This window comes from Cryptomeria japonica, chromosome 9 (assembly GCF_030272615.1).
Source record: "Cryptomeria japonica chromosome 9, Sugi_1.0, whole genome shotgun sequence".
Classification (NCBI taxonomy): Eukaryota; Viridiplantae; Streptophyta; class Pinopsida; order Cupressales; family Cupressaceae; genus Cryptomeria; species Cryptomeria japonica.
Window position 1 is genome coordinate 495,687,264 of NC_081413.1, and position 72,089 is coordinate 495,759,352.

At 35.1% G+C, this 72,089-nt stretch overlaps 1 protein-coding gene across 1 annotated transcript; it reads right to left on the bottom strand.

The window, feature by feature from the left end:
* Positions 1-29,952: 29,952 nt before the first annotated feature.
* Positions 29,953-59,767, bottom strand: LOC131079674 (mitochondrial import receptor subunit TOM40-1). Its single transcript, XM_058017684.2, has 11 exons — positions 59,233-59,767; positions 53,444-53,525; positions 53,219-53,318; positions 52,957-53,052; positions 52,679-52,729; positions 45,817-45,882; positions 44,090-44,191; positions 34,858-34,926; positions 34,667-34,750; positions 30,443-30,538; positions 29,953-30,348 (listed from the first exon to the last, which is right to left on the bottom strand). Exons 1-11 carry the CDS (start codon positions 59,468-59,470, stop codon positions 30,289-30,291), a joined length of 1,044 nt encoding a protein of 347 aa, XP_057873667.1. The 5' UTR covers positions 59,471-59,767; the 3' UTR covers positions 29,953-30,288.
* Positions 59,768-72,089: the final 12,322 nt, after the last annotated feature.

Consider the following 72,089-nt stretch of genomic DNA (forward strand, 5'->3'; position numbering starts at 1 on the left):
ATTTTTGTGACTAGGAGATTTGGCACCCACTTGACTTGAAGATACGTTAGCGAAATCCCTGGTGAAAGTTATTTTGGGTTTGATTTCATGAAGATATAAGGATATGGCATGGTCATTAGGAAAGGTATCAATGATGGCCTGTCTTTCATTTTCCCAATCCATAGGTTAAGTAGGGATTAAGGATAAAGGATCCTCATGTTGAATTATGTCAAAGATATTCGGGGTCATGATACAGATGTTAGAGCTTCCAATGTTTATTTTCATGTCTAGAATGATACTCTCATCAGAATGACCTCTTGCAAGTAGCTCTTGATCGTCCTCGATTAAGTCCAAGTCAACCAAATGTGATTCTGATTCAAGTGGGCTAGTTCATAACGTTTGTCCTACATACGTGTGAACTATATCGACACCTACATCTTCTTCATCCCTTTCAATTTCAAGTTGCTCTTGTTTTTTTTTCCATGATAGAAAATATTCTTCGTTCCCTCGATCTCTTAGCTGCATTTGTTTTTCCATGCTTGACAAAATTGATGCAAATGATTGTTCCTTGGATTGTGTGCTTGAAGATGTTGCCTCTTTGTTATGTGGAACAATGACCTCTTGAGCTAGTTTTAGATTACTACAGCACTACAATGGATTTGAGTCTACTGAGATTGTGATTTCCTGCCCATTGTATGGAAATTTTAGGCACTGATGACATGTTGATGGAATAGTCTATATGTCATGTATCCATGGTCTTCCCAAGAGTATGTTGTATGGTAAGTCTAAGTCTAGAACTTGGCATGTTGTGTCTTTCTACAAAGGTCCCACTCTGATGGGTAATATCACAATTCCTTTAGAGGAATGCTCTTCTTCATCATATGCTTTGAATGTGATATTTTTCTAGGGATCAACTGCATCTTCAGAATAACCTAGAGCACGGACAAGACTCAAAGAGAAAATGTATAAGCCAACTCCCCCATCTATTAGGACACATTTAATGCGTGTTCTATGAATGAGGAATTCAATTTGCAAGGGAGTGTTATGGGGATGTTGTAAGGAATCAATGCTTGGATATGAAGGAGATGAGATATGAATAGGATCCTTTGAAATAGGTTTGATGGGTATATTGTTTGGTGAGGATGCTATGGAAGGTTCTTGCAAGTTTTTAAGAGGTGTAGGAATAGATGCCTTTGCAGAGTCAATTTTCTTATGGGGGGATGAGCCATTTCTAGACATAGGTGTGCGATTTTGATCTTCCTCAGCAAAATCCCTTAGGGATCTCTTTAACAGTTGCATAAAAAAGCCACCTTTCTTTGGAGATGCATTGGAGTCCTTGTGAGGTTTTGACATAGTTGGATTTTGATTTTGGACTTGTTTGATTTCTCTGATATGTTGACTTGTTATGTCTTCTTCTTGTATTTTGCTTTGGCATTCCATGTTTCTATGCTCTTCAGCTATTTTGAATGTTTCTATTTTCGTTGCAAGCATTCGATTGTCTAAAAGGTGTTTTGATAAGTGATCAACTGTCAATATAAATGCAATAGAGTGATACGACATGGAAAGATGATTCAAGTGTTTGATAGTTTGCAAGTTTTTCGATCTTCGGTTTTGGAGTGAAATGATGATGATTTTGATAAAAAACCAAGTCCAATAGGAACGGTATATCCTACGATGTGGCACAAGGTTATCTTAACCAAACATTGTAGTTTCATGATAGAGGATGATAGATCCTGATGAGAAACTATGTTTTGAGTAATCGGTTTATCAAAGAGGGTAATAATGCACTTTGAGATATTAGATCTTGAACTTGTTGAATGCGAATACTTGAAAATCTTGAGGTGTTTATTTCTAGAATCCGATTTGACAGATGATAACTTGACCAAGCGAACCAAGGAGACAATCTAAGAACAGAGTGACAGATAGCAGGTGTTTATGTTCACTCTAAACTGACCAAGCAAATATGATAGATCTGAAAAATATATGCAAGAAGACAGTTCCGGACAGACAGAGACATAAATTCGTGCAACACCTTATACAACCCCGAACGACAATTTGAACAGGCTCATACGACAAACCATATATTTTGCACAACAGAAGACATAAACTCGTACGAGCTTTCTCACAGAACCAAATGACAAAAGATGACACAAACTTCTCTGCTAAAATGACTTGTACGACAATTCCCATTGGTCCAGACGATAAAAGATAACACAAAAACTCAATAGATCATTACAATCATGGTTAGCGAATAATAAGCAAATAAAGATGAACCATGACAAAGTGGCCTATCGCCTCCTAAGAGATGTGAGTATGGAATTTCTCTCAGATCTGTATAAGCAATCCCAGTGACTTGACTACACCTAGATGGAGGATTTGAAATGATAATGATATGCAAAGTTGAGATTGATTAAGCTAGATTGATCCAAGAGACTAATTAAGCTAAATATATGCATGATTAAGCTATGATGATGATGCAATTAAGCTAGAAAAGAGATTGATTAAGCTACATGATTCAACAATTATGCTAGAAAATGATCAAATTAAGCTAAATCTAAGATGTAATTGCCTATAATAACAATGCTCAAATGATATGCCTATATTAACAATGCCTAAATTGATAATGAAATGGGATCCTTTGTGCTTCAAAATGGGGGCTATTTATAGGATTTCTAAAGCCAAGAGTGAGGTGGCAGGAATCAACGGTCAAGATTGAGTCTGAAGATATATCAAGGGTGAAATTGGAGGAGGTTGGAGAAGAGGTTGGAAGAAGGGACATTTGTCATCTCTGTGGTGACAAGTGTCAAGGAGCCTTGCTCATAAAAGGAAAGTCTCCAAGAGAGGAGACATGTGGCCAAAGTGCCTTGTGTCTCAAGGGAAGAATATCCACACCATAAAAAGTTAGGATAAGGAGGTTAGAATGTGCAAGATAGGATAAGGTTGGAAAAACCTAAGGTTAGGCAGAATGGGTTAGGTTAGAGGGATGGTTAGGTTAGGTGGTTAGAAGTTAGGAGGCATGTGGGTAATTTGAATTTAAAAATTCAAATAATAGGAAAAGACTAATTACTTTTCAACAACTCATAAATTGATTTGTTTTAATTAATTAGGGGATTAGAAGAATTGATTGAAATGGGGAAAGATTAATTAATTTGAATTAATTAATCAAAGGGGACTATTGAAATGAACCTATTAAATAAATCCTTAGATTTATTAATAAGTAGATGAAAGGGAGAATTTAATCAAATTGCCAATGAATTAAATTAAATTGGGAAGGGGGATTAATTAAATAATTATTTATTTAATTAATTATCTTCAGACCATTTTTAGGTGTATACATATATCATTATATTGGTCTAATGGTTGATCTTTGTATTGTGTGATGTAATTTTGTGATTGTGAGTTGAGGGTTTAGCCGACCTTGTTGTCAAGGTTATGAATTGTATAAATAGGTTGTATTGTCATGTAATTTAGATGTTGAAGTTGTGTCTACATTTTCAGAGAATGGTGTATGTGAAATAAAGTGATTTATCCTTCGGCATTTTAATTGAGCAAAGATTGGTGTTGCAGAGCAGACAATTGTGCTTAACCGAAACTGTTATCAGGCATTTGGATGCTATTATTGCAGTTCATTCCTTCCAGATTGTAGTCTGAATCTTATTGTAAGTCAGTGAGACTTCCTTGAGGGTTGTAGCCTTTTGGTTCATTATCTTTTGAGTAGTGAGCTCTAGTCAGTGTGCCTAAATGCATGTGCATTCCTCATTGTAATATTTACACATACTGTTGCAGAGAATCATCTTATTGTGGGTACGTTTCCACCGTGGTTTTTCCCTTAACCAGTTTTTCCACGTCAAAATCTTGTTGTTGTGTGGTGTGCTATCAATTTGTTTATCTTTGTTATTGCTACAGTTTATCATATATGTATTTGTGGTTAAGTTTGTTGATTCGATGAAAACTGATTCAACCCCCCCCCTCTCATTTTTCCCTCATTGTTGTTATCAACAATTGGTATCAGAGATAGATCCTCTGGAAGAAGCTTAACTACTTGAGGAGATCTGGGATGCCAACTGGAACTGGAGGTGTTATCTTTAAGAAGGAGAGTTGTAGATTTGATGGAAATAACTATGCTATATGGAAGAACCGGATGGAAGTGCACTTGAGATGTCTTGGAGAAGATTACTGGAAGATTACAAAGAATGCATATTATGCTCCTCTGAATGGACCGATTATTGGTGATGAGATCAAGGAAGATAAACATAACATTAGAGCGAAGGAAGCATTAATAAGTGCCCTAACTGATTCAGAGATGACAAATGTAATGGGACTTCAGACCGCACATGAGATCTGGGAGAAGCTTGAAACCCTGTATGAAGGAGATAAACAAGTGAAATCCAGTAATTACAAGGAACAAACTGAGACAAAACACATGTCTGATATCTGAATTTGAACCGAGAATAGTAAAAGAGGCATTTAGTAATGAAGATTGGGTAAATGCTATGACAAAAGAGATTGAACAAATCAAGAAGAATGAAACATGGACACTGGTCCCAAGACCAAAAAAGAAAAATGTAATCGGTACAAAGTGGATTTTCAGAAACAAGCTAAATGAAAAAGGAGAGGTCATTCAGAATAAAGCAAGACTAGTTTGCAAAGGTTATGCTCAAGAAGAAGGAATAGATTATGGTGAGACTTTTGCACCTGTGGCAAGACTTGAAGGAGTGAGAACATTGTTGGCATATGTTGCTTACAAAAATTTCAATGTATATCAAATGGATGTTAAATCTGCATTTTTAAATAGTATACTAGAAGAAGAAGTTTATATTGAATAGTCTGAAGGATTTATTGAAGACAAGAATAAAGATCAGGTATGTAAGTTGAACAAAGCTTTATATGGTCTAAAGCAAGCACCTAGAGCATGGTATGAAATACTACACTCTTACTTAATCAAGATTGAATTTATAAGGACAAGTGAAAACAGCAACATGTATATGAAGAATGATGAGGACAATGGAATACTGCTTTCAGCCATATTTGTTGATGATATTATTTTTTGTGGAAATGACTCTTTATGCAAGAACTTTGGAAATGAAATGTGCAAAGAATTTGAGATGTCATTAATCGGTGAAATAAAGTATTTTATAGGTTTACAGATACTGCAAATGAAAAATGAGATTTTCATTAATCAATCCAAGTATATAAAGGAAATATTGAAGAAATTTGGAATGGAGGATTATAAACCTATAAGTACTCCTATGACTGCTAATTGTAAACTATCAAAGAGTGATGAATCTGCATCTATTGATGAGACAATTTACCGATCTATGATTGGAAAGTTGCAATATGTGGTTCACAGCAGGCCAGATATAGCACATGCAGTAGGTATACTTGCAAGATTTTCTGCAGATCCCAAAGAAACCCATATGATAGCAATCAAGAGAATTTTTAGATACTTAAGAGGCACTGAAGATTATGATTTAGTGTATAAAAAGAGGAATGATTTTGACTTAAAAGTCTACATTGATGCTGATTGGGCAGGAAACATTGATGATAGGAAAAGCACAAGCGGTGGAGCTTTCTTTCTGGGAGAAAGACTAGTAAGTTGGCTTAGCAAGAAACAAGGATGCATTTCACAGTCAACGGGTGAAGCTGAATATGTCGTTGCAGCATTGAATTGTACAAATATAGCACGGATCAAGAAACTGTTGGAAGGTATGAATGAGAAAGTTATCGAGCCAATAACTATATTCTGTGATAATACTAGTGCCATTAACATTTCAAAGAATCCGGTAATGCATTCTAAGACAAAGCATATCTCTATAAAGTATCATTATCTCAGAGAAGAAGTTCAAGAGAAGAAAGTTGTGCTGGAATATATTAGTTCAAAGGAACAAATAGCAGACATTTTTACAAAGCCACTACCAAAGGACCCTTTTGAGTATCTCAGAAGTAAGTTAGGGGTCCTACCCCTATCCAGTACTCACTGACAATCGGTGAAAGCATCAATTCTATGAGTCTATAGGATAACTATTTTTGAGTTGATGTTGATTTACACACTTTGGGAGGTTACCTAAAGTTGTGCAGGAAATAGTGATTGAAGACAAACTGCTCTGACCGAGACTGAGATGATACATTTGTATTTTCAGCAAGAAAATTACTTCACAGCGGAAGAAATCATGAATTAGTTTTACTTTTTGGCATTGTTGTCAAAAGGGGAGAAGACTAATTAGTGAAGACTAATAGGTGAAGATGGGAGAAGACTAATGATTGGGGGAGAATTCAAGGATAACAGGAGAAGATTAACAACAATCCGCGTCCGAATCAGTTAAAATAAAATCAAGTTGGTATTGCCATTAAAAGTTGGTTTTTCCATCAATGCCAAAGGGGGAGATTGTTAGCATTTCACAAAGGGAGAGTGTTGGCATTCCAGTAAGATTGTCGGTATAACTAAGAAAGGATGATTACTATCTTAATAATATTATTTTGTCATTGTTGTCACGCAATTGATTTTCTGATTCAGTATGATGTTGCCATATCTTAATGAGTGTGTTTTGATAAGTATAAAGATGTCGATAAGTGACACAGAAAGAATGAAAATGAAGGGGAGTAATAAGTTATTCAATGGGCAACTATTACCGAGTTAGACAATGATGAGATTTTGTTGTTTTGATTATTTTGATATCCTATATATGAGTATTCTAAGAATGAGAAAAGATTTCATTCAATAGATGAGTTAAGGTTTGATATTGTTCTACGTTACCGAGCATGAAGCTAGTCGGTAAACACTAAGGTTATCGATATCGGTCAAAGAAGGCAGAATGTCTACCGAGTAAAGGTTCAGTATTTACCGAGTAATAACAGAATGCATTGGATGGATAAAAGCATTATTAAATGAAAGATGCTAATGAACTGGAGATGTATAGATTATTGTTATGTCGTGCAAGAAGTTTGTTGAGGATCTACGACAACGAAAATACAAGAGTTAGATCTACAGCGCAGATTGAACGGTCATAACCTAGCACAAGTTCCAAGGAAGGAACACAAGTTCCAAGGCGAGATAAAACATTTCCAGATCGAAGGATACAATGAACCTAGTCAAGTTTGAAGATCTAATGGCTAAGATTGATCATGGGAAATGTGATCAAGGAGATTAAGCGGTTAGGAATTGTTTATAAATAAGAAATTATTGATGAACAATGTATGCAGGCAAATAGAAGAATAGTGATACTACGGTAGTGATCACCGAGCACGGAAGATTGAATATCTAATTAAAGAACAGATTGAGAAGCCCAGGAAGGAGCAAGATAAGTCTTATGACAAGATTATTTTGAGCACATAGAGTCTGCTTTAGCATTTCAAATGTGAAGTTTCAGATATATTTTATACTGTTATTTATTTTGTAAGTGACAGGAAATCTCTTAACCGAGTGGACCTAACAGACTTTATTGTAAATCCTCTAGCAAGGTAACATTCTGAATGAGTGTTTGAAATCCTTTGACAAGGTCACTTCTAACAAAGTGCAAGATTCTAACAAGTCTGAGGGAAATCCCTTAACCGGGTCACATCTAGAAATGTGTTTATGTAATCTGTAACAGGATTGTCTTTTAACTGAGCATACTCTAGAAGGGTATAATTTTTAGTGGGTCCGAAATCCCACAGTGGTTTTTCCCTATTTGGGTTTCCACGTTAAATCTGGTGTTAAATGTGTTATGATGTTTTAAGTGTAACTGTTTATAAGTTTCAATGATTTACAGTCATAGTTGCATATCAGTAAAGGCTTCCAAGGTTGAATCTGATGAATACATTGATTATTGAGTTTTATGATCCACCCCCCCCCCCTCCCCCCCCCTCTCATCTTATTGACATGATAAACCTTACAAGTCTAACCAAAAGTATAAGCATCAGAAGAACTGCTATTATGTTGTTGATGAAGGTGTTACAGATCAAGAATCAGAAGGAGATGAAGTTGTGTTTCTTTCCATTAAGGAAGATGGACCAGTACATGTTGATTCCACTAGTTGCACTATTGAGAAGAAAGCTTTGGCTGGTAAAGTTAAAGAAAAGGATGAATGTGTGATTGACAGCAGTTGTTCACATCATATGACTGGTAATAAAAGTAAGTTTGTGAGTATGGAAAGGTATGATGGAGGAAAAGTGAGATTTGGAGATTACAAAGCATGTGTCATTTTTTGTAGAGGTTCTATTTCCTTTGATGGTAAGCATAATACTGATGATTTTTCGTATGTTGAAAGTTTGAACCATAATCTTTTGAGTGTTAGATAGATGTTTGACAAAGGTTGTGATTTACAATTCAATAATGGTAAATGCAAGATCCTAAATGCCTCTGGTATAGAGATTGCATATAGAACTAAGACTAAAGGTAACATTTTTCATTTGAATGTTGGTGAGAAAAGTTGCTTGATTGCTCAGATTGATGAAAGTTGGTTGTGGCATATGAGAATGTGTCATGTTAACTTTGATTCAATGATTAAGAGTATTTGTGTACAAGGTGTTAGAGATTTGCCTAATATTGTTAAGCCTGCTAATCCGGTATGTAAGGAATGTCAATTGGGTAAGCAAGAAAGAATTTTTATCAAGAACAAACAATACACATCTGATGGATTGCTAGATCTTGTGCATACTGACCTGTGTGGACCTACAAATGTTAGAAGTGTACAGGGAGACAAATATTTTATTTTGCTAATTAATGATTATTCCAAGATGATGTGGGTTGTGTTAGAATCAGAGATCACTGAAAGGGGGGGTGAATCGGTGATCTACCGGAAGTTAAAACCACAAACTTATTCTTTATCCACTGGTTAACAATGCATAACAGATAAGAACATAAACATGCAAAAATAAATACACAAATCCACAACACCAGAATTTTTACTTGGAAACCCAGAAAGGGAAAAACCACGGTGGGGCTGGAACCCACAATATTCATATACTATGACCAAGAGTACATAAATATTACATAGATAGGGAATACACTTGCATTTAGGCTCACTACCTAGAGCTCTGTACTCAATTACAATTGCCCAAAAGGCTGCAACCCTCAGGGAAGTCTCACTGACTTATAATTTGATTACAATGATAAAGTACAATGAAATGAACTCTTAATAAGCATTTATCTATGCAAAGATGAGTTTTGATTAGGCTCTTAACCTCTGACTGTGTCTTCTCTACTAAATACTTTGTCTATATCTCAGTCAACTACCAGTTGGTCTGAAAGAAAAATGTGCAGGTGAAACTGCGCTCAGTCGCACCAAAACAGATCACCACATCTCTAACATATCAAAAATCAATTGCCAAAACGATCTTATATATCCGATCATACCACAAAAACAGTCTCCTTCAAGTCGGCTTCAATAAGTGTAACGTGTAGATCAAGTCTGCTTCAATCTCGAACAAAACATAGCACCGAACAAAAAGATTATAACCACACGCTTCCTAAACATCTTCCATATCATTGAGATCACAAAAACAATCACCAAAAATACCGTAATCACCAAAGATCATTCCGGATCAAAACATTATTAAAATACCTTGTTTTATCCTGTTTTGTCGGTTAATTGTCTACCAGTTACCTCCATCTTTCGGATAAGCTAGATCATGACTACCGAATCGAAAAACCATGAAGAGTTGTCATCAATGACAACCCTAAACAAATAATCAATCATCGAACATCACCTAAAATCATCGGATGGGTGTCAATTGTCAACAATATCCCCCTTTGGCATTGTTGGCAACACTTGTGAAAATTGGCTAAGTGTTGAAACATGTACTACCGGATGAAAGAATAAAGGAATTCTAAGGCTCCCCCTTAGATCAACAATCCATGAATCTGCAATACACCAGACTATACACTCCATACATATAATCAGTTTGTACACTGTACATTTTTCACCTCATCTCTCCCCCTTTGACAGCAATGCCACAGATAGGGTGTGCATCAAAATTTCCTATACATATATACACATTCATCAAAGGATTAGATTTATACATGCTTCATTATATCCGCATATGCCATCTTCAAGAACCTAAGATATGTGTTCCATCCTGCTCGCAACTTCTCTAAAATTGAAACAAAACCATTCAAAGCATAAGCGTGAAATTCTATAGCTGCAATCTCAGTAGGAGTCTCCTGAGACATGTTCTAAATGCAGTCCATCTTATAATACACTAAGGTGTCCAACCAGGGACCAATTAAGTTCCGGAGTTCACTTGTTCGCCTAATTATCCTCTCCTTCTCCTTTTCAAAATTCCTAATCTTCTCAGTGATATTCAAAATTTGACCTTCAATACTGTCGGTTAAATTAGATGTGGGATCATAGGACTGAGAAATATGAGTTAACTTCCCTACTTGTCTATCTCAGTAGTAAAATTGGTCAAAATTAGACAAGACTTGTAAATTTTACCACCTTCCACTAAGGCCTCATCAATCAATTTTAACTCTTTATATAGTTGTGCCTTATCATTACTAATCATTTGCAAAAAAAAATTGAACTTTAGCATCTTTAAACTTCTTCATAGCTTGTCAAGTTGATGCTTTAGATAAAGAATCAAATTGGGTGGATATATGATTAATTATATTTTGAATCTTACCAGATGAACTGGTGCTTGTATCAAGTTGTGAATCCGGTACCACCTGTTCCAAAACTTTAACAGATTTTTCAATGAGTTTCTTCTCTTCAAATTCTGATTGTGCTAACTCTTGACTGGTTTGTGCTTGAAGAGCAGCAGCAACTATCATTCTCTCAACCAGAGACATTTGATTGAAAGTTTCATCAAAATTGATATTGAACTATGGAAAACCCCTTAAGCTTTGGGTTTTTGGAGTGTTGATTGCCACAAGTACTGGAGTCTCCATTCCCTTACCCTTATCCTTATCCAGTTCATCCTTCTTCACCTCTTCTTTCTTCTCTGCATCAACAGGTTCGGATTTAACTTCTTTAGGTGCCTCATGTGCACCGGTGTCACCACTTGGTGCACCATCCTCTGCCTCTATTGGTTTATCATTTTCATTTGCAAGTTCATCCTCAATAGAATCCAAAATTTGTTGGTCACCAACATCTTGAGTATCCTCTTCTTTATTTACATTTTCTGTCATAGGATTTTCAGACTGAGTAGCGTCATTTTGAGAGACAGTACCTACAAGCTGATTCTCAGTAAGAAACTTTTTCCAGATTTCACTCGTTTCTCTCCTTTTTCTTCAACTCGAGCAACTATTAGACTATTGACCATGTGCTTACTTCTGAATTCCTTTTTATTTGCTAACAAAATTAATCTTGTCAATTTCTTCTATAGTGATACTGGTTCACTGATTAACCAGTTCACTCTCCTTTATTTCTCAGTCCATTTGGCTAGCAGATTTTCTCCTAGCATCAATTAGGTTGTACAAATCTTTGGGAAGATATTTTTCTAACTCAATCAATGCTTTACTAAATACATCCATATACAAAATTATAGCTTCCTCAATCTGCCTTTGATCATTATCATCCATATTTAAATAATATACAAGGATATTTTTTAAATTTTCATCTTTAATAATTTCATCAATTCATTCCTGAGTAGATAACGAAGGAACAATATGATTCTCTGTTTTAGAAGATTTCATCTTACCAAATTCTATAGCCTCATCCAAATCTGATTTTGTCTGCTTTCCTTTCTTAGGCTTGCATGTCAGTACAGGATCAGATATTGCCTTCTTCTTTGGCTCCTCCTTCTCACCACCAGATTGGGGTTTCTGGATCACTCTAGCAAATTCACCTTTCTTCGGTGCCTTGTGAATATTTGAATCGGATTCAATCTTTGATTGCACTACAGAAATAGCTACATACTCTCTTTATGTCTTTTGCTTCTTCCTCAGAACACCTTTCCCCTTTTCAAATTCATCGGATGGCCCAGCTTCAGCAGGAGGTGTCTTCACCAGAGCAGGAGAAGTTCATGTTACCTTAATTTTTATGGGAGCATGTGTAGGCTTTTGTTTCTTTTCTTTTTCAATTGGACCCCTTGCTGCCCTAGCAACCCTGACTTTTTCCCGAGGATGGCCTTCCTCAACAAGTATATCTTCTACAACCTTTGCCACCTTCCTCTTCCTCACCGATTCGAAGAACTTGGAGTGCAGCTCCATTGATTTCTCTTTGCATGTTCTGAACCTCTCCTCCTTGGTGTCTTCTGGAGCATTCAGCAAGTGTTGTGCATATGCATCCAAGGTAGTCTCATCAACCTCATACCCCATTGGCATTATCCATATTGTCTGGGGTTGAACTGCTTCCATCAGGCATTCATCCTTGTTCACCATAAAGCATATTGTTCCCTCATATTTCTTGACAATTTATTTGGGGATCCTCACTCTTTGTTTCATTTTATCCTAAAAATTTTTAAAGAAAGCCCACAATGTAGCATTCTAATTGTCCTGGTTCCCAAGTCTGTCAAGTCCTTGCTTAATTTGTTGCGCAACTAGTTTGTCATAAGCCCATTGTACCCTGTCAGTTCTAGGGATTTGGTTCATGAAATAGAGGGCCAGACAGATAATCAAAGATCCAAATTTAAAAACATACTTCTTATCTTGTTTAATCTTTTTCAAATTTATCAACAATTCCTCCAACAACACACTGCACGGGTCATAATGACCATCTTCCTTGACCATTTTGTAAGTTGCATGAATAGCAGTGTCAGATACTGAATTCAGTCTGTTAGACTGATACACCTTATAACCAATCAGCATTGTAGCAAATTTAACATCATCCTCTTTAATCGTGTTGATCTCCATCGATTTTCCATCAAACTCTACACCAGTTAGTTTGTTCATGGTAGGGATCGTGACCTTCCACAATCCTGGCTTCTCGTCGGTTTGATTCAAATAGGTAACTACCTTAATTGCATCAGCAATAATCTTGTAAGGTTCGCCTAGCCATATGAATTCAGCATGGATCCTGCTCAACACATATCTTACCCACTCCTTTTCATCAAAAGTCGAAAAGTTCACAAATTGGGTGAAACCCTTTTTCTTCAATTGTGCAAATTTCAGCTTAGGATTGTCGATATCATCCATGATTCTGTCAATATGTAGGTCCAAGATGTCTTTCGAGCTGGTTTCTTCAATTTTGCAGTGAATGTAAGCTCAAACATCATCGACATGCAAGACTTTGTGTGGAACGAAAGAAAATGCTCCAACTAGGTCATCTTCCATGGACTTGTAAGGGTGTTTCTTAAATACAGGTCAGGTCTTGTCCTTAACCTCAACCACTAGTGGAGTAGCAATGGAAGATGCAGATGCCATTTTAAAATCTCATTAAATAAGACTCAAAAAAATGCCCTTCAAGAAATACCTTAACCAACTATCAGATGCCCTAGATCGCTTTTAGCTCTTTGATTGCCTTGTTCTTCAGCTCCAAAACACTATTCGCAAAGTGAAGAATGATTCTCATGATTGCCTTTTTAACTTTGCAAACCCTAATTTCACTTTGAGATAAATGCACCTCAAATATTTAACCAGATGCCGAAATCAGCCATCTGAGTTCTAGATATCAACTGCCATCTATAATCCATCCACTACAGATCTCATCAAGGGGTACTGCAAGATTTGCATTGATTTACCTCCCCCTAAGGCCAAATAGCTCTAGTTACCGGATGAAGATTCTGCATCGGATTCGAGTATAGATTCATCATCTGCCTTAGATTCATCCTTCTTTACCCATATCTTCTTATGTTGATCTCTTATCTCATCAACTTTTGCCTTTCCCTTTTCATCTGATTTGTTCTTGTCAACCAGAGCACTATTTTTGCTTCTGCAAAATTTTGCAATATGACCGGTTTTGTTGCATGCTCTGCAAACAACATTATTCTTCATAGCTCTGAAGTTCATCAAGTTTTGTCTTGTCCTGCACTGATTAGAGATATGTCCAAACATTCCATAGGCATAACATCTTTTGTTCTGAAAGTTATTTATTACTGCTCTACACACATTTGACTTGTGTCCAAAATTATTGCATGTGAAACACTGACCGGTAAAGGTAGAAACATTATTCATATTGTTCATCATTCCATTATTCATCCTACTGCACTGACTTGTCATATGACCAAATTTGTTGCAAGTAAAACATCTACCATTTAATTTATGAGCATTAGGTTGTCTTACTAGAGGATTCTTACTCTTCTTCTAATCAGGTTTAATATTGCCTTGTCCAAATCCGGAGGATTCACCTTTCTCGAATCCTAGGCTTCGCATATCCTTTCCATGTCTCTGACTTTCTAGCATCTCATCAAGTCTTGTTGAACTATCTTTGAGAGTTTTTTTGTATTCATTGGTAGTAACAAGTTCATCTCTCAAGGTAACAACTTGTCTTTCAAGTTCTTGACCATTGTTCCTTGATTGTGTCAGTTCTAGCTTCAACTGATCATTCTCATAAGTAAGCCTGAAGCATTCATCAACTCTTTCCTTCAATGATTGTGCTAGATTCTCTTCATTCTTCTTTTGGTCCTCAAATTCCTTAGTCAGTGTCATCACAATGGATACATCTCATTCTTCAAAGCAGCAATCTCTCTCTCAAGCTTGTTAACCTCATCAGCTTTGTCCTGGTATTCCATGATCTGATCTTCTTTCTCCTTCAACTTGTCCATTAATTCTTTCCTCTTTTATCTGCAGATACTTGCTTGATCCTTCATCTCACTAATGAATTCATCAGCAGCATTCAAATTCTTCTTCAAGGTACAGACTTCACTTCTAGTTGCATCAAGATCCTCAAGTGCCACATTGAGTTGTCTCTGAAAACCGGAATCCATTGAATCAATCTCCCAGATCTTGCTCAAGCAGTTAATCTTCCTCAGAGGAACTAGGCTCTAATACCAATTGTTAGAATCAGATATCACTTGGGGGGGGGGTAAATCGATGATCTACTGGAAGTTGAAACCAAAAACTTATTCTTTATCCACCGGTTAACAATGCATAACAGATAAGAACATAAACATGCAACAATAAATACACAAATCCACAAAATCAAAAATTTTACATGGAAACCCATAAAGGGAAAAACCACGATGGGGTTGGAACCCACAATATTCATATACTACGGCCAAGAGTACATAAATATTACATAGATGGAGAATGCACTTGCATTCAGGCTCACTACCTAGAGCTCATTGCTCAATTATAATTGCCCGGAAGGCTACAACCCTCAAGGAAGTCTCACTAACTTACAATATGATTACAATGATCTATCTATGCAAAGATGAGTTTCGGTTAGACTCTGAATCTCTGAGTGTCTTTGCTCTGCTAAATACTATCTCTCTGTCTTAGTCAGCTACCAGTTGGTCTGAAAGCAAAATGCGCACGTGAAACTGCACTTAGTCGCACCAAAGTGGATCACCATATCTCTAACATACCAAAAATAAATTGCCAAAATGATCTTATATATCCGGTCTTACCACAAAAATAATCTCCTTTAAGTCGGCTTCAATAAGTGTAACGTGTAGATCAAGTCGGCTTCAATCTCGAACAAAACATAACATCGGACAAAAAGATTATAACCACACGCTTCCTAAAGGTCTTCCATATCATTGAGATCACAAAAACAATCACCAAAAACACTGTAATCACCGGAGATCATTCTAGATCAAAACATTATTGAAATACCCTATTTTACCATAATTTGTCGGTTAACTATTTACCGGTTACCTCCATCTTCCGGATAAGCTGGATCATGACAGCCGGATCGAACAACCATGAATATTTGCCATCAATGACAACCCTAAACAAATAACCAATCACCGGAAGTCAACTGAAATCATCGGATGAGTGTTAATTGCCAACGGGTTGTCTTTTTGAAGGAGAAATCTGAAGCAATACACAAATTCAAGGTATTCAAAGGAAAGGTTGAGACTGAGTCGGGATTGAAGATGAAATGTCTAAGATCTGACAGAGGTGGTGAATTTTGTTCCGGTGAGTTTGATTCATTCTGTGAAAAGCATGGGATTAGAAGACAATTATCTGCTCCTAGAAACGCTCACCAGAATGGAGTTGTTGAAAGGAAGAATGGGACTATCTTGGATACTGCAAGCACTATGCGGATTGAAGGAAATGTTCCAAAGATCTCTTGGAGAGAATCTATTAGTATTGTTGTTTACACATTCAACCAAGTTCATATTAAAGGTGATACTCGTAAGACTCCTTATGAGCTATGGTTTTGTCATGTTCCTACTATGAGATATTTCAAAATATTTGGTAGCAAATGTTATATCAAGAGAGATGATGACATAGGAAAGTTTGATGCAAGAAGTGATGAAGTAATTTTCTTGGGATATTCAACAAAGAGTAAATCCTACCAATGCTATAACAAGAGACTAAGAAAGATAGTGGAAAGTGCAAATGTGAAGGTGAATGAGAACCTTGGAAAAGAAATCAAAGCTTGTGGATATGATGATGGTCAGCACAATGTTCTAAATCCTATTCAAATTGAAGAATTGAAGCAGACTGATCCGATAGAAACAGTTAATCTAGATGTTTATGCTACCAATGGAGAAGTACAGGAACCTAAAAATCAGAATAATCAGAAGACTCTGAGGTATGTAAGATTGAATCATTCAGAAAATTAGATTATTGGTGATAAAAATAAAGGTGTGATGACTAGAAGAAGGCTAGCTGCTAAAGAGGTATGTTTGATTTTTAAAGTTGAACCTAAAGATGTTATTGAGGCTTGCTAAGATGAAAATTGGAAGAGAGCTATGGAAGAAGAATTAGATAAGATTGAAAAGAATAACACATGGGAGCTTGTGCCTAGACCTAAAGATAAGAATGTGATTGGTACTAAATAGGTATTCAGGAATAAATTGAATGAAGATGGTGAAAATGTCAAAAATAAAGCAAGACTGGTATGCAAAGGATATTCACAGAAAGAAGGAATTGATTATGAGGAGAGTTTTGCTTTGGTAGCCAGACTTCAAGTTGTTAGACTATTGCTTGGATATGTTGCTTATAAAGATTTCAAGGTATATCAAATGGATGTCAAATCTGTCTTTTGGAATGGTGATCTTGAGGAGGAAGTCTACATTGAGCAACCTGATGGATTTTCATTATTAGATGATGGAGACATGGTATGTAAATTGAAGAAAGCTCTTTATGGATTGAAACAAGCCCCTAGAGCCTGGTATGCTAGATTGGATAAGTACTTGTTGAAATTGGGATTTAATAAAGGGATTGTTGATAGTAATCTGTATTTTAAGATTGAGAATGATAACATTTTGATTGTTGAAGTCTTTGTTGATGATATTATCTTTGCAGGAGATGATGACTTGAGCATGAAGTTTGTCAGTGATATGCAGAAAGATTTTTAGATGTCTATGATAAGACAGATGAAGTTTTTCTTAGGTTTGCAGATTTCAGACAGGAAAAGGTATTTTTATATCTCAAACTAAATATGTGAAGGAATTGTTGAAGAAGTTTGAATTAGATGACTCCAAACTGGTTGGAACTCCTATGGTGACTGGGTGCAAATTGTCTAAGAATGATGAATCTCTTAAAATTAATCAGAGCTTGTACAAATATATGGTTGGTGGACTGCTATATCTTACTCAGACTAGGTCGAACATTATGTATGTTGTATGCATGGCTACTAGATATCAAGTTGATCTGAAAGAGAGTCATGTCATTGTTGTAAAGAGAATATTTAGATACTTGAAGGGTACTGTGGATTATGGTTTGTGGTATCTGAAGAATGATGATTTCATGTTATGTGCTTACACTGATGTTGATTGGGCTGGTGAGGTTGATGACCGGAAGAGTACCTCTAGTGGTGCTTTATTTTTAGGTAAGAAATTGGTTTCATGGGTAGTAAGAAACAAGATTTAGTGTCCTTATCTACTACTAAAGTTGAGTACATTATTGTTGTTGGTAGTTGCACTTAGGTAGTTTGGATAAAGAAAATGTTGAAGGATATCAAAGTTATCTATGATGAGCCTATTGTCATATACTGTGATAATTCCAGTGCTATTAATATGTCAAAGAATCTAGTGCAACATTCAAAAACTAAACATGTGTCAATCAAATATCATTACTTGAGAGAAAAACTCAATGAAGAGGAAGTGAAGTTGGAATATGTGTCTACAAAGGAACAGATTGTTGATATTTTCACTAAGCCTTTGTCTACAGATACATTTGTCTATTTGAGAGACGGGTATCCACCCTTCCTAATGAGAACTAGATACTTTGATTTGCATCAATCTAGTGGACCTCGTAGTCTTATTTCTTTATCCAAATTGATGAGTTGGTGTTGCTCCTCTGGTGGAGTAGTCTGGTTATGTTTTTTTATGGGAGAGATTCATGTTTTATATTCTAAGAGGGAGGGTTTGGTTTTCTATTTTGAGATCTTTGGCATTACAGTCAAAGGGGGAGAGAAGCATGTGAAAAAATATTTTATCTGTTTGATCTTAGGGGGAGTTTGTTGGAGTTAATTTCTTTCTTTGCATTGATTATTTTTCACATTCAAATGTTGCCATCAATGCCAAAGGGCGACATTGTTGCTGCTAGGATATGTTGTTGTCATTGATGTCAACATATTCCTGCTCCGGTGATTGCAGATTGGTTTATTGGGATTATGGTTTGGTGTATGGAGTATTTATAGTATCACTACATTCTTTTGTATTGGTTTTTGTGATCCGAGAAGCTTAATTGATCATATCATATGATCTGGTTTTGCAGTTTGTTTTTTTTTATCAGTGCTTTGCAAAGTTCAGTATTTCCTCCGGTATATTCCGATGTGATCAGATCTTGAGCATATTTTTTGGGAGATTGTTTGGGATGGTCTTGTGTATCTTCATTTCAGATGGTTCATGATTTGATGTTCCGCAAGTTATTTTTCTTCATGATAGTTGTTGTTGTTTGAGTGTTCTTGAGTTTCAAACGTTGACAAATGGAGATTTGATAAGTGGTGTTAGCGCAGCTATTTCTGATGGTTCTAACGTGCTTGTTGGTGTTTCCTAATTTGTTCCTATTTGTTTTGACGATCCGCATTGATCGTTGTGTGAGTTCTTGGTGATTTTGCTAAACCGGTGATGTTTTTTGTGTTATGTGGTATTTCTGGTGGTGTAGTGTGTTGCGGTTGATCTTGGCGTGATTTTTCAGTGATATTATGTGTTTGGAGATTCGAATTAGGTTCATTTTATGACATGTATATCATTATATTGGTCCTATGATAGATCTTTGTATCATGTGATGTAATTTTGTTATTATGAGTTGAGGGTTTAGCCGACCTTGTTGTCAAGGTTAATGAATTGTATAAATAGGTGGTATTATCATGTAATTTAGGTGTTGAGGTTGTGTCTGCATTATCAGAGAGTGGTGTATGTGCAATCAAGTGATTTATCATTTGGCATTGTGATTGAGAAGAGATTGGTGTTGCAGAGCAGACAATTGTGCTTAACCGGAACTGTCATCAGGCATTTGGAGATGTTATTATTGTAGTTCATTCCTTCCGGATTGTAGTCTGAATCTTATTGTAACTCAGTGAGACTTCCCTGAGGGTTGTAGCCTTCCGGATCATAATATTTTGAGCAATGAGATCTAGGCAGTGTGTCTAAATGCATGTGCATTCCCCATTGTAATATTTACACATAAAACTGTAGAGTATCATCTTATTGTGGGTAGGTTCCCATCATGGTTTTTCCCTTAACCGGATTTTCCACGTCAAAATCTTGGTGTTGTGTGGTGTGCTATCAATTTGCTTATCGTTGTTATTGTTGTAGTTTATCAGATCTGTATTTGTGGTTAAGTTTGTTGATCCAGTGAAAACTGATTCACCCCCCCCCCTCGTCTTAGTTTTCCCTCGTTGTTGTTTCCAACACGAAGGTGGTTTTTGCAAGTAACTAAATCATGGTTGCAAGATGACGGGTTGTGAACTCACTTACGGTTGATATTGTGGGGCACGAACGACTTGTGACATGGATTGTGCGAGTGGGGATATGGATAATGATGGTATTGTGTAACTCATGCCCTTAGTCCTAGCCTGTGTGACGGTTGGCGGCAGATAACCTGGTATTCCCATGGTCCAAGTCAACGCTAGTGTGGAAGACACGTTTATAGGTCAAGTGACCGGATTAATGAACAGTGTAATGTGAACCACACTAGAGGTCATGGGCATCTGAGCCATCAAGGGAAGTGATGTGATAAGTTGTGCGGATGTTGTATTAACCAACGCATTATAGATACCCCCTTCTGAGAGTGGGGGTTGGGCAAGTGCGGACGAATTAGCATAAAACGGTTGATAATGTTGTCCAAGGGTACCCAGGGGTGGTAATCTGATCAACGCCCGTTGGCCACTCTATGGTGATGGTGCCACTGGTAATTGGGTTTGTTGTTGGATCGGGAATTATGACAAGAGTTGTAGTAAGGGCATCTATTGTTGAGGAGATTCTTGTGGACTAGCAGTCACGGGTGTATCAAGTGATGTGACAATCATGCCTTGGGCAACCATGTCAGCAAAAGATGAGACACTTACAAGTATGATTTCATCCATTGTTTGGGCATTATCGAGATTCAAAAGGAATTGGTCAACCAGATTAATTTGGGTGTCTATCTCATCAGGTTGATTGACCATAGTATCATTAGGGACAATCGAGTTAAGCGGATCATAGCTGGTAGGAATATTTCCTGACACAATAAGGCTGACACTCGAATCAGGATTTGATTGTGGGTTTGGGAATCCTAATCCAAATTGAGAAGATTGTTGTTCCATAGCTTGTCGAGATCGAGATTGGGGGGTGATGGGCATGAACCGTGGAAGGAAGTGATGAAAGAACAACTCTAACATTAAGGATTGGATTGCTTGCTTGATTAGATCCAGCTAATAAAAAGAAGGAATGGGAACAAAGACGGTGATAGGCTCGAAGATGGGCTGAGTGGAAGATCGGCATTCAAATTACAATTGGACTACATTTTAATGAAGCAATACAACATTGAAGTTACTCAAGAGGATGCACTCAAGCAACAATATAGATCAATGTGAGTCAAACCTCTAGCTCGAGGTGATAAGATCACAATGAACGGGAGATTAAACTCTAGACACAATATAGTCGAAGAGTTGGTAATAATTTTCGCATAAAAGATGTAGACTATATTGCAATTTGAGATAAGTGAGACCAAAAAGATTAGATAGATTCAGATTGGTGAATTGAATGAGGAAGAGAAGTGAAAGATTGAGAGAATTGAGTGATTTATGCGTTTGAAGAGAATGATGGACCAATGACACAATTCAACTGGAAAATAAAGAGTGATTCCGACTAGAAAGATTATCCTTGACTTTAGAGAGAACATGCAATGGTGATGAAATCCAAGCAACACAAGACAAATGATGACAAGCATATCATTAATGTTGTCGCGGGATAAGGAATGATGATCAAGACAACCACTAGCAGAAATTGGGTGACGAACTGACAAACCAATAAGGTCAAAACCCATGAAACTAAGAGCAAAACCCGACAGACTAAGGTTCAAACCCACCACAAATAAATTTTACTAGCATAACGAGACCAAATGAGCAAACCTACTAGAGAAAGAGGCAAACCCACCGAAGTAAGAGTCAAACCCACTATACTTGAGCGTAAACCCGCTATAGTTTCAAAGATTGAAATGTCAAGTGACAAGAATAGCAAACCCGTTGGAGTTGGGTGCAAACCCACTACACTAGACAACTATAAGACTAGGCAAAACATAATGCAAACCTAAAAAAGTAAAGAGAAAACCCGCAGGTTCTCAAAGCAAACCTGCGAGAGATGGAATGACAGTGACTATGCGAAGTATGTCAATCTAACTCGAAAACAAAGGTCTTCTTTGCTATACTGGGAAGAAAACCTACTAAAGGACAGGAATAACTAAGACCGGGTGAAATGAGATGTTTGACAACTTAAACTGATTTTGGCAAAAGATTGTTTGTGACACAAGCACAACAAGCATGAAAACACAATGTCTAACACAACTAAGATAAAGGGGGCCTAGATTAGCCCAAGATGTTTCACTGGTATAAACGAGACAAAACGCAAAATCAGACATACGTCCTAGGCTAAAAATGTGACACGACCTATTGAATCCCCACTTGGATTTCTCCAAATACTAAAACACGGTGGATAGATAGAGATTTTGGTAGCATTGGCTCTCCCACCATGGCACACACTTCTCAAGCACATCAAAATCTCATACCCCAAAGATCCAAAGATCTTATGAACCGAGGGACATCTCTCAACTATGAACAATATGAATTGGGGCGGCTTTGGAGGTCCGAACTCCTGCACCAACAATCAAAAAAGGATTGAGGCTACTAAAACATGGTTCATAGTGGGGAAGCTTTTAGGGTAATCTGGTGGCTATACATGTGGCGGTTAGCTCATTTAAGAGATATCCCAGCCTATAGAACACATATTTTTATACATCTACCACACAAGCACCAAGGGATTTTGAATTTCGTCAAGACCATGAAGGTATTTGCATGTAGATACTAAGGGAATCGTCGGTATAACATAACGACACCAGTTGATTATGGCTTTCACCAAAATCACAAATTTTATATAACGGATCGAAAGAAACTACCACTTAGATTGTTCCCTCTCACCCGACCTTACCGACTACTTGAGAGGTAGGCCCTCTACTTAAAAAAGAAAACTTGAGCGTTGCTAACACTTTTCTCTTGCACTCAAGACCATGAGAGTCAGGGGAGAGGATAGTGTGTGTTAGCAGTAGGTCCACTCATCAAATGCACAAGCATGTAAAACACATAAAACAATGGTTATTTTCCTTTATGAAATTGAAGTGTGCCACTAGATTAAGAAATAAAACACAATGCAAAGTAAAGCACATTCCAGGAAAAAAGATGTTTTCAATATGGCACCCCTCTTTGGCGGTCCTACAATAAATTGTTAGTGTTTACAAGTATGGGATCTTCAGCAAATAAGATAGTTGCAAAAACATTAGTGAACATCCAACCAAACACCAAAAGCTAACAAGTTAGCAAGTTAGCAATGATTTGATCAAATAAAGATTCTGAAAAAATGACGATAAAATAGAGACCTCAAACCCACTTAAACACAATGAAAACCCATTGGACTACACAGGCAGCCAACAAACCCACCACAGTTGACCACGAACCCACTATACTCAGCCTCAAACCCGCTATAGTAGGAAGCAAACCCATTGGACTATGAAAGCATGACCCTACAAACCCGACAACATAAATTGAACACAGCCCCTAGCAAAGCAAACCCGCCATATTTAACTTCAAACTCGCTATAGTTGAGCAAACCCGCCATAGTATAAAAAACGAACCTACTATAATAGACTACGAACCCGCTATAGTATGAAATGCAACATGCAATTTTAAGAACCTAACACAGCCAGAATGCCTAAACAATGAACCCGTTGTACTTACACACAAACATGCTATACTGCTAAAATGGCAGAATGATAAATGGACCGACCCGAGAGAAAAAAGACCCAGAAATTAAATTACTAGATCAAACCTGCCACAGTTACCTTCAAACATGTGGGAGTACGAAAATCGCAGAAATTTTAATACCTGCAAACAGAATGGCGGGAATGAGTTTCCACTAAAGTCTGTAGCAAACCCGCTTACAGTTGGCCACGAACCCGCTTGACTACGAAAATCATCCTCGTGACAAAACGACCTTCACTGAAGTTGAAGTCAACCTCCAAACTCGCGTTTTTGCCTCCAAGTGCTAAAAAACTACAATAAAAATCACTGAAACAACAAAAAAACATTAAAATGACTTGTGAAGTGGGTCCCATCGAGCGTGCCAGAAATGTGAGTGAAAATCGTTTGCAAATATAAAGATTGAAATACTAAACTAAACAATCAAGGCAAACACAAAATTCCATCAAACACTTAAGATAAGAATGTTATGTAAACAAAATTGGAAATAGCAAACAAAATGAACCAAATGCAAACCAAAATCTGCTTTGATTTGATGTGTGCTCGTGACGTTGTGGATGCTCGATTTTGCTCCATGATGATTGATGCAAGATATGATGAATGAATAATGGATATGCAAAGTGAGGATGTACTTCGGCATTACAACCATATGAGTGTGAAAAAGTGGATGAAATGCATAGAAAAGGGAGGGTTTAAATAGGATTTGGATGGGAGATGAGAGGGTTTGAAAATGAGACACTTGTCCTTAAAGGGGACAAGTGGCAATCCTCAAGATGCCATGTGGAATGAGATTCCACAAGTGGCTCAAAAAGGAAAGACAAGTGTCAAAGAGGGGAGTGACATGTGTCCTCAAAGACATGTCGATTTCGGAGGGCCACCCAAAATTGGAATATCTTTTCCAAATACTAAAGATATTTAAGAATGTGCACACATGTGAGGGGGAGGTTAGAAAGGATAGAATTGGTTTGTGTGGATATGGTTGGTTAGAACCCATGGGTTAGGCTTAGGACAAGGGTTAGATGGGGGTTTAGGTTAGGAGACATGTGACTCAATAGGATTAATTAATTAATTAACTCTATTATTAGAAGAAAAGGACAAGAAATGAATTAAATAATCAAATCATATATTAGATTTATTTAATAGAGGAAAGTGGAATATTTAAGTGATTATGGGTTGTAAAATAATTAATTAAATGGGACTATAGCGTAATTAATAAGATTAATTAGCTAGAAAGGGGGGATGCTAATTAATTAAATAATGTGTGACTGTTTAATTTAAAAGCGCTTAGAATAGCTAAATTTAATTAATTATATTAATCAAATTTAGGTGTCTACAATATATATATTGTACAAATCCAAAAACAAGATTGCTTGACATTATTTTGAGAAGGCTCAACCATTGGAGAGCTAAGACGAGATCACTCGATAGGGTACCCTAGAGACCATCTATCCTAGGCCCAAGGATAGACCTTATTTCCCTTGGCCTCATGTGGCCTGCATCATCCATATGAGGTGGAATACCTAGTGAGGCATCCTATCACCCTTCCCCTCAATCTTGTCACTACTATCCTACTTCCTATGATTGAATATTCTTTAAGGCATACATTTACCATGATAGAGTGTGAGGAACATTTACCATAGGGTGCCCAAATAGTCCATCCTTCCAAGCCCAAAGGCAATACCCTTTGCACCCTTTTGGTCTCATGGGACTCCTCGAACATACCATGAGGTGGCGTACCTCAAAGGTGACCCCAAAATTGTTCCCCTCCTGATGAACTCCCCATCCTCTATCATGGTTGAAAGATACTCAGAACATAAGAAGATATACACAAGTCTCAAATAAAATAAATTAACTACAGAATGTTCATAATCAAATTTATATTTTGAACATATATACACAATCTTATCAACATCATATGATTTGTCATAAATATGCAGGAATAGGTATACATAAACATTATGTTATGTTGAATAATCATAAGCAACAATATATATTAATTAGAAGAATGTAGATATAAACATAGTTGCTATATCATATATGTAAAACCATACCATAACCAAAATATATGATCGCACTCTAAGTTTCAATATCACAGTAATCATCCAGTCTCTATCTTTTGATGGTTGACTAATTGAATAATTGATTCATTAAATGAATTCCTTTGATTGTATGATTTGAGGTATCGGTGAGTGATAATGTAATGAAAGTTGGTTTGATATATTGGTGAATGATGACTAAATATATGTTGATTTGACAAGATGATTTGTTGCTTGATTTGAATGATTAGAATGATGATTGATAAGTGATCATTGAATAATTTGAATGATCTCTTTTATACTTCATTGGTAAAAGGGTCACCACCTTTCATAAGACTTGGGTCACCACCCTCCATTAGAATTGGGTCACCACCCTTCATTGCTACCTTATAAAATAATATATTCTTTCCCAAGTGTTCTCTCTTCTTCCCCTCCTCAAATGAGACCTTCTTCCCTTTATATCTTCCATTGTGAGGGAGAAGTCACACCCCTTCAACATGCCTACCCTTTGAAAGAGTCGCAACCTCACCACCCTTCGTAATAGTCGCAACCTTTCACAATCACCACCCTTTGAAATAGTCATAACCTTCCATAATTTTTGCCCCTTATTTACTTCCCATTCCTTCCTCCTTTTGTTGACTCTTCCATGATTCACATACTCCCTCCTTTCTTTTCTCTTACCTTTCCCCTCACAAATGAGGTTCTCTTCTCCCTTTTATATCTCATAGTCGAGGGAGTCACAACTTTTCATTTTATGCCTTTTGACCATTCATTGACTTAGTTAAATTTTAATTATATGTTAATTTAAATTATTTTTTATATCTTTTGTATTATAATTTTAATACTATTATATATTATTAAATCCTATTTCAAAGTGGGGACATCACATGATATTTAAACTCTATCATGAAGCATTGAATTGAAGTTTTATAAAGGCATTAATTCAATGATATATTGTATTGTGTGATAAGTGAAAAAGTTATGTGCTTGGGGTGAAGAACAAACTATAGACATGTCAAGCCCAATTTGATTATTGAAATGGCCAATATTTAGGGTTTACTTGTAATTAAATGTTATTGGTTCTAATAAAAATTTCATACTAATAGGCTCTACAAATATTGGTCATGAGTTTTGGAAAACAAAGATTTGATTATCATACACAAAAGGTAATCACATCAATTTCATAATTGGAGTGATGAGGAAAATAAGAGAGTTTTATTTTTGGAGGTATATGGGTTCATCGTTAGTTGAAATTGACAATGTTATCTTTTAACTATGACTATACTTATATCAAACACTACTTGTGCTTTGAGAACCTTTCAAGGTTTAAATAGATCTTCATGCAATTATGATTTGAGCATTTGGGGCTATCTTTCCAACAATTGATGAGACCTTCAAATACTCACATGCTTGTGTTATTGGAGATATTAAGGCAACATCAAATGGATAGTGTAACAAGGTCCTATCGGAGGTTGGAGGCAAAAGGAGGCAAAAGGTATTTTATCATCCCAAGCTAGCTTCTCGCTTAGGGATGATTCACTGCATGAGAAGCACCATATTTGTGTCCCTGAAGAGAAGAGGGGGATTGGCATTATGTGTCTCTTCGAGCAGCAAGGGGGGGAAAGATTTCTTGTGGATACACTTTTTGCATTCATATATGGTTGGTGATTTGTCAAGCATTAGAGGAGGCATTAGACACACTTGGAGATATGGAATTTTGAAGGAAATGTGTCTCATTATCCATGGAGGGTGGGAACACCTTTATGGTCCCTCATGTTGTGCAGATGGGGCAAGTTCTACAATCAAGAGAACCATTGATGCAATCAGTTTAGTGTTTCCTAGGTAAGCAAAAAGGATTGATGAAGGTGCGTCATCAAAGTCTCCAAGAGGGTTAGGTTCAAACCTTGCAATGTTCCACTCTTATTTGAATTAATGGAATAAGGGGTGAATGTTGGCATATTACATTGTTAGTAGGTTTAGTTTTAGTTTAAACCAATAAACAACAGCTTGGTTGGTTTGAACAATGTAGTTATGTAACAATTTTAGTTTTGTATTACCTATTTAAAGGCGCCCCATTTGAATCAAGTATCATAAAGCATCTACCATTTCACTTCTTCAATAAATTTGTAGTTGTCCTTTAACATATGCCTTAAAGAACAACCTTGGAATAATCCTCTAACATAGTGCATGTACCTAATATATGGCATAGCTTATTCTATTGTTCAACCATGCAAGTAGTGGAAGCGCCATATACTGGTTGAGGAAAGAATATTTCCACAATAATCACAAGCCTCTAAAATTCTTACAAACTCAAGCCAAAGACTCTAAAATTCTTGCAAACTCAAGCCAAATTGCAAAATGACCATCATCAAAGGTGATCTACATACCTAGAACAATTTCTCTTAAATGCCTATAAACATAAGAAAAGGGTTACCTACACATTTATTGATTGCTTGTGTTGGCCTCCAAATGCATACCTAACATGGAAATAAACATCATAATAGCCTCACTTGTACACCAAATATTTTAACTCGTGACATACACCAAAAGCTTATAGTTGGCAGTAGGTTCTTAATACCCAACTAAAAATGACTTTCAATGTTTACATGGGAAATACCTATGATCCCACTACGGAGTGATAGAAGATGATTCATGACACAATCTTCCACATTATTTACTATTGCAAACCCATCCATCAAGGCATGCACGCTCTTTCAATTCCAAACAAGCTGATAGTTAGTAATATGCTCTTTATAACAAAGTTTTGAAGAATTTAATAACCATATATTTACCCAACTACGATACATGGGAAATCCCTATGATCCCACTAAGTAGTGATAGAAGATGATTTGTGACACATCAAGTCTTTGACAACATCCCAACAAATCCATCCAATCAAAACCAAGGCATGCGTGCTTCTTCAATCCTAACAAGCCTTAACATCTATTTCTATAAATTTCATGTCTAGGCTACCCAAGACCAAACTAGTTACAATTGTGTATACGTTTTGGTTGCCATCTAAAAGATGGAAGTCCTAATAACCTATATATTAAAGGGATCTCTATAGAAGAAAATGCCAAACTCTTCCTAACAAATGTGTTGGTCAATTTTGGCCTTACAACAATCCATCGTGTTAGGCAATAACAACTTTCTTAGTATTTTTAGGTCCACCCTATGTTCCATGACAAACACAAAACTAGTTGTATTTTGTCTACAAATTGATGAACAAATAAAGTCCTAAACCAGATAATTGTGTTTATTCCAGGTTTATTGCATCAAACAATAGGTTTCAAGAGATGCTAAGCAAGCCAGTGAAGTACAAGCAAGAGCACTGTCGACATTATGGCTGACATTACTTTACGAGGGAAGTTAACTTCTTAACATATTTCTTTTTCCACCATTCTTAAACACATCAAATGTTGCTCGGTATGATTACAATGCACAAAAAACGAGCCCTGATACCACCACTTCGATTACAACTAATCAAATTATTGACACATTGACTCCTGGAATAAATAAGCAAACCCAACTCTATTAGGTAATGAAGGTGATGAAGTTTACTCTTGAGAAATAGCAGTTCACCAAGGTCCAAATCTAGCACAAGTTTCCTCACCAATAATTGGCATAGCTTGTTGCTTCTCGAATAGGGTCAAAATCTAAAAGATATCTTGGATCACGTTGGAGCTAGATCTATCAAATGGAGGTTACCAAAATAAATAATTTCAGCAAATGCTTTCAATTTTCTACTAAGTTTTCTTAATTGTAATGTGTTGAGTATTTCTCAAAATAACAGGGTTGTTTAATGTCCTTCAAATATAAGATTACTCTGGAAACATTGTATTGTTGGCTTTAAAACATCCCTCTTTTCACCCCAAAACAATTTACTGGCTAAAAATATTATTCAGTGTTAAAAATTACAATTATCTTGTTGTATGGCATTTCCTGGGCCACCAGCCGCAGTGTGCATGCCTACAATAGTAGTGTTTGTTGAGATAACTCGCCAGATATATCATCCATATATAATCCTTTTATTTGAGTGTCAAAAAGAGTTAAGTTATTGTGTTTTCATTGAGAAAACGCAAGTTCAAATCCCCAAAGCAACGAGAAAAATATACAGCCCTTAATAACTGAGTAATAGTACTTGAAACAGCAACCCACTTATAGTACACTTCCTAGACTTCTATTTAGTCATTTATCTTTAAAGCTCAAATGTTTTCTTTACCAACCTCAAAACACAAAGGATGGTACCAATATTACACTTGCAAAACATCCTTTTCTTTTTTAGAATCACCCTTCTTATATAGAAAGTTTACATAGATACTACCTTTCCTGCTCTGGAGCTGCAATTTTGTGAACGAAATGATATTTGTTAACTGCTCCCGGGTTTTGCAACTGAGAAGTACAAATATTTAAAAACCCTAGGTTATGAAAAGTAACATAAGTAATGAGGAAATTTAAACTTGTGAAACAGACACAAGCCCCTACCTTCCAAATTAAAAAAACCAAACTTCTTTAAATAAATATTTTTTTATTCATCTGGAAGGCATTAAAAAAACTATGTTAAATTTGATACAAAACTCGAAGACTCACGTTCCCCCATAAAAATGGCCGCAAGACAGATTATCTATAATATGCCTGCAATAGTACACAAGCAAGTACCATGCAGACACAAGAGAATCAGATCCAGCTCACAAATGCCATGAGGCAGAGCTGATAATCATAAACTCGTAATGTGCAAGTTATTTAATGACCAAGCAATGATGCAAACAAAACCAACCAGAAAGAATTCTATGTAGGCCAACAGCCATAAGTCAGCACATTACTGCTGGCATTCAGAGTTAAAATTATAACTCTCCAACGGTCATCCCAAATCCAAATTTATAATCCTTCTTCCAATGGTCAATCTGTATTAAGATAATCATACTTAGTTAATTAAACTCTCAAGGCTGTAGCAGAAGGAAATCTAATTGGAGACTAATAATTAACTTTCAAACTCACCTCTGCAGAAAGAACAAAATTTACTCCCATGTTCAGTCTTTCTTCTAAATAAGCAGCTACACAACCATTTGAATCAAGCCTGCCTCGAAGTCGACACTACATAAACAAAAGTCATATCACAACTATGATGAACATAATAAAAATGATAACTAATGAACTATAGTAATTCTTAATACATAAACAGATTTGAAGGCCACAAATTTAATTTCTGGATTTCCAAGGAATTTCTAATTTCAATTGCCATGGGGACTGCTTTATAACAGGTTTTACTAAAAACTTGAACCGTATAAGCATTTTTCCAAAGATTTCCCTACACAATTTTTCAAGTTGAAAAGTATTAAGAGAAAATCTGGGTTTTTAAGAACACTGACAGTTTACCTATATTCTGCACCTTATTTAGAAAAGGAAGAGAAGGAGGTATTTACATTAAAATCCACAAATATCCTAAATACAGCAATGTGGCTTGAAGAGCTATAAAATTTTAACAGAGAAGCACTAAAGATGCTAGTTTATAAAAAGAAAGTAAATACGCTAGAAAGAATGCCAACCCATGCAAAAACGAAGTAAATCTGGAGTGTGGTTAAACTCCATGTATAAAGGCATGAACAAGTACAAATAGCCTGTTCAAGTAAGGACCCCTAGAAAACAAGGAGCTGGGAAAGATAAACTAAGCAACCATGTAATGTGCACAGTGAGGCTCATACCAGAGTAACCAATGTCATTACCATATATCCAGGATTTGAGAATGCTCATGGGGAAATTTTCAAGAGGGGGCCAAGTCTGACAACACAAGAGGAAGCCAGCCACTCCCACAGAGAGCCTCTCGTCCAGAGTCAATGTTGGTGCTGTATTGCTTTATTTCAAAGTTGCATGGACATGGATACAGATACGGATTTGAAGACCCCTAATATGGATACGACTGGATTCGATATTCATAAAAGAATGTACACATATTTCACACAATTTGCTGAGGTATTAGAAGAGATTTTCATTAATATAAAGCAACAGACTATTTATAAGTTAATTTAACAATTTACAATATACAGAAAAATATACAAACCAGGACCTATAGTCAAATTAACAATAATGTCATTTAAATCTAAATTAAGATAAAATAAGTAAAATTTAATTATTACTTGAAAAAGAAAGATATCTAAATATATTTTTTTTTAAAAAAAAAATATATATATATATATAAAGAACTAGATAAATAATTATAATCTAGACTTGAAAAATAAAATTTCACCAAAAAGAACAATAAAATAAAATAAAAATTGCATGAATGAATTTGTTTAAATTAAATTTAGGAAGTTCAACATCAAAAACTTTTTAAAAATTAAATCGCACAATATTGGCTGAAAAATTAATGTTTTTTGGGCACATGTGGATACGGTATCCAACGCACATCCGAGCCATATCTGTATGGGGATATAGCGATACGCACGCCTAGGGAGAGGCATGGGTGTATCCGACTACCCTGCTTTATGTTGCTCTCTTCCTAGGACTTTTTGCTACAAACTAATGTATTCTCATATCGCATAGACCTACTTTTGGTCACTCATGGACATTAATATAATTATTTTTATACTTATTCTCAATCTGGATATTGCTGAATCAAAAATAGACATTTCAAAGTTAGATGAATTCAAATTCAAACCATTTGTGTATAAAATTCCATCGGTGCTCTTTCACGGGAAAAACATCTCCACCATGTGGATCAAGAGTTGCAACCATAGTTGAGAGGAGACTAGTGTATAGGAGACGTGCAAGGGATGGATACTGGTATTGTAATATCCCTTATATTTTTGAGTTTTTACATTTATTTATTTGTTCATGAATATTACTATTAACCGTTATTCACAATAATTATTAAATAAATATTGATTTGCATTTATAATCACAATCAATTATTATTATTAACTAATATTCACAATAATTATTAAATAGACCCAACATATATTAATTTGCAATCAATAATAACTAATATTAATTATTAATAGACACAATAAATATTAATTTACAATCAATAATAATTACAGCCATCAATGCATATACATAAGCTAAGTCACCAAGTTTGAATTCGAATTCGAAGTTCGACAACTTTGAAATTCGAATGAAGTTCGATAAGGGAAAAATTTGAAATGTATAAAATTCGAATTAAGTTCGCCATATGTATAAATATGCCAGATATATTCTATAAAACAACCAATCTTTCATATGGGGGATGGTTCCATATGAATTGCTAATAAGGTTTATTGTAAGTAACATCTTTATCTCATCTTATGAGAATAAGAGAATCACCAAATACTGGAATACCTCACTGATTGGGTAATCAATTATCATCTTCAACATTTTTTTCTCATCCTAATTGAGGGTTCTAACAGACATAAATATCCTGAAGAAAGAACGGGTTAATGGGTTTTAATCAAAGAAAAGAAGATGTGTTTAAAAAATATTAACAGAAGAAGAAGGCCAAAAATTTATTTTTTAATAAGAAAAAAAAAAGAAAAAAAAAAAACAAACAAACAAATTTTGAAGTTCAGCGAATTTCAACGAATTTTTTTTTTTTTTTTTAAAAGTTCGGCAAGTTTCGAACTTCAAGGATGAAATTCGGCCGAACCTGGCGACTTAGTACATAAGTATATACAGCGATCCCTATATCTTGAAATATATACAACAATTCCTATGCAGCAATAAGGTTAAGGCAAGGGTAGCGTAACGATAAGAATATGAGGTATACCTATATTATTGCATGTGTTATTACACTCAAACAGCAACCGGTGGGCAATTTCATTAAGATAAGAAACAACGGGTTAGTCAGCAAGAGGCAATGGTTATAATTAAAAGAGACTTTAGTTTTAGAAGGTGACGTGGCCATGAGGACATGACTCTCCAATATCAATGGAAAGATATATATTGCAGATCGGCACTCAAAGGAGAAGGGGATATTAAAAAAAATATATAAAAACAAAAAATACCAATAAATCAGATCGGAACTGATACTAAGTAACAGGCAGTAACATTCTTGTTCTGGGTAGTATGCATGTTATGCACTTAATATATACGATTAATATATGTGGCTACGATTAATATATGAGGCCTGCTGATGTTCTTATAGAGGATTTAATAGTATTATAAGTATTGATGATGTATATAATAATTATAATTATTATAATATTTTTTCTGGAAACTACTCTCCAGTAATATATATTATAATAACACCTGAAAATAAGAAGAATTTGTTTATATATAATTAATGTTACTACTGTCAGTATTTAAGAAGTTGGGAATTCAGATGTTTCCAAAGAGGGGCAGTCTAAATCCAGACGATAGGGTGATTCCCAAGAGAGGGTGGGGATCAGCGTCCCGAGAACCTTGAGGGACAGGGTCCCAAGATAGGGTAAGGGCTTGGATCTGTAAACCTTGTGAGAACCTATTGTATTTGGTATCTAAGCGCTTTGGTAACATTCACATCCTCTTCTTCTTTAAAACTGAAGTAGTAACAAACTTTGACACTTGCATTAAGAATTACGGATTTATGATAAATGAGCAAGTTACTTATTAATAAATTAATTGATTGAACAGTGGAATATCACTGATTTGATTAAACTTAAGATAGAATTGTCTCCTAATCAATTTAGTTTAAGTCATAAGTACATTGAAATAGGTTAATTATGGTTATAACAGGCCTAAACCTAGTAGGGGACATTACATATGATCATTTAATGGTTCTTAGAATTGATAATTGTAACTATAGTCAACTTAATTAGACTTTTAGGAACACCAATTAAGAGTTTCTAAATTTGATCATTAAGGTTTTAGTAGACCTAACGTATTGGAACACCATAGCCTAACTATTTTCTACATAGGTCGTATCATAAGGCTTGTGAAGCTTGCCTCCTAAAGTGGTTCAGTCTAATATTCGGTATTCTGTTTTTATCGTAATATTGTGTAAGGGTCTACTATAGTTTGCTCTCTATTGTACATTATTCATGTTATTTTGTGCATGCCGTCGAGTGGATTTACAATATATTGCTGCTATTCTCCTCTTTGGCCAATGTAATTTGAATTCAATCCTCATCTATAGCTCCAAAAAGACATTTTCCTGTGCTCTAAATAATAAAGCTGACATCAGAAACTTCATGTATGAAAAAATTATCCCGGATGAAAATAGCAAAGTCTAATATAGCCATTTGAATAACAGTTAACATAATAAAATAATACCTGTCGCATTAAGTAATCATAACCAAAACTCGTAGTTGTATCTTTTGTTGAATTGTTGTACATGAATTCTGATGCAAGGGACACCTATAAACACAAAAAAAATTACAATAGCACATACAATCGTTATAACCATGGAGGATAAACTTGAAAAGACTATAACTGAAGTAATTTTTGATTGCCAAATATTTTACCTTTTCAGAGACCTTCTGCACATAGCTCAAAGCAACTACCCCAGTGCTAGCTACTTGCCCTGTTGCAACCTGCCATAGAAGTCATTACCGCTTTAAGAAACATGATGGCATACTGATAAATGTTTATAAAATGTAAAAATGCAAGCATCTTCTTTGCAACCAAAAATATTGTAAAACTGCATTATCCACCTCCATACGTCCCATTTATTTTTACTTTGTAATTATGCATTGCATGATGCATAAACCAGACACAGGTATCACAAAAATGATAAAATCTAAATAACCAAAATTTAATAATTACATTATGAAATTTTCAGTAAAGAAACAGAAAATAGATTTTGTTGAACGGGCAAAGCAATCAAAAGCAGTAAGTAAAACTGACAAACAAGACAACCTTAAAAAATGAACATACACCTAAAATATATCACAGAATTATACATTTCAAACTCAAAGGGATGCACATAGTATTAATGGGACCATAGTTGCAAAATTCTGCAAGTACTTATACGACTCTCAAGTAATTGTGAGCTAGCAGGTGAGTCGCTGACAATAAAACTCAACCCCAAGTAATCAATAAAACTCACTGTGGATTTTTCAACATGGCTCACCAAAATGTGCAGAAAAATTATCCCAACTTGCAACTAGGGCAAAAGCTCAGCCAATTAAAAGCAATTTCATAACAAATTTTCAGAAATTCACATTTTGTTTTTGCTCAATGGCATGTGCAAAAATTTTAGAACGTGCATTGAATGAAACTCCAGCAAAGTTTATCAGTATTTTAAAGTTTTGGCATGCTGCAGAAAAATAGACAGGGTCACAGATCAAACTACATCATGGGTACGTAAACTCAATCATATCATAACATAAAGTTCGACTTCTATCACCATCTTTTCTCCAAGGCCGGAATGTAACATTTTGAGCAAATTAAAATCTTAACCACATATTGCTTTTCATTCAAAAAAAAACGTTTGAACAAATTCAAATATTTTTGTTTTATAGCTGTTCTTATTACTTCTACCACAAGGCAGATATTATAGTAATAGAAATGGATTACATTTTGACTAAGCAGTTTAATAACACTAATGATGTACATGTGTTTACTCTTCAGTTCAACTAATGTTCTAGATATATTCATTAAATTTTGATAGTAACTGTGTTTTCAAACTTTTATTGACATTGAAACTTTACATTTATAAATATTGAACACATTTTTTTGGTTTATGATATGTATTGAACTCTAATTTTATCTATATATTAAGGAAATCAGTAATGTGTTCTAAATTCACTATTATGCATGTTTTTGAATAATATTTTGAACACTTATGTATTTTTTAATGTTCAACATTTCCCTAAGTTTATGCCAAGTCTAAATGTTTTTAAAATTATGGGTTAGCCAAGTTATCACCAAGTTTTATATATATATAGCCATTTGCACACATATTGGCTTATACATATAATGAAATGGTAATTGATTGTTCTATTAACAAAGGAGAGGAATACTCCTTATATGAGCAATTACAAAAGATCTTTCCATAGTGAAAATGATCGAGAACTAAAGACAGAATAGAAAGATTCTAAATACTGACTGACTTATAGAATAGAAAGTTACCATAAACTAGCTAAACGACTTAAATGACTATTATAAGGTAAATATTACAATATTACTTTAATACCCCCCCTGAATGGTCATTCTACAAACTACCATGCACAAGACTTGTCATGATTTACTGGTCTTTTGGCTATGAATGCATAGAATGTTGACTCTTTTTTACTTTGAATGCTCTGCAACATGAGCCTGCTGTTGAGACCCTCCCTGGTTGGATTTTTTATCAGCCAACTACTCTGGCCATGAATGCATAGAAGGCTGACCCTTTCTACTTTGAATGCTCTACAACATGAGCCTGCTATTGAGACCCTCCTTAGTTGGATTTTTTATCAGCCAACTACTTTCTGCAGAACTTCTTCATATTACTCACCTTTGCCTTTGTCCTTGGCAGTATAAGCCAGTTACACATTGGCTGTCTCATTGTTGCTACCAAACTACTTCTTCCACTTGTCCTGTTGCAAGAGCTTGTTGCACAGTTCATCAAACTTCAGATCAACATTGATGGAAATAATGTTGAGAGTTTTGAAGAAGTGCTCGTAAGATCGTGGTAAGTTTTTCAACGTGATAACCACCATATCCTTTTCTTCCATCTTGCAACCAATGGCCTCCAGTTGATCGCAAATGTCTTTGATCTTCATTAAATGATTTTGCAAAGACATCTTGTCATCTATGATAATCAAGAACAACATATTTTTAAGGAAGAAAGCTCTGCCTTTATCTGACGCCTTGTGCAGATCATTCAAGTGAGTCCAAATTTGTGCAACTTCTCAAATCATGCAAATACTCCTGTCTGCCCTAGAAACCCTAGGTGCACAATACACAATTTTGTGAAAAAATCATCAAAAACGCTCCATTTCTTTTGAGATAAACAGCAACACCCACAATTTTGTAAAAAAATCATGCAAAAACTCAATTCACCCTAGAAACCCTACGTGGACAAAAATGAACAGTAAAAAACCACGACATTATAAAAAATCATCAAAAAAATTTGTTGAAGACAGAAAGCCACAATTTTGTCCAAAAATCGTCAAAAAGTTGCTACAAAACAGCACCACAATTTTGTGGAAAAATTGTCAAACCCTAATTCGCTCAAAAGTTGCCCCAAAAACTCATTCGTTACACCAAAACCCTAGGAACCCACAATTTTTTAAAAAATCATGCAGAAAAAAGGAGCAGCAGAGACTCATCCCGTGGGCAGAAAACTTAGTCGCACGCAAGAAACAAAGAAAAAATGAAGTCATGTGAGCAAAAGATGTTGGAAAAAAAAAAACCTTTTCGCAAGCAAAAGGTGTCGCAATTTCTAGAAAAACAGAGCCACGATTTACAAAGAAAAAACCCCACAATCTGCTTGAAAACAAAATAAATTAATACATTTGAAAATTTTAATTTAAAGATTTTTAAAACTAAATATATTCAATTAGTATATTATTAAATATTAAAGTTTAATATAAAAAAAATAAAAACAATAAACAAACTTTAATATGTTCAAATTTATAAACAATAAATAAATAAAGGAAAAAGAACATAACATAAAAAATGAATTGAACATAAATATGGAGTCGGAGGAACAAGTGAAATGTGACATTCATATTGGTGCTTTATTCAACTATTGGAAGGTTGCTTACATATTTGTTAATTTTAGGTATATATTTGAACATAGTCATCAAGAGTCCAGCTTGACATGTGAACACCCGATGATATGGCCAACTTTTCCCACCAAGAGCTGCTCGCTGCTTTAGCTGGGAGCCCACTTTTTGATGGGGCAAAAATCTGTGTTCCACGTAAATGCGTCCCCCCCCCCCAAGATGCGCGTTTACGGGATAGGGAGACAAGGACATTTATGGGACAAGGTGACGGGGACGTGGCATCTCCTGCCGCCCCTCCACTGGTGTTCCACCGGAGACAAGGAAACGTCTCCAAGGATTCTTGGAGACGCCGAGACGTCTCCAAGTCTCCTTGGGAGATGTCTCAGCATCTCCAAGAATCCTTGGGAGACTCCCAGGCATTTCAAAGACTCCTTGGGAGACTCCCAGGCGTTTCCAAGACTCCCAGGCGTCTCTTGAGGGGTGGGGAGACTTGCAGGTGTCTCTCATTTGAAAACGTCAAAAAGCAATTGAAATTTTATTTTAAAAAATTGAACGATTTTTGGGGGTTGGGGGGTGACCCTAATTTGACATGGGCCCCATCCCTTCCCCCAATGCAATACAAAACCACTAAAACTACTGATTTCATTCACATTTTTAATTCTGATTTTTTTACCAGCTAGCTGAAGAGGAGAAAAAACTTAAAACTCTTCGTATTTAGATTTAGTATTTCAAATTTTGCTATTATAAAATTTTACTAATTTCCTATAGTTTCATTTGAAATGTATTTCTTATACTGTTATACATCTTTTCACAACTAGTTTTTCAAGTACTATAAGTATATGGATCGAATTATGGGCTATTATCAAACCAGGCTTGTGGTAGGTTTCAATCTGCCTTTATAATGTTCCCAGTCCCTTGATATGCTGTGATTCCCTGATATTTCTGAATGAGCTGGGATGTTGATTTGTGAAGTGTGATTCTGATCTGAGAAAAACTCCTGATTTGCACTTTGAAATCCTTCGATCTTGGTGTATGAATTCTGATTTCTGGCTCTTCCTTCATCTGAGATGAGACTGTAGTTGCAGCTAGCAAAGGTATGACAAACTGAAACGGATTTGAACTAGAACCTTGGGGTTGCGTCCAAATTCTAGACTCGGGGGTTTTGTCCTGAGGAAAAAGCATAAACACGCCTTCTTGCAGAGAGAAAACTCAAAAATAAATGATCAATAGAATGAAGCCAATTCCTCAATCGAACCCTTTAAATAATAACCCAGCCACTCCCAAAAAGCTTTGATGCCTCTAGAAGATTCATCATAGGCGACTTAGGCAATTAAATACAAAGTCTTCATTAAATATTAAACAACCCCCATGAGATATTGCCTAGTTGAATAACGTTATAACTTTAAAATGGCCCCAACTTAAGTCATAACGAATAATTAAAATATTTATGCACAATACTTTGGTAGAGATATCGCCTAGTTGAACAACGTTATAACTTAAAAATGGCCTTATTATAATTATTTACTCATTCCTTATTAAATTTTGCCTTAGCCCCAAATTGGGGACATCACAAGGATCGAGGATACTTCACTTTTGGTTTTCGGCCCTTGGTGCTAGTTTCCCTCAAGCTTGTCCGCTCGTGTGGTTTTGCTTAGGTCTAGGGTTTTGAGTGGCCTAAATTGTTCGGAGTCTTTGTTTGTGGGTGGGGTGGCAATGTCATTCTTTGATTATGTTCCACTTGTGTTTTCCAAGGCATCTGAACATTTGCTCTGAGTCATTTAGATCTCTTAGAAGAGGTTATGGTTGGTGAAAACTTTACATCTTGCTTCAGCACCACTGGAATCTCCAAACCCAATGGAAATGAAACGAAATATCAAAAAAAAAGAAAAAGAAAGATGAAATGGCAATGGAGCAATATTTGCGGGAATTTCAAAGACAACCTTGTCGGACCTATGGACGCTTGAATACTTTTGAAGTATAGATACCTTTAGCTTGCCACGACTAATTCTAGGAGTCTGGATGGCCTTGTGAGATGGAATTAATGCATATGCACACACATAATCAGATGAATGTGCTTTAATCTAGGTTCTCACCCTGAAGTGTCTTTCAACACTTCCCTCACAGATTTTGTTTTATCTATAAATGTTCAAGAACATTCATTCGAGTGAAGAGCTAAATGTTGTGACGTTTTCACACATCGCCCCATTCCAGATGGGGACCCCCTACTTTTTAGGCCCTCTCGGCCTTTTGTTTTGGTTTTCAGGGTCTTTTGGTGCCAGTCTCTCCGCTTTGCAACTGTTCGGGGATCAAATTGATTGTTTGCTTTTCGTTTGAGTGTATTTGGTGAAGTCTAGGGCATGTTTCGTCAATTTTAGGGTTTTTGTCTTTAGTCCTAGATTTTAGGGGTTTCTGTTAGGGTTTTGAAAAAACTGAACATATCACTGGAATCAGGACCCCTCAACTTTCTATTTTTAGAAAGTTCCTATTTTTTAGGGATTTTACTGAGTCCTGAAATGTCTTCATTTTGCCAAAAAAAACAAACTTACTATTTTTAGTAATTTCTATTTATAGTAAGTTTCTATTTTTAATAAGTACTTTCCTGACCTATTTTGTCCAAACCCTAACATTTTGAAACACTTAATATTTGGGAAAATCTATTTTTGGCAAGTTCTTCACAGGAAAACACTAAAAACTGAACACCCCTGAAGACGCTGAAGACTGAATGTTTCTGAAGATCATTTCTAAATCTAGAAGAGTCAGAAGGCAAACAAGTGTGATCAAAATTTGGCTAAGTATGGGAACCAATCCAAGAATGGAAAGCTCGAAAAATCATCTAAGTGGAAATTCACATCAGTCCACAAATGTCAACCTGATCCGGAAATGGCCTGAAATTTGACTAAGTTTGAAAAATTTAAAAGATCTTCTAAAACCCCTAGAATTTGCATCATAATTCCTATAGATCTAAAACCACTCTCAAACATCCTGCCAATATATATGAAATATAACTTAAAGTATAAGAAAGGAAAAAGACATATTGAAAAGCCACTTATACTTTATGAAATATATGTTCTAATGAAGAGAATGAGACCGACTTGGTAGAAATCATGAAAATTCCTTCCTCCTATCAAAATTTTGCCCTAAGACAAGGAAGGGCGCTAAAGTCAATGGGTCTTGGAGAAATCAAAACATGGATGAATTTCATGACGCATGCATTCTAGTGCCCAAGGTGTGAGAAGGGCGCCAAAGTGAAGGATGCATGGAAAAACGAACCAATAATGAATTCCTCCTTCATGAAGAAATAGCGCCCAAGGTGAGGAAGGGTGCCAAAGTTGGGTTGCCAAAGATAACAGAGAAAATTATGATTTCCTTGCCTTGGTGGAAATGGCGCCCATTGATGGGGTAGGGCACCAAATGAAGGTAGTGAAGGAAGATTGAAACATGATAAAATTCCTCCCTCATGAAGAAATTCCGCCCAAGGTCTTGTGAGGGCGCCAAAGTAAAGTACTCTTGGAAAAGTTTGAAAACATTGAATTCCATCACTTGGTCAAAATTCCACCCTATTCCTCAAGAGGGTGCCAAAGGGAGGTATCCATGGAGAGCAAAGCAAATACCAAAATCTATGGCAGTAGGAAAATAGCGCCCAAGGAAGTCATAGGGCGCTAAAATAAAGTGCTCCTAGACAAGTTGAAAAGTACAAGAATCCATGCCCAGGTGGAATTTGCGTCCTATTCTTCAGGGGGGCGCCAAAACATGATGACCAAGGAAGATTGCAAAATGAAGAAGTTCCTTGCCTTGTGAAGAATTGTGCCCTAGACCAAGGAGGAGCGTTAAATAGAGGTAAGGATGGAAAATAGGGAGAAAGGATGAATTCCTTACCTTGAAGGAAATTTCGCCCAAGAAATTGAGAAATTGACAAGGGCGCCAAATAAAGGAAGACAAGAAATAGTGAATTCTTTCCCTGCATAGCGCCCAAAATGAAACAAAGACACCAAATCACACAAGGCATGGAAAATCTTAAAAAGCCAAATTCTATGACAGGAAAGAATCAACACCCTGGTCAAGGAAAGGTATTGAAATGGCCAAGGCAAGAATGAAATTCCATTTTTAGACACAAAATCTAATCTGAATTTCAAAACTTTTGCAGATTTGGATTCATGAGAGAATTCTCTCCCTCTTGGACCTAAAACCCTAATTTGTGGAAAATCCCTAAAAAAATAGGAGATGGTGAAAAATACCATGTTGAGACATGGACCAGCTAGGACTTGAACCTAGGACCTTCCATACGCTGCTGGAGTGCTCTACCACTGAGCTACTGGCCCCTCTTGGACCAGTCCATCGTTGGTCCAGGTGTGGCTTATTTCCAACACCAATAGAAATGATGGAGCATTTATGACATAATGGGCTGATTTTTGCATGGATGAATATCAACGCATGTTGGGCGAATTTGAAAGAGGTGGTGCATTTCATGCGCAATGGATGCTATTTTGGGTACTTTTGAATTAATTGTATAAGGGCATGATAGGTTATCAATTGTTGATTCCCACCTTGTTGCATCTTGAGTGGGAATCCTCTAGGGTGAAACCCTAATTAGGGTTTGCATGTAATCATGGCCTGAGGCCTATATAAAGGGGTGACCCCCCTCATTTGTAAAAGGAGGGAGACTTGTATGAAATTGTTGCAATAAATTTTTGAGATAATAACAATGAAACATTGTTCTCTGATGGTGTCCACTTAAGTTATTTTTCAAAACTTGCATGGTTTCACCTTCCTCACTTAGAGTAGAAGTAGTAATAGCGCTTTGATTTCAATGGAAAATGTAATGGTGTTTGATGAATTTTCATAGTTCGTACTTTTTGTATCTTGCTGATTGTAAGTTGCATTGTAAAGTTAGTCTGAACCCCCCTAAATTTGTGCTAAGTTCGATTGTGGATAGTCGTTTGGATTGCGTTGTTTTTGGGTATTCAAATGTACCTTCTCAATTTGAAAATCCTCTAGCATCCCCAGAAGATTGCACCGGTTCTTGCGGAGTTGTAGTTGATCTTGGCGAAGCAGAGCTTGGTTTATTTGGAATTTGTCCACTAAAGCGTTAACTGTTGATACCACTACCCTTAGGAATAGATTTAGATCCTTCTAAAACCCTTTCCCGTTTATTTTCAGTTCATTTAGTTGATTTCGAGGCAAAAGTATCGCAAAATTGCCATATCTGATGATAAAGTTCCAGCCACAGCAAAGAAGTGAAAGAATGATTCAAACGTAAGTCCCCTTGGATTACCAGCAATCACATCCACCAACTGAGTCACGTATGTTGCATCAAGGAACCTTGGAGTTAGCCGTTTGAACTTTCCGCAATCTTAACATACGGTTAAACTTTGATCAAGAGAGAGTGAAGTGACCATTGGTAACTTTATTCTGTGTTAGACGCCGTCATAAAAAACATGTCAACAGGCCCCAACTTAAAAATGGCCTTATTTTAATTATTCACTCATTCCTCATTAAATTTTGCCTTAGATCCAAATTGGGGACATTACAAGGATCAAGGATACTTCACTCATCTCTGGTGAAACACGGACAACAAAAACATACTACAGACATTTTAAATTTTGCAAAGAGAACCAACCTCCTCAGAAAAATTAAAAAACACAGTTATCAACTCACTCAGTTATTATATCCAAGAGCTTGAGTCACAAACACAGTGGTTCGGATGTGGGTTGCCTTCTACATGGAGATAAAGACAAATAAATAGCACACCTCTATGAAAAGTAGGAAAGATTGGCTGCCATTTCCTACTACGAGAAGATGCAAGTGTCTGCCCTATAACCATTGGCAGGACATGCAAGGCATAGTTCAGTGCAGCAGACAATATTAGCTATGACAATGAATATCAGCTTGTACTGATTCTATGGTTATATCACCAGTTGATTAAGTATTCAATGCAAAGACTACAATTCTGAGTCATTGTTGATCAAAGAGTGAGTAAACAACATAAACACAAATGCAGATGAAACAAAATTGCCACAAGAAACAGGTCTGTCAAACTAACCATCTTATCAGTATTATATCGCGCAGCAAAACCAATCCCAGATTTTCTTTGATGACCAAGCCAAAATATTTCTCCACCAAGAGCCAAGTGTGGAGAGACACTCTGCAAAACATCGAAAGTACAGTAACCTCAAAAAACATTACTCAAGAGCATAAGCCTACAAGTGCAACATACATGGATTGACAAATTTAACTCCTGAAGAGAGCATAGATCACAAGAATCATGAATGTCGAGTGATTAAAGAATTTCCTAACAGAACAAATTTCAGCCCATGTTTCCCATGACATATCATCTGTAAAATTTCAGCAAGTTTCAAACTTTGAAGAAAACAGACAAAGTTTATAAACACATATGAACGCACAAATCAAATTCAACAGATTTATATGAAAACCTGATGTATGCAAAATCTAGAGGAATAGTAAAAATAAAGAGCAGCTGTAAGAATTGTCAATGTTGCACCACAGACTTTCAGTAAGTTCAGACTTTGAAAAACACACAGAAAGGTTACAAACACATATGAACACATAAATCAAATTGACAACAAGACAAACAAAATTGAAGTAATAAAAGAATAGAATCAGAATGTAAAACCTATAGATGGAGGCACATCTAAATCAACAGATTTATATTAGGAGGCATGGTAAAAATAAAGGGCAACTGTAGGAATTCTGAATGTTACAGAACAGACTTAAAGGTACACAGAGACTATGTGACATATTTCATGGCAATCAAAATATTATCATGAGAAATGGAGCTGCAAAGAACAATTAAGTAACATGAGCCACGATCAGCAAAAGAAGAAAGAAGATGGATAGGATTCCATGAATACTCTTGAGTAAAAAGAAGCTGTGATAGGTCTGGAAAGTAACTTAATTTTCTTAATTAAATGAAACTGTTATTGTTGATGACATCATTCCTGTACCACTAGATCAAAGTGAAAATCGTGCATCTTATGAATAGTATCTTTAAGCACAATAAACAAGCCACTTCAGAACCATTTTGTTTTTTCCTTTTTACCAAATTAAGCATCAAATTAGACGGTAGAAATTTTAATATATACTTCCTGGTCAAGCATTTGCAGCATTGAATTACCCAATACTATAAAATTGATGTTTCTACAATGCCATACCATAAAAAAAATTACAAAACTACATTTCAAAAGCAATACTTGTTATCTGAGGAGAAATCTTTCTATTTAAAATAGCATTCCCTGCTAGTCATCCCTAAGAATGTTAGGCATCCTTCTGCCCAGAACCAAAACAAAAAATGAGTTGAATGCCACACATTTTATTCGAAAAACTGTAAACATCCTTGAAAATATGCTAACGTCTAATTCAGGAACAGAAAATGATAGGCATCATAGATATGACAACAGTGAAGTTTATAGATGATACACAATACGCCAGGCAAGAAACAAATAAGAATTTCTATGAATAAATGATAAAACAAGAAGAAAAGACAGAACACTGATTTTCATTAATAAGGCACAACTCTTCCAAGAAAAATAAGTAATCTTTTAATGGCATTCTTCCCGTGATGCAACTTAACTATAACAGCACAGATTCAAAACCAAACAATGCATTTTGTTCTATATTTCAGATAAGTTGCTGGAATAAGTACTCTTGCTTGTGTGTGGATAGTTTAACTATCAAGTGAAAACCACCATCGTGTAAACGATGACAGGGCTAACAAAAATGCAGTTACAATTAAATCAAATAAATATATACCTGGATATAATTTGCACCATAAAATGCATTATTCCCCAGTTGTACCTGGCTTCTAAAATCTTTTCCCTGGATAAGAATGAACAATTTTAAAATTCAGACAGTTAATATTACTCATTGCATACACGTCACATTGAAAATTATTGACATGTAAAAGAATAATAATTCCCTTCAAACTCCTTACATATCTTTAAGAAAAGAAAAATAATGGCTGCTCCATTTTGTTCTACAGAAAAAGAGAGAACACAAGCATGCATTACAAGAATCCCATATCAATTACCAACAATAGCAATAACTCTTAATTATAACCAGCATCCTATAAGAAAGAACAAAAACAGCCCATACAAAAGCAATCTGAGCTATTCATGCATTAAAAAATATAACAATAAGATAATATGCTTACAAGTTACAAAAGTTAATAACTTAATCCTCTATCCCTTGTTATTTCAATCCTGGATAAGCTAAAGGTTCAAACAGAAATACAAAGAGAATATCATTTAGGATATTTCCTTTCAAGGTTTGTGCATACAACAATTAATGCCCTATAGATGTAATTTAGAAACCTAAAAAAGTCCCCACACTAACATTTAAGTCGCTGACATTGTCTAAGGGTTAGATTTCACAAAAAGAGGTCCACCAGAATTGTAAACTCCTATTAAAGGGGAAGGCCCCCATCCCCACTTCTGTACAATCTCCTGGTGAGTATATTTTACTGTCTGGAGACTCATACCCTGATGCTGGTACTCATTTTGCATCTAGTAAACACATTCCTTGAGAAACAAATATGGGCACATCAAGCAACTTCAGATGAAGTTTCCTCGCAGCTCTATACATCTCTTAAAAGTGTCCCAAGTTTGGGAAATTTCGTATAAAGATATTTTAGATATTTCATATAAATAACATGGGTTTCCTTATCAAGTTCTGATAATTGATGGACAACAACTAAAACAACTAATGAATACACTAACAGGCCTGTAATTTTCTATGTTATATTTAAATCCTTTTGCATGGAGAAAAAAAGCAGAATTTTTTAATTTAAAACCCAGAAAGGCACTTGTAAGAATAGAAACAAATAAAAGGCCTAAATTGTCTATATGCACTATAGTTTTCAACCAATTGATTTAAATTATAGCCATCTCCAAGCACCCCCATATCATATTTTTTTTAAAACAGTATTCATGCTTGAGTTGCTTGAGTCCCCATTTGCCAATTCCACCAAGTGACTATGGTTCAAATTTAAACTATTTATACCATGATGATCAAATTATTTTATTTTAACTATTTATACAATTATGATCGAATTATTTTAAGTCTAAAATTAGAAATGAGCAAATTATTCTTGACAAGACCTTAATCCAGCCATTCTTTTCCAAGAACACATCATTGGGGTTTTTACCCTATTCCCAAAACAAGGATATCTTGGGTGTGCAGCACAGTGACAAAACGGCTGCCACCATCCCCTTGGTCCAAACCCCTATATGGGCCAAACCCTAAGGTGTTCATTCATGTGCAGATGTGATTCCCTCTAGGAGGGATGCTAAAGGATGTCCACATCCCCAAGGTAGCCAAGGGATGCCCAAGCATCCCTTAACCACCACTGCAAGTAAAAAATAGACGAATGAAAAAAAAAAATCAAAACCATAAACAAAGGCGGCCCTCCAAGGTTTCCCAGCCTTAAAAAAACTTAATAAAAAACTTGTTTGTGCTTTATGACAATCACCAAATGGAGAATAATTGAAAAAATGATGTGAACAATGAAAGACCCCGTGTGGATTTCAAGGATTATGTAGGTGCCCAAAACCCCACAGAGGCAGTTTCCCCTCAATCTTGTTGGGGTTGTTGCCCCTAATCCCCACTTAATTTCAAAAAGCAAATATAAGAATTGTTTTAAGAATTTAAAAAGTAAAACAAAAGACATTTTTAGGCTGCACTAAATCTCAAGTAATTGAATTCCATTTGTATTTTTGGTTTGTGAAATGCTTATTTTTAAATTAGGGTTAGGATTAGCTTTGGTGATTTAAATCTAGCTACTTTAGGATAAGGATAAATGATTTAAGAGTATGACACGTGAGGTTATCTCCTTGCCTAGTCAAAGAAAATTAAGGTGAAATAATACCTCGCAAGGGGTTAATGATTAAGCTTGGGGTTAAATGTGTTTGCCAATTTGCCTCATCCAACCCCCTTTCTATTTTCAAGAGAGCTTGAGATTAGTTGAGTTGCCTCCTCCATTTCAGATGACTCTATTTTTGAATGAGGGACCATGTGAATGGTTTCCATTCATCTCAACCCCTTTTTTGTTTATTTGGACAAACTGTCATTACATGCTCTATAAATTTGGAGGAATTGTTTTTGTTTATCTCATTTTTGAAAATGAATCCATGGATAAATTAGAGAGATCCTTCATAAGTTAACAGAAAAGACAAAGTCCATAAGCCTAGAAAAAACTCTAAGTAATCTCATTAAGGAGACATGTCTCTTTGAAAAGAGATGTCCCTTTAAAGGATCATGTCTCCTGATCGCTGCCTTATTATTCAAGTCAGATCTGTTTTTTCTGATTATAGTTCAAATGCATATTTCCATTCATTCAATGAACTTACTAATGCCGGGCTGATGATAATAAATCAGGCTTCTGCTTTTTATTTGGCTATTTCCTGATTTCAGATCAATGCTCATTTCATTGATGCTCGGATTTCTTATTCTCCATTTTCCACTTTATGGATGACTCCCCTCATAATTGAGCCCATCTCCCCTTTTATATCTTTATTCTTGAAGGAGACACACCCCTTTGTAATGTCCCCACTTCGAAATATAATTTAATAATAAATAATAATAATAAAATTAAAATACAAAAGAATAAAAATAAAAATTAAATTAAAATATTAAAAATAAATAGACATACTTGAAATTTGATTGAAGTTAATCAATGGTCAAAACTAAAAGGCATGAGACGATAAGTTGTGACTCCCCCAAATATGAGGTATAGAAGGAAGAAGAGAACTCATTTGAAGAGAGGATAATTTGGGGAATTAGAAGTGTGGACCCGATTTAAATAAGAAGTGAAAATCTGATTGTGAAAAGTAGTCCCTTTCAAAGGGCAGAAATAATGAAGAGGTGCACTCTTTCAAAGGCTGCTAATGGTGAAAGGGTGTGTCTCTTGCCACGGAGCACAAATAATGAAGAGGTCTGACCTCTCCCTCACATTGAGAGATATAAGGGAAAGGGATCAAAAGCATCTAGGGAGATCACCATCGATCAGATCAGATCACAACCGTTATTAAGTTACAGCCCAGGCAGTAACATCCTTGTTCTTGGTGGTATGCTTAGTCACCGCATTCGCCGAATTTCCGGCTTAAGGTTCAGAATTCAGCGAATCTATTAAAAATTAATAATATTTGAAAAAATTCATTTGAACTTTGTACGGCAAACAGAGCCGCCGCTTTTCCCTCACGTTCTCCCCTGCCCAGCTGCGACTTTTCCATCACGCTCGCCCCTGCCGAACCATGACTTTTCTCTCGCACTGTGCACTGCCACCATCGGACGTTCTACCAAAAACCTCTTTATTATTATTGAAATGCAAAGGTAAAAAGCTTTTATTTAAGACCAAGATTAATGTTATTTTAATTAATATTAAATACATTTAGACTTAGATTTATTTATTATTTTATTTTAATTAATATTAATTAGATTTAGATATAGATTTATTTATTTTAATTAATGTGAATGTAAAAGTTATTAATATTAAATATATTTTTTTTGTTTTATAATTTTAATTTATATTAAATTTTCATTAAAAATTTAATATTTAGTATTTTTAATTTGTTTATAATGCTTTCAAATCTATTTTGCAATCTTAATAAATTTTGATAATTTATTAAATATATTACTTATATTTATTTTTTTTAATTATATAAGGCAAATTTAATGTCGAATTTTTTTTTCTGAATTTTTTGCCTTTGCCGAATTTCATCCGAATTTTATGGTTGGCGAACTTGAATTCGACTTCGAACGCGGTGACTTAGGTGGTATGCATGGGGATGTGCTTAATATGTATGCTTAATATATGAAGCCTAATAATGTTCCAATGCAGAATTTAGTAGTAATATTAATATAGACTGCAATATGTATGACAAACGTACTTAATTTCATATATATTTATAATACATGAGAAGTTAGCATACTCATAGTCTAGCCCTTTATCTTTCACTAATGCCTTTGTGAGGATAAAGGGTTTGTGTAGGGAGAGGCAGAGTAATTCGGTCACTAGATGGGTAAATCCCAAGATGGGAAGGGCATACATATTTCTGAAGCCTTGAGGGAAATCCCGAGATGGGCATAAATATATGTTCCTAAGAAACCTTAAGGAAGCCACCTCGTAGACTGTTTCCAAGCACCCCAGCACAGTAATTCCGCCATCTTCCATAGGATTAGAGAAGAAGTGAGGTCGAACCCTAAATTTAATTAGTTATTTATTGCATTATATATACTTCTAATCTCAATTACCTAATTTACGACATAATGATGTTAAATGATGTAACTATTGGGAAACAAATAGCATTCTAATAAGGGACATTACAGTGTCTCTACCATCTATAGGGGCAAACCAGTGGACTGCTTATTAGCAGATAGATTGAAGATGAATCCTCGGGCATGTTAATATGTTCCATTTGTTTCCTTGAGGCCCCAGCAAGTATACTTTATAGATGACTAACTGATTAACTCAAATTTTTGTGGATATAGGATCCCTAAATCTTTTAGGGCTGCTTATTTAAATCAAGCACATTAAATTTAAAGAACAAATAAATGCCTGCTGCCAGCCATCGTCATTTATTTACCACGTATCATTTTTGTGCTTTTATTATGGTTTCTAAATTAGCATTTATGATGCAGCTGCCTAGTCACTAGTTTTATTGAAGTTATGCACACTCAGCACCAATCATCATCTGTTTATATTCTGGTTGTGCTTTCTTTTGAGCTTCATACCATTCGACAATATGAATGCACAAATCTTACATATGTATCTGCAGTTAAAAGTTGCACAAAATAAGGAGATAACAGCAACTATACTCAAAACTAATTCCATATAATTCAATAAAAGGTATTGATTGCAAGCACAGCTCAATACCAGATCCCAATATTTTAATGCTGCCAATAAGCAAAGAAAATAACAAAGAAAGTAAAAAGATAAGGCCAATGGTAATACTCTTCATTCAAGGCTACGTTATGTTAAAGCTAGTGCAAGGGATTCTTGTAATACTCAAAACACCCTACCAAAGAAATCCACTAATGATCAACAGCAAAAATGGCATAAAATGAAGTGTAACAAGATTGAAACTAACAGCTAATGTATACCCCAGGTTGTATCTCTAATCAATGTCTTATGTTAATAGTGAAGGTTATCTAACATATAAAGTCTCAACAGATTCATCTTCTTTAGGAATTATGTATGAAAGTTTTCACAAAACTCTGTATGAGCTACCATTCAACAGAGGATTTGTGCATTAACACACACAATATTTGAATTGTCATTCAGCATGTGTATCATATGAAAACAACTGTACATGGCAGCTCATGTATTTAGTCAGAACAGGTATGTGTAAAATCCTAGGATACCAGCCCAAAATGCAATTAAATACAGGAAATTAAAGAGTTTCAAACTGCTATTGTAACAATGTTTATTACAGGTGGTGGTAAAATACCTTTACATTATTTTCTAATTTACAAAATTATATTGTCATCACATTTTTTCAATTCTAATTTACAAAATTATATTGTCATCACATTTTTCAACTTAAAAAAAAAATTTGACCAACTCAAGCCAGTGGAAGCAAGGATCAATATATTATAGGTGGAGGCAGCCCAATTGAATGATAAAGAATATATGGGTAAGGAAATATGAAGAATGCATGGGTACAGAGCTCCAAAGCTATGCCAGTTTGTGCATATGCTTACCTCTTATAGCTAATTCATCTGTAGTTACTGGGACCATTTACGACTACTCCCTTCCGGTAAGAGTAATAACCTCATTGTTAGGAGAGTCAAAAGAAGCTAGCTGTAGTGCAGAGTCTCTTGTATCTTAGGAATTAGAAGAAAAACTAAAATATTTTAAGTTAGTCAAGGTCATTTCTGGTCACAGCCTAACCAGCATGCCAATTTGGTAAACAACAAGTCCTTCTGCAAACAAAGATGCTTTTTGCCTTATCCTTACAGATTTGGCTCCTCTTACCAAGCAAAGGAATTCAAATGGGGTGCTAGGATAACAAGGAATCGGTCTAAAATCTGCTGAGCATATTTCACGAACCCGAGGCTTTTTGTCAATGATAGTGAAAACAGCCCTGAATAGTAAACTTAGGCTGGTGACTTGCCCCATGCATAGGCATTAGATGTAAAACCACCATTACTCATGATGTCACATGATTACATAAAGATGTGTAGTGATTGCTGTATTTTATTTTCATTTAGTGAAGAAAATTGCAATAATTCACCTCTTTAATTTTCAAATTGCACTATTAAATTTTACATTACTTTTAGAAAACTAGGTGATACAACATTAATCATTATTATTGTTGCTGACTTTTGAGCAAAGATGGCATGTTGAAAACTTGGTGGATCACTCAAGTTATCCTAAAAAACTCATACTCAATTGCACATGTTATCCTTGAAACTTGGTTGAATTTTGCTAGATAACCAATGCAGCACAGTTTGTAGAACATATTTATTTCGCTAGATAACCAATACAACAAAATACAGATCATATAGAAAATTGTAGCATTCAAACTAGCATAAGTAGCTGAAGCATAAACCACTGCTATTTACATTTGTGTCTGCTCTAAATCTAAAATACATGGCTAAGAAGACCAAATATCACCTTATAGTCAAAGTTGAACATCCCTTGAGAGAAATGTGGCTCATTAGTCAGCTGTACATGACAAAACAGGGATAGATTAGAACCATTCTTAAATAATAAATAATCAAACCCACTTTGTCTTTATTATATGTCTCTAGTAAGCTAATCAAAAATTTTACTCCAAAACAAATGTCTTTCCTACAGAAAGGCAAGAATTAAAATAAGGGAGAACAAATTTACAAAATAGACCCAAAATGCTAAACACCATTAATAAAACAAGATATGAGCACGAAGATTACCTGTGCATTTATTTTGAGTGTCAGATTCTCAGTCAAGTCAGCTTTAACCCGTGCACTCAACCTCCCATCTGTGAGTATCCGTCCAACAAGCATCAACTGCAAAAGAAAAGTGATAATTCCTTCTCATTAACATGCCAAAAAGACAAAAAAACACGCTCAGATTTTTAAATTTAAAATTCTAACCAAACCGTAAATCTTATATTCCTAGGGCAACTTAAGCTTTAGAAGGATCCAGGAAAAAAGCATAACCCTGTTAATTTACCTTTGGATCCAGGAAGTTTGCACCAAACTCATAATGTCCACTAGGAACCTTGATTACATCTGTTGATTGTGAGGGAACTTCTGTAGATCCCATAAACACGCTGATAAAATATACACATTTAAAGTAAAATTTAGTACCAAAAAAATCTAAAGTGGAGTTATAGGACATAGTTCCACGATTTGGGGCTTCAAAAGAAACTAGAACATGTTCAGAGTAAGAAAATACCTGTGGCTGAGTGAAAACTTCTGATTAAGAGGTTTCGTAAAATCAAATCGCATGCCTTCAAATAGTTCAGGCTTGAGTGACACTGCACAGTGCTAATTAAGTGTCAATCAGCTAGAAAAGTAATATTCATTAGTTTCAGAACTCCACAAAACACTTTCTGGGATGTAAAGACCAATTTGAAGGTTAAACTATAACTTCCAGCATTTATAAACTAAGTAAATGCAAATGCACCATTGATTCTATTGTTCTGAAAAGTTTATCTAAAAGCAACTATGTTTAATGATTTATCCTTTTTTATTTCCAACATTTCCTCAAATGTCAGAAGTAGATGACTAGAAAATGTAGTTGATTCCAAACATTTACGGCAAACTGTTTACCTGTGAAAATCTCAAAGCTTTAGTTATATGTTTACTTCATTCAATTGACTGTAAGATGCATAAGTGGTTCCACACAGTAGATAACAGTCTGACCGTGATGAGGGAAACAAAATTCAGATTCTCAGATGATCTACAGGTTAAATGGAAACTTGCATCATTGCAAAGTGCCGAAGAACAACATAGAATATGGAACAAAGCCTGCAAAATATTATATTACCAAATTAGACGCTTACCATACTTGAGATGTCTATTTCAATTTCCTAAGAGATCTCAGTTAACTTCTTCATGAATTTCTTCCTCTTTTATAAAATTGATATAGCATATTTCTTACATTGCACAGATTGATTTGTTTTCTCTGTTTTCCCCTTGACATGCATTGCAACTATAATTTCTGCTTGCAACAAACCTCCATCTCGTTGTTCAACCTAACTCAACCTACGCAATTTTTTTCAAAGAAAATAAGCACTTTTGCTTTCATTTTTTCCTACTTTAGATTATTGTTTATAAGCATCCCAGTTTTTTCTACTACACCTTCTCTATTTGACAAATGTCTCATGTGTTATATCCGTAGAAACTACCGATTAACTTAAAGGGATATAGATACATTCTTTCATTTGAATCAAGTGTTAAACCAGTCAACCTGCTGAGTGACCAGTAAAGGTTTAATAAGCTCCTAATACAACTTTCACTTCTAGAGCTAAAACAAAAATAACTCCACTCCTTTACTCCAAGAGCTTATGACTCTCCACTTCATCAAATAAAAATTGTTACTCCAAAGAAAAACTACCTTTGAATAATTCAGTAACATAACTTAAGTATTCAATGATGCGGAAGTCCAAACATAACACATAATGAGAGAACAGTAAGGGTCAATCAAGAAAGTGAAGAGGTTAATACCAGTGTTTCTCTGAGTTTAAATGACAAGGGAATTCAGGGAGATCAAAAAAATCTATATTTTGTTCAAGGCATTCTCTGGAAATCCCCAATATGTCTTATCTCCCCTAGAAGCAAAAAGCCAAGCAAACAGAGATCACCAATTTGTGTGTGTGTGTGTGTTTATATATACATACTTCTCAACTTCTTCCACAGTTGGTGGTGGTTTTCCCACGACTATTATTTCTGATCAAGCATAGGCTTCTCTAGGACACTACAAAACAAGTTTACTATTTTTTCTTTGCCAATATTGAGCTTTGCCTTGACCAAAAAAAGATAAGAGGAATTCTAGGATGGAAGGGGGAGAAGGTGATCCAAGATAAGGTAGGGAGCTTCGAAGATAAGAGAGGAGCTCCTAAGGAAACAAGGAGAGGTATAAGCTCAAAACATTAGTTGAGGTATGTACGAAGTACAACTTTTTTGGTCGTTTTCCATAATATTGTTTTAATTGAGTTTCAAACTGGGACATATAGGCAACCCATATCCATGAAACCATGCATCATAAAGGATGCATCTCAAGAAACACCCCACCCATTTGGAAGACATCTTGGTGATGACCACCACTTTTTTGCGAAATGGGGGCCAGGGTGCATTTTGTCCCCGTCCCCTTTCGACCAAAATGTCCTTGAACCACCGTATGTAGGGGAAGAGGAGAAAGCATTTTGTCCCCATCCCCTATTCCCAGAAAATCCTTGAAATTAAAGACACAAGGGGGGGCATTTATTCCCCACCTCCCATTCCGAAACATCCTTGAACGAGGCATACTAGGATAATGCTAAGGGTGCATCCTTGAGGTACAATAGTTAATATTAAAAATAAATGCAATAATGTCAAATTCTATCTTAAAAAATTCCAAAGCATTAAAGAAATGCCATTGGTGTACTCAAAATATGCTCAAGGCCTATAATCAAAGTCAATGCAATGATACAAATTCAATTTTTATTTGATCTCAAGAATCCAAAACCAACCATATTTTTGAGGTTATGCTAAGGCTACTCATAAGACATTCAATATCTAGAGCAATGCAATGATATGGCTTCAAATCTTCAATTATATCAAATGCTCAAAACTAGTTTTCCATAGGGATGTGTTCTCAATGATCTAAGTACATCCCCATCATCTCAAACATCCCAAGGACTTGGGAGCTTGAAGGGGACAGCCTCTTTTTCAAGGACTTAAAAATTTCCTCCATTTGGCATATAAATTTTTTCTAAAGTGAGATTTTTATAAAATTATGTTGAAAACCTCTAAAAAGCTAAAAGGATGAGGGTTGTCATTACAAATTCAGCACATCATATTTACTTTTCAAATTTTAACTGCTTTTAATTTGTTTAAATTGTTCTATTAGCTATCCCTATGTCCTCCCCAATATTTTGTGAAGAAAATTGTTGTCCCCAAAACTACTTCCACACATCCTTGCATCCCCCATCATAGAAACCTAAAGAAACATTGTGAAAAATGGATTCAGATGAAATTATAAATTGAAAATAAGATTAAAAACATGGAAATGTCATCAATCAGAATGACAGGTAGTTTACAAAAATGTCAACCAAATCACTATTTCATATAATTTTAACTTGAAAGGAATACAATTTTATAGGCATATTTGTGTTATGAGATTAAAAAAATATGGACTCTCAATGATCATTTAATAATTTCAAATTTTGTTGAGCACTCAAACAAAATCAATTATTAGCAATCTTTTAAGCATTTTTTTAGCAAGTTACTTTTCAAGCCTGTTTTTCTGGCAAGTACTCATGTTTTCTCTATGCATGATAATGAATATATCATCAGAAATAATGAGGCTTAAGTGTTATAGAAAACATTGGAATTGCACAGAAGACTGACATTTATAATAATAAAAATTATTTATTATTAATTAGTTTAATAATTACAAATACTACTATCAAAAAAAATCCATATACATATATATATATATATATCATATTTGCACTACCAACTATCATCCCCTCTGCTATCCCCAAATTTGGTCCGTAATCCCCCCATCCCTCTCCATTCCAAAACTCTGTGGAACATAGTTTATTTCCATACAATACAAATAAGTACTTGCTATGTCTTAATAGTATTGATATGTTGTTTATAATATTCTACATCCATTTCTAAATTGTTGCCTAGTTTATTCATGGCAAGTGCAAAAACAAGAACAAGAGTTTGTTTACTAGAAAGCACAACCACAGCGTAGCCTATGCAGAACAACAATACCCCAAAGTGTTAAGCCCCACAATCTGTTGAACTTTTCACCAATGTGAGTTAAAAGCCCACAGCATTGCTTGTATTAATAGTGAGGATAGAGGTGACTACTGTATATTTACTAAGGATGACATTAAGAGAATATTAGATTATTAAAATTTATCGTTCTATTGTTAATGAATATTCATCTTCTTCCAATGGAAATGCATAAAATAAACAGCACATCTACGAACTAGATAGTTATTACTTATTTGATATATGAGATATGTAAATTAGTGGTATTAATATTCCCATCACTTAACAAAACATCAAACTTATGACATGGTTACTAATGTAATATTTTAGGGAGGGTGTCAATTTCAACCCTACATTCATCTGCCATTTAGCTTTTAACAGAAATGAAAGTCACGGATGGCAACAATTGTAAATAGATTTAGTTTTCACGATGAGACAGATGCATAGTGCTCTTGGAACTATCATCAACAACGCAAAGCTAAACAATTAATTAAACCTTTTTGTTTTTGCATTCTTGATGCAGGAGCATCGACGTTTGCAAGAAGCGGTTAAGGAAGTTAGGGAGTTGTGGATTTTTGTTGGGGAAAAACGGTATTTGCAGAAAGAAACAAGATGGGATGGAAGTTGAAACAGTTGGCATGGTGGAAGGAAGGAGATAGGCTGAATTGTTGAAGGCCAAATGAAAGAGGCCGACGGTTGGGAAAAGAGAGGAGAATGAGGGAGGCTGCAGAGAATTTTGATGGAATGAAATTGAGAGTACAGGAAATGCGAGAACGAGTGATATGGAGAAAGAGAGAACCGTATTATTGGGAAGAGAGATTGCAGAAGATCAAATAGGGGGGGAAAGAGTCTTGGATCTAGAAAGTACTTGGAACGTTGAAGAAGAATGGGCCAGTGAAGATAGTGATTCAATGTGGGACCGATTGGAGGAACAGAGATAAATAAGTGGCTCAGGTTGGAAGAAAATGAATGCAAAGCCAACAACGATGAAAGGAAAAGGATTGAGAGAGAATAGTTTGGTAGAGAAGGGACGGCAGAAGGAGAGTCGTACACAAGAAGACTGATCAGGACCAGAAGACATTGATGTAAGAGAGAGTCTGATCTTTGAAAGATCGACCGAATCTTGTAATAGACTTCGGCAGAAATAAATGTTCAAACGATTGTTGTGTGAGGAATGTATTTCTCTGGTTGTTGTTTTGTTTTGAAATAGATTGTTACCATTTGTAGTTCCTATCTCTGATTTTACAAAAAGCTGTAGAAGTCTAACAAAGTATGATTGTGTGACAGTATGTGAGGATGTCGGACTGTGTCATCATTTTGGTATCAGAGCATGCATGTGAGGGAGTGTGTCATCAATTTTTCAGTGGCGAAGTAACTATATTTGTTCATCATCACATCTTTAATGGAAAGATTTATCTAGTCATGCATCCATGCTAGCTATTTCTCATTATATTTTCATATTTAAGGGCTTCTTGGCGTGAAATTCAGCTTCTTGATATCTGTAACAAATCAGAAAAAGTATCTAGGTAAAAAAAGGAAGAAAAGGTTTGGGAAAGGGAGGAGTAAAGATGCAATTACCATAGGGTTTCAGGAACTAGCATCCGCCAATAATGGTTCAAAAATGAGCCATTTTCCATTATGCAGGCCAGCACATTTTTCTTTAACTGTTGCAGACCCATTACAGACCCAAAATCAATGACAACAGGAAATTCTGTTGTGTTTTGCAACATGATTCAATACCCACCAGATCACTATAGCCACACTAAAGTCTATTGGAAAGGAGTTTGGGAAGCTCAAGATCAAAAACAAAGTTATTAGATAGCTTCCCATATCAAAAGAAGTCAAGCGTCCGAGACTTACTCAATTTATAGTTGAGGAAGTACTGTTTTTGTTTCTGCATTGTTCATCCGTAAAAAAAGATAAAATGAACATTAGAAAGAAATGAGTAATTTGTTTTTGTATCTTTGTTTATGAGGTGATTATAAACAAAATAGGAAATGGACAATCTCGGAACAAAACGAAAAAGCTATATAAAAGAATGGGATTTTATTTCTGTACTGCCGATACAAAACAAGGAAATTAATATATAATATTTATGCATTGCTCATACACGGAACGAAAATGGGTGTGCAAAATAAAAAAGGGATCTTGTTTCCGTGTTGCATATTCGCATAAAAAGCAATTTAGTATACAAACAATGAATTGCAAAACTGATAACAACTGTTTGACAAGGAAACATTTTTTAGAACTTACTGAGAACTTCTCTTTGCACTTCATCATACGGCACGGGACAGGGAAGATTGAGCCAATCCACCTTTTCTGAGCCCTTAGCAGCAGCTTCCGCTGGCTTTGCTGGGTCAATAATGCCTAACGGATGAGGAGGAGGAGGGGGGTTAACTGTGTGAGAAGCAACAGGAGGGGCAGGAGGAGGAGGTGAAGGAGGAAGTGGCGAAGGGGGCGTAGGGGCAGAATGGCTTGCAGAAGCACCCATATTCGAGGAATCGACAAATAGTTGAAACCCAGTTGAAACAAAAGAATTTACTAAATATCCAGAATTTCCTCTGGATGGGTGGAACGCTACGTAACGAATATATATCAAAATAAATAGATTTGTGATCAGCAGGAAAACAGGTCTGAAGGAAAAAAAAGGAAGAAGAAAATTATTCTGGCAGGGGCTTTTTCCCCTCCCTAAGCTTCTTCCCAAATGAGTGTTGTATTTTTTGATTCAAGAGTAAGGAAAACTTAGATGGCCTTGATATTTTCAAACCCTAGGGTTTAAGTAAGGTTTTGTTCTCCGAGGGTTTTGGAGAAATCCTAGGTTAATATGTTTATTTTTCAGTAACTATAATTTACTTTATATTTTTGGAAAATATAAAATTCTTTATAAATTTTACTGGTTCGATGGAGTGGTAGCTCGACGGCCTTGTCGTTTGTATATGATAGATTATGATACAAAAATTAAAAATTTGATTAATATAATTGGACTTTTCATATATAAATATGTGAATAGGAAAAGAACGGTGTATATTATATTAATCATGGGAGGAAATATATATATATATTTAGTAATATTCTATTAGTTTTTTTTTGGTCCAAGGGGTTGAGCTTAACTGGTTAAAACACTAGGTTCTCACTGTGGAGACCCAAGTTCAATTCCCAATAGAAAAAAATATATATATTCTATTAGTTTTTGAATCAAATAAATATTAAATGGAAAATGATTTAATTGAAAATTATATTTCAAAAAGTAGAATAATTTATTTGAGAGTGGTAGGTAAAGTAGTTGGTGGTCTATTGTCAATTGTATTCCATGATTATATATTTTGATAGGCATTTAAAATGTAATTGTAATTAGTAATTTTGTTATATGTCTATATATTAAAGCATGTTGGGTGAAAAAAAAAATTAAATGGAGAGTATTTTGAGAAGTGTTTAAGGCTAGTCATAATATTAATCTCTTTTTAAGTTAATAATTCTATAATAGCTTGAATTATCATAATTATTATTATTCATTTATTCTTGCTTCTTATATATTGAAGAAAAAAGTTTGGGAGAAGTTGTATTTGCAATCTAATATACCTCAAAAAAATTTCAATAACTCCATCTAAATCTATGCTCATAGACAAACAAATATGGATGAGTGTATTTATGCCCTTCCTATGTTCTCACCACTTTTTTTGTGATACTCCCATTATAAATAGGGGTTACACTATCATTGCATTTAACCTTAACTTTAACATGCAAAATTAACTAGCTCCCTTATACTCTACCTTTCTTTCAAACCCTAACCCTAATAATAGTGCATTGTATGTTCTTTTTATGTAGTCAAAATGGAGGACTTGATGAAAGACTATCCAAACATGGCCTTAACACAAACAATCCTTGAGCATGCACAACATAACTCAATTATCATAATAGCAATATAACAATAAAGTGTAATAATAGTTATAGCTAGTAGGGCTTATAATCATATCTAAGTCTTAGCCTTCAATTACAACACAAATCATGCACTAAAATAATAGTGTGACTAATGTGAACTTTGATGGCTACTATTCTATATTGGAACTTCTTAAATTATTAAACTATCTAGCCTCACTTAAGAGTTACCAATCTTAACAAATTTACCACCTTTCTCTAGTAAAAGTTAATGTAATAAGCCTATGTCATCCAAAAGTGTAGTGCAATTTATTATGCACTTAGGATAAACATTATGGAATCAATATCAAACAATTTTGGTCAAGATCAACTTGGAATTGGATGCAATGCTTTAAAACATGTAAATGTCCTCCTTCTCTTGTATGTTAGGAAAGGTTTCTCAATAGATGGACCATGTTGGCCCCAAAAACATGTCAAATTCATCTTTTGAATATTTTGTTGTGAAAATTTTCTCCAAGTTTTTTTTTTTTTTTAAATGGGATAAATTGACTTCCAAGATCAAAAGTTAGGCCTCCCAAATTAGACGTGTGAAGAGCATCTATCACACCTAAGAGAGTTATGATAGAGAGCTACGCTCATTGACTAGCTTATGACACATCATAAGACATATCTGAATGAAAATAACAAAGCCAAAATAAAGCATTACAACTGGTGAGTGAATGATGACAATGTTATGAGAATTTATCATGTGTTGTTCATCTTTGGAATTAGGTGTTTAATTTATGTGTAGGATTTAAGTGCCACATTTTGGGTGATTTTAGCCCATTATTTTATGTTTTACTTTTTATATTTATTGGGTGCTTGAGATGAGGTTTGATGGTTCAATTTTGTAGGCATTACTATATTGTGAGAACATCTCTAGATATATATGTTGGTATAATCTCCTATGAAGGATTTCATCTTGGATCTGTATTATAACCATTTTGTGTCATTGATAATATAATTGGTTCGAGATTTAGAGGTTGGGTTTTTTCTTGAAAGGATTTTCCAAGGATTCATGATTTATTAAAGTTATGTGTTTAATTATTTTAATATTTAAAATTATATTTTTTCTATCTATATACGTCATCTCTTCGATTAATTATAGAAGTTTTATTTGGATTCCTTTCATTTGGTATCAAAATGCGATCTTCTCAATTATTGGTTGTTAAGGTGAGAAGGGTTTTTTGATCAAATTAATCTAGGTTCGAGTGGAAGTTATATGTGGGGTAGATATTATTTAAAGATAAAAGGATGAGCACATACTGTGTGGAGATAGAAAAGTTTAATTACATAAACTTCTAGCTATATAATCTTAAAATGAAAGATTTGTTGGTGGATAAGGATTTAGGCATCTAGTGAATAGAAGCAAACTTGGAACCATGCAACAATCATTTAAATGGGATATGTTGATAAAAAGTGAAGCAACTTTTATAACTCTATTTGGTAGATTTGCTACTCTTGAATGTTTCACCACCTTGAGTGTCTTATGATTAAAGTTGGAAAAACTCTATTCGATCAAATCCATGGTTAATAAACTTTTTTATAAAAGTTTTATTCAATGAAGATGGGTGATTGTGATGCTATTTTTAAGAAATTGCATGTGTTCAACACTATGATTACCTAATTAAAGTTGATTAATGTCTATATGGATAATTAAGATCAAGGTATCACAATTAAATGTTATTTGTTAGATTCATGGGATAACCTTTATTATGGCCATTAAAAGCACTGCAACTAAGTTGAAGAGGTGGTGTGTCCTCTTATTTCAAAGGAAATGAAGTGTAAAATTCAAGACATTATCAAAGATGCATTGTTTGTTTGTGGTTGATTGAAGGAAAAGGGTAATAACAAGGACAATAAGCAAGACAAATGAATATCTAAGTCTAGTGGAAGATCTATGTCTCTTGTCAAATCTAACATAACATATTAGAATTGTTGTAATATAGGATGCATTTGAAAGGACTATAGAGAGAGGAAGAAAGAAAAGAATGGATCAAAAAATGATGCAAATTCCAAAAACTCTTAAGATTACTCTAATTCTTCTACTATATCCTTCATCATACATGCATGTGAGGATGCATGAATGATCCACTTTGGCACTTATTTTCACATTGTTTCCCATAGTAAGTGGTTTTCTAAGTATGAGATAATTGATTGTGGAAATATTTACCTTAATAACAAAATGGACCTACCTTGGCAACAAAAATTTTTGTGATATAATTCGTAGGCTCCAAATCCTTAAGGCCTGGTCATCTCTAGAGTGATAGGGGTATCAAACCTAGGAAGATCACCACAAATTTGTCTTAAGGATGGGAAACTAAGGGCCAATTGTTGAGGTGGGTAAGACCTCCTTCATTTCTAGCTTTGCAAGACCAAGGGGGGTTTCCTTGAGGTGTCGGATTAATGATTGAAAGAATGAACACTTCCTTATAGTAAACTATATTATATGCATGATTTTGTCACAATATACCTTTGTGCTAGTTTGGGAATGCAAGGCTTAGCACACTAGTAAATAGATAATCTACCATATAACTATATGATAATGTGTTTTCTAATAACCTCTTAAATAAACAAGATAATGCAACTTCATGGGAGGCAAACATGTTTTAAAGCTAAACCTTTTAAATGTTATGCACATCCAAAATGGCAATAGGAACACGCAAACTAAAGAAACTAAAATATTTTTAAGTTGATTTGTTTTAGTGTGTTGAGGATGGTGAGGAGACAAAATCAATAACAGATTAATTTCTTCGTCTAGTTGGGCAACAAAATCTTTAAATTTAGCCAAATATGCAATGATTGAAACTAAGGTGATGCATTAATCAACCCACCACAAAAGACTAGGCTCCCTAGAATGCACAAGCAATCTAGGCTCTACAAATACATTCACACAAAACATAATTAGTTGTTGACTTATATAAGTATACTTAATAGTCCATGCACATAGCCATATGCCTCCTTTATTCTTCTAAAAAAGATGCCCTACAAAATATTTATAGGAATTTTATTGTCATTTGGTCAGGCTAACTAATCAAAAACGTACACCATGCCTATGGAAACACACAATCAAGGTTGAATCTACATTTAATACTTTAATCTATAATAAGTACATGTATCGTTAAATATTTGAGATAAACCTAAATCATTACAATACCAGAATATTCATTCTTAGTATTGGAACTTTGAACTCTTTGACTGTGTAGAGTGAGTTTTTCTCTGTCATTTCCTCCTCTTTCCAAAAAACAATCCTTTTTTTTTTATAATGACAACCAAGGTTGGTATACTCTCCATGAGGAGGCATCAAGGTATTAAATAGTTATACTGCACACACAAACCTTAGCAACCACCTTCCCCATCGTGCAATAGATAAGTGTGCATTTGCAAGAATATTATGATTTGGGAGATTCTCTGTGACAAAAGAAACATTTCATGTCATTAATGAGGAGTAGGTGTCACCCTACCTCCCCTAACTTGCACCAATCTACATGTAAAACCTTCTTTAATGTTAGAAAATGTACAAGTTCGATACCAAAGATTGTGAAGATCAGTGTCTATCCAATAAACCAATTAAAAGATGAGATACAAGGCTTGGAAAACTATAAAAATTTGAAACTTATATACAAATATGAAAATTAAGTTTCTTTACTATGGAAAACCAATACTAAATCTATCTTCTTTATGATATCAAAAAATCAGTCTACTTATCATGATTAATAACCCTATCTTATGTCAACTTATAACAACAATAAATAAAGAATATCATCACCATGAGATGGTAGTAACGAGGCACAAATTAGCAACATAGGAACCCCACATAGCACATGAAATACGTGGAGAAACCCTCACAAGGAAAAATCCACCAAGAAGAGAGGCCAAGTATGCATTATTAACAATAAATGTGATTACAATACATTCACTTCCATTATCCTATTTTCCTCCAACATGGAAGCACCTATGTACCTGTGAACAACCTCCTTATGCTTATCAAATCTCTTGGTTCTTGCATATTAACTATGTGTTCAATTGCTCCTCATTACATACAATCTACATCCAAAAAGTTGAATTTATAGGATGACAAGAGCTCCATAACCCCCAATAAAGGTATCCAAAGAAATATCTTCATTAGAAATGACCACAACCCTTGGATTACCTCCACATAAGTCAAAAGGACATTGGTTTTGGATCCAATACTTTCCTTCCAATTTGGGTGCCCAATCTTGCAAGATAAACATTGCATTAAATGTAATAAATGATGGAATACTAAGAGACACCTATTTCCTCTTCCAAGCCCTCGCTTCAAGAAGCCCAAAGGTCACTCATTTTTCCACTTCTTAAGTCATTTATTATCTCATTACAAGCATCACATGTGAGGAAAACAAAATTAAATAATTTTGTTCACAACCTACCTTTACCGCTAATAGTGGAACCTATCAACCCTTATGAATGTATTACGAACAATGGTGAGAATAAATATTACAAAATATTTTTCCCAATACACCCTAAGTGCCTTAAGACACTTTTCAAGGATGTTGGAACCATGTCATCAGATTTAGAAGGTAGATGGGACCTTAATCCTAACATTTAATGCACTTACAAATGTAAAGGTGTGTTAATGGCGTTGCAAGGTGAGTAGATGGGTGAAATTGTGCCCATTAACAAGTAGCGACATGCTCAATAGATTCCTATAGCATGTTGATGGAACTATGAGTTGTCATTAGTTGCTTAGACTATCAAATTAGGGAGATATTCATTAAAATCTATAGAATTTCAATGAGACACCTACCATCATCAGTCAGGTCTTGGTTTAATTGCTTACCATCTATCAATTGAATCAGGAAGAAAATCATGCCAATCACTAACACCTCAACAAGACAATCCACCAGTAGACATTAGGCATCGAGCTTGATTCATATCTCCATTGAACACATAGTAGGAATGAGAGGGGGGGTGAATTAGTCTAGATCTCTAACACAACTTTATTTCTGATCTTTTAAACTTCAAACCACTAATAACATATTACTTAAATGAAATCATGAAAGCATAAAACACAATCAACTCACAGACACCATATTTACATGGAAAACCAAAGAAGAGAAAAACCACAGTGAGAGTCACACTCACAATATAGATATAAATGATTACAATAATTGGGCCATAGGCGAGGGACCTCACTATTATAGACTTGCAAGCTAAAGTGCACAACATTAGTGCAAGATACAAAGGACTTGCACAACTAAAACTCACTACTTAAAGGCGAGATACAAGGAGCTTCAAAGAGAGACACACTATCTTTCAACAAGAATAGTTGAACTAAAAATGATTAGGATCTTTTGATCATGAAATTAACCTTGAATCACTTTGTCCAGTGTCCAATATCATGGAAAATACATTTGACCTCAAACTTTGTTACCGAACACTATCAAAGCTCTTCTCAACTAACTATTGCACACCTTTTCAATCAAATATGTGTGCATATTAATAAAATCCATGTATCATCATTTTAGACGAATCCTAGATACTTTTGTACATATCAACACACACATTTACTCATCCTTATATACAAAGATATTCATTAAAACTCTCAATTGGGTTCACCCAAATAGAGTATATAAAATTACATAAACTAGACCATTCATACCAATAATATTCAATATTATCCACTCTAGGAGAAATAGGAGACCCAAAAATAGCACCACATGTCCCTGTGAGTTGATTCCAATGAGCCACATACCCTAACACATCTTCCAAAGCTAATTCCAAATGAAACATGTAGATAAACAATAAAACTTAGCAACCATTTGGCCAAAAAACATTTTCCAATGCAAATTACGTAATGCTAATCTTCATACACCATGGTGAGACCCAAAACAATATTCTAACTCAACCTCCAATGCATATCCAGACCAAAAAGCATGATCCAAACAAGATAATCCATCTGGGCACACCAAGGCCCAACACAGCTGACCATACCAAGCATAGACTAGCATAACTCACATGTGGAACCAAAAAAACACAGAAGGTTCGAATTGGAACACTGTATGAACCAAATAAGCATTTCCTCCAAATTGCCACACTTGAATTCACATATCTAAAAGTCACCAAGAAAATTATGAACCAATCTAACAAACACTCTCATTGCCAGAGAACAACAACTAATCTCATTATCTAAGCAACCAGAGGACTTGCAAACTTGATAGTACACCATTCACATAGCATTAAGATTATTATCCAATTCCACACACCATGCTCTCCACAATCTAAAACAAAAAATTCTTCCACTAGGGAATTGAATACTCTTTCTTGCATATTGAAACTTCTTCTACACTGATCTTCCATAGACTTCCTCATGTAAGCACAACATCTTTACCAAACAATGTGACAACATTTGAACACTTAATACCAAACCAAACATATCACTGAACACATATCACCAACTTTATATAACTTGTTGTAACATCAATGATAGCACAACCTCAACTAAGATACCAATCAAACTCAAAAGCAACACCAAGTAGCACGTATTGATATGATACATCTCTAATCATATTCCACAACAAACTTCAACTAAGCCATCAATCAAACTCAACATCAATACCAATTTCTAACACTCTTAACCAACAGTAAAAAATAGAGAAACCTTCATATACTTGCATGAAATAACAACTCACATGTCACCAATAGTAGTTTGCACAATACAATACTATATCTGAACCAAACCACATCAGTACCAATAGGTTTGACATTAATGACAACGTATTCAAGCCAAAACACATCTAGGCCAATGAGACATTCAGACCAACAAGTTTAACATCAATGACAACATAACTCAGATTTCCAACAGTCTCCCCCTTTGTCATTAATGGAAACACTTGTTTAATCTTTTATTGAAAGTTCTCCCCCTTTGGTATCAAAGACAAAGGGCACACATCTATGAATAGTCACCTTTCTTCAGATCTTTGTCCCCCTTTGTAATATTCCTCTGAACTCTTTTATCTTGGCACCTTCTCTTTCTCTGATACATGCAATACTCCCCTCTAATAGGGACAACTCTCATCTGCAACCACTTTCCTGAAATCGAGGAAACATATACTACATTGCTCCCATTGAGAGCAACCGCTACAACAATCGAAGAGACAATAGAAAATCTTTGAATCTCTAACTCAATACTTCATCTTGTGATCTGAGTACCGCAAGGAACAACTACAAAGTATTCTTCTTCTATAGTAGATAATGACATTGAATTATGCATCATCTCAACTTCTTTTGTTATTTGTATTTCAGATTGATTCTATATCTAGATCACCTCTTCTACATCTTCATCTAAGATTCAAATTAGGAGTACAAGCTTCCTAAGCACTCTTTATCAATCAACAATGTTTAAGACAATTCAATGCCCAACTCTTTGACGGGGGTTCATAAGATTTTTAGGCAGATCTCCCCCTAGACACAATACCGAGCTTGGTTCCCATAAGAATCAACACCAATTGAGGGTGTAGATCCATTCATAATCATATCTTCATCTGATTTCTTCATCCACGATGTCTTCAACTTTTCTTTAAGATCAATCTTATTTTCTAGATTAGTAGACTTCTCATTCTTTTCTTTGCAATACTTAGCAATATGTCCAATATTGTTACAATTATACCATATTGAACCTTGTCATAGACCAATTCCATTCAATTTGCCATCACCAGTCTTTATGAATCTTCCATTAGCCTTGTACTCAACAGCCTTGTTGCCATACATATTGCAAGTATAGTAATATCCCTTAAAAGATTGACCATTCCTACCATACCTTGCATTCATATTTCCATTCCATATCATTCTACTTTTGCACACATTAGCTATATGACCAAACTTATTACAAGCATAACATAATTTATTGAATGAATGTGATCCCTTCTAATTTTTGCACTCACTTAGTTTGTGTCCAAATCTATTGCATGCAAAACAATTACCATTGAAGGATGGCGAGTACTTGGTATGAGTAGAAGACTTCTTAAAATTCCTTTCGTTTCAGACCATAGTAGGTTCAACTTGACTTAATTCATTTTTTATCTTTTTTTTGTTGTTTATCATCTTTATTCAGCTTGCTCATGAACATCCTCTTGATTTATGTCTCACTCTTATTTACTGATTTAGGTACATGTTCTAATGTTTGACTTTCCTCTATCTAATTTAGATCCTCTTCAACCATATTTTTCCAACTTTTAACTTTTGGAGCTTTCTCTTCTTTAGTAGCAATAGTAATAACCTTGTTCTCGGATTTAGGTGTAGTCTTAATCTGATTCCATTCTCCATGAACTTGCACCAGTTGCAAATAGTTGCTTCCATTGTTATCTTTCACTTAGTAGACATTTTCATCTATTCTCGTACCTTTTACAACTAATCTCTCGATAGCTCCTTTTTCGATTTCACATTCACTTTAAATATAACCTCATAACCTTTATTGCACATCTAACTTACACTAAACAAATCATGTCTCAGACCTTTGACATAGTAAACATCATCGGTCTTATGCTTACCATCAATTGCAATGCTTCCTTTTCCACAAATAGGTGCAACTTCCTCTCCTACAAATTTTATCGATTCACCATCATACTTATCAAGATTAAGGAAGTTCCCTTCATCACCTATCATATGGTTTGAGCATCTGAAGTCAATAGTCCAAGCTTTCGGTTCAACTTTAGCATACAAAGCAGCCTTTCCTTTTACAAGGTTTCCTCTATTCTTCATATTTTTTTTTATCTTTTGGGCCTTATTTTATCCTTCTCCCTTATAGCCAAGAACAAGAATTCTGAATTTGAATCATCACCATTTTCATCTTCAAATATGTGTGTTTCCATTGAACTAAAGTCCTCTTTTCCTTTATCTTTGTCATCTATCTTCTTATTTCAATCACTACTTTTGTATCTATCATTCCTTTCATAATCATCATATCTTTTGTAATCTTCCTTATTCATACATCTAAAAGCACAATGACCAATTCTATCACAAGTAAATCATTACAACTCGGTAGCATGCCTTTGGACTTTCCAATTCCTCTTTTCAATCTTCTTACAAAGTTTGCTTCGAGCTCATTGATATCTTCTCTTGCTTTTGGTTCATCTTCAGGCTTCTTTGAAACATTGAAAGTCGCTTCTCTCCTTTCCTTTTTGATATCATTCATTTTAGCAATATCAAAAGTAGACAGTGAACCAAGGAGTTGGTCTAGTGTGTACTTGTCTAGACCATGACTCTCCTCAATGTCAAATCTCTAGAGCTTGTAGGGTTTAGGTAGTATCAGCAACACTTTTCTCACAACATCGCTTTCGGTTGTTTTTCCATAACACCTTGTATAGCATTTACAACTTCATTTACCCTATTTTACATAGCCTTCAATTATCTCACCATCAAACATACTTGGGTTCTCAAATTTGTGCTTCATATTTGTCAATTTAGCTTTCTTTGACTTTAGATCACCTTCACATACACTTCTCAACTTGTCCCAAATTTCTTAAGTAGTGTTCAATCCAACAACCTTGCCAAACACTTCATCACTTAAGCAGCTAACAATAGAAACCCTAGCCTTTGTATTGTTCTCAAAATCTTTTATCTCATCCAGAGTCTATAGAGGACCATTATGTAGAGAAATATAACCAATCTTGATAATTTCCCATATTCCCTTCAGTAGAGATTCCAAGTAAAATTCCATTCTCTCTTTCCAATAAGAGTAATTTCTACCTTCAAACCTTGGTGGTTTTAAATTCAAATTGTGTCATTCCCAATCTCCCTCAAGCAGTTGAGGTTTTCAAGAAGGGACCAGGCTCTAATACTAATTGTTGAACACACAACAAAACTAAGAAGGGGGTTGAATTAGTCCATATCTCTAATACAAATTTATTTCTGATCTATTAAACTCCAAACCACTGCTAACATATTACTTTAATGAAATCATGAAAGCATAAAACACAATCAACTCATGAACTCTAGATTTACGTGGAAAACATATGAAGGGAGTAACCATGGTGAGAATCACATTCACAATATAGATATAAACGATTACAATAATTAGGACATAGGCTAGGGAGCTCACTGCTCTGGACTTGAAATCCAAGGCACACAACCTCGAGGCAAGATACAAAGAACTTGCTCAATTGAAACTCACTACTTCATGGCAAGATACAAAGAGCTTCCAAGAGAGGCACATTGTCTTCTGATAGGATTAGCTCAACTAAAAAATGAACAAGATCTCTTGATCATGAAATTGACCTTGAATCACCATGTCAAGTGTCCAATATCATGGCAAATGCATCTAACCTCACACTCTATTACCAAACACTATCAAAGCTCTTCTCAACTATTAGCGCACATCTTTTTCAATCAAATTCATCTTCATATCAATCACATCCACATCTCATCATTTCAGACACATCCCATACTTTTGTACATCTCAACACAAACATATACTGATCTTTATATACAAAGATATTCATTAAAACTCTCAACTAGGTCAATCCAAAATAGAGTATACAAATTAAATAAACTAGAACATCCAGACCAATAATATCCAATGTGTTCCACTCTAGGAGAAAGAGGGAACCCAAAAATAGCACCCCACATCTCTCTAAGTTGATTCTAGGAAATTTGTATACTCCGACACATCTTCTAAAGCTAGTTGCAAATAAAACGAGTAGATAAACAATAAAACTTAGCAACCAGTCAATGCAAAAGAATCTTCCAATACAAATTACCTAATGTGAATCTTCACACACCATGGTGAAACCCAAAAAAATATTCCAACTCAACCTTCAATGCATATCCAAACCAAAAAGCATGATCCAAAGAAGATAATCTATTTGAGAAAACTGAGACCCAACACATCTGACCATAGCAACCACAAACTAGCATAACTTACATGCAAAATAAAAATAACACCAAAGATTCAAACTGGAACACAGTAACAACCAAATAAGCATGTCATCCAAATTGCAACACTTGAATTCACATGTTCAGAAGCCACCAAGAAAATTTCGAACTAGTCTGGGAAACACTCTCACTATCAGAGAACATCAACAACTAATCTCATCATCTGAGAAATCAAAGAACCTACAAACTTTATAGTACACCATTCACAAAACATTAAAATTATATCCAAGTCTCCACCCCATACTCTTCATAATCCAAAACAAAACATTCTTCTATTGGGACAT

Coding starts and splice junctions, on each gene's coding strand:
- LOC131079674 (XM_058017684.2), bottom strand. CDS start 59,470: ATGGGTGCTTCTGCAAGCCATTCTGCCCCTACGCCCCCTTCGCCACTT. Junction 34,927..44,089: donor GATATAATACTGATAAGATG/GTTAGTTTGACA, acceptor CTTCTATGGCAG/GTTGCAACAGGGCAAGTAGC. Junction 34,751..34,857: donor TGCAGAAGGTCTCTGAAAAG/GTAAAATATTTG, acceptor TTGTGTTTATAG/GTGTCCCTTGCATCAGAATT.